At 37.7% G+C, this 62,970-nt stretch overlaps 4 protein-coding genes across 8 annotated transcripts in view; 1 reads left to right on the top strand and 3 right to left on the bottom strand.

Moving 5' to 3' along the window:
* Positions 1–9,018, bottom strand: part of LOC136676433 (prominin-2-like) — a 24,025-nt gene extending 15,007 nt beyond the window's left edge. For 2 of the 3 annotated variants that reach the window (XM_066653454.1, XM_066653452.1), the window contains exons 1-11: positions 8,900–9,018; positions 7,329–7,651; positions 6,690–6,733; positions 6,282–6,516; positions 4,882–5,002; positions 4,322–4,385; positions 3,600–3,689; positions 2,167–2,336; positions 1,868–1,936; positions 779–842; positions 521–671 (exon numbers count right to left, since the gene is read on the bottom strand). In XM_066653454.1, coding sequence (XP_066509551.1) covers positions 521–671; positions 779–842; positions 1,868–1,936; positions 2,167–2,336; positions 3,600–3,689; positions 4,322–4,385; positions 4,882–4,953 — 680 coding nt within the window. In that variant the 5' untranslated portion in view covers positions 4,954–5,002; positions 6,282–6,516; positions 6,690–6,733; positions 7,329–7,651; positions 8,900–9,018. The remainder of the gene's footprint in view (positions 1–520; positions 672–778; positions 843–1,867; positions 1,937–2,166; positions 2,337–3,599; positions 3,690–4,321; positions 4,386–4,881; positions 5,003–6,281; positions 6,517–6,689; positions 6,734–7,328; positions 7,652–8,899) is intronic. The other variant, XM_066653453.1, reaches the window with a different exon arrangement.
* Positions 9,019–20,643: 11,625 nt separating this feature from the next.
* LOC136677033 (transmembrane protein 150A-like) lies at positions 20,644–27,892 on the top strand. The gene is made up of 8 exons (XM_066654385.1): positions 20,644–20,740; positions 23,674–23,937; positions 24,145–24,192; positions 24,294–24,380; positions 24,534–24,601; positions 24,893–25,020; positions 25,294–25,471; positions 26,518–27,892. The coding sequence occupies exons 2-8, from the start codon at positions 23,873–23,875 to the stop codon at positions 26,814–26,816; spliced, it is 873 nt and encodes a 290-aa protein (XP_066510482.1). The 5' UTR covers positions 20,644–20,740; positions 23,674–23,872; the 3' UTR covers positions 26,817–27,892.
* Positions 27,893–34,851: 6,959 nt separating this feature from the next.
* On the bottom strand, positions 34,852–40,075 carry LOC136677304 (E3 ubiquitin-protein ligase RNF181). Of its 3 annotated transcripts, none has more exons than XM_066654810.1 (6): positions 39,861–39,921; positions 39,039–39,143; positions 38,028–38,161; positions 37,215–37,330; positions 36,660–36,734; positions 34,852–35,248 (listed from the first exon to the last, which is right to left on the bottom strand). In XM_066654810.1, the coding sequence occupies exons 2-6, from the start codon at positions 39,122–39,124 to the stop codon at positions 35,189–35,191; spliced, it is 471 nt and encodes a 156-aa protein (XP_066510907.1). In that variant the 5' UTR covers positions 39,125–39,143; positions 39,861–39,921; the 3' UTR covers positions 34,852–35,188. The 3 variants fall into 3 exon arrangements, with proteins under 3 accessions (XP_066510907.1, XP_066510908.1, XP_066510906.1); XM_066654811.1 differs by lacking the exon at positions 39,861–39,921 and adding an exon at positions 39,754–39,791; XM_066654809.1 differs by lacking the exon at positions 39,861–39,921 and adding an exon at positions 39,945–40,075 and having other exon boundaries at positions 34,854–35,248.
* Positions 40,076–43,066: 2,991 nt separating this feature from the next.
* LOC136677136 (vesicle-associated membrane protein 5-like) lies at positions 43,067–53,307 on the bottom strand. Its single transcript, XM_066654561.1, has 3 exons — positions 53,092–53,307; positions 47,013–47,156; positions 43,067–44,678 (listed from the first exon to the last, which is right to left on the bottom strand). Exons 1-3 carry the CDS (start codon positions 53,092–53,094, stop codon positions 44,520–44,522), a joined length of 306 nt encoding a protein of 101 aa, XP_066510658.1. The 5' UTR covers positions 53,095–53,307; the 3' UTR covers positions 43,067–44,519.
* Between the last annotated feature and the right edge of the window lie 9,663 nt (positions 53,308–62,970).

A 62,970-nucleotide genomic window follows, 5' to 3' on the forward strand; every position in this document is an offset into this window, starting at 1 on the left:
TAGCTGTTTGTATTTTCCACTTCTCACAACTGAACAAAACTGTCAACTATCCTAAAATTTTCAGTTTGTTCTACAGTTAATCATGATTTAATCTGTCACTTCTTAATTGTCTTGGTGGATAATCAAAGTTCAGTTCAGCTCCTCCGGGCCTAACAAAAGGAAGAACTAATTCTGGTGTCTGTCTAGAAGATACAGTGGAAAGAATTTGTGATTTGTGATCTATTAGTTCCAGTCAAAATTTAGTGACAAAACTTGAGTATTACTACAATCCCTGATAAGCTCATTAAATTAAAAATTACAAACATTAATTTACTCATTGTCTGCAACCACTTATCCAGGTCAAGGTAGCAGTGGGTACAGGGCCCACCAGAAATCACAGGGCACAAGGTAGGAACACACCTTGGACGGGGTTCCAGTCCATCACAGTGTAGTGGCATCAACTACACACTACATTTCAGAGAATGTCTTGCTGCACACTATATGTGATCTACATCTGAAAATGTGTAAATCAGATAATCACCTGATGTAATCATAGTAATTAATATCTTCCTTGGATTCTACAAACAACTCATGGAGGTTTGAAACTGCATCCGAAAAGGAGTTCAGAGAGGGCAGCCGCTTGCTGTAGTTTCTAAATATGACCTGGGATTCGTTAAGGTCCAATAACATGTCTATAAATGTAAAGAGAAATTAATTTTATTAGCTTCTCAAAACTATACAGCCAAAAAAAAAAAAAAAAAACAGAATTTCAGATAAACATGACTTTTGACCCACATACCTTCTATATATGGTGTGGTCAGATTTGTGCAGACATCAGGAATGGAGAAAAATAATGTTGTAACCTGAAGAGATGAATAAGACCAGCTGAAATACACCTCGTCTCTCACTCTCTCTGCTCTGCTCTGAGACCCCCCGAATTAAGCCACACTGTAATATTTTTGGAAATCTTGCTCTTTGGTGATAACACACACTGCACATTTGACTGATTCGTTTTGTATGGACATAGCCTTTGCTCATACAACACAAGTTAGTCTAACATGCTGCAATGTGGGTGCTCTCACTGCAGGGAAAAGACAGCCTCTAGGTAGAGTTGGTTAAAAACAAGAAGCACAGTTCAGTAGACTATGGTGCCCTATTGAACAGAAATGTTGAGGAAGTGTTTGTTAACTTCTGCCATGCGATGTGCAGAAATTCCATGAAATATATGAGATGACAGAAGTGACGCAAGGTGGCCGGGAAGATGTACAATAGGAATTTCCATTTGCATAGAGAACAGGAGACAAGATGTTGAAAAACTGGCTTGTGAGACTGCTTAATTGCAAGTTAAGTGACAGACATTCCTTACTTGTCAAAAATCCGTCAAGTCCTCCAACTGCTCACTCTGAGCTTGTTTGGGCAGTTAATCAGCATTACTTCCCCTCTCACACTGCATATCAAATGTCAGCTGATTGAGCTAAAATTCAGACCGATCCTGAAGTTTTTCTACAATCATATCAGGCTTAACACTAGGTTAAAAATTACACTGTGCATATCTGGCTTTACTCATCGCAATGCTAGGCAATGTTAGCCAATGTTAGCTGACATAACAACTGGGTAATTGGTTTTCTCCTTCAAGCAATTTGAGTTTAAATTAAGTTGTTATCAGCAGTTCAGAAAGGGGTGTCTTGTGTCTTGCAGGAAGCATGTGCTACCCTCCACTCTCCCAGTTCGTTAGTGTGATGCATGATTGAAGGAGTCCTAGCTAATGGGTTGAATTGGCAGTGGCTGAAATTAAGGAGTAGTTTTTGCAAATAAAATTGCCAGAAATAGTAGAATTTTGTATTGCCTAATAAATGAAATGACTAATTAAACAACATTACTGACCCACCTGCTGTTCCGTGCCATTAAATTCGGATATGAAGTTTAATTGTTGTATCTCAGTATCCACACTGGGTATCTACAATGAATTTAAAATTATTGTATGTATTGTATGAAAGTAAGTAGAGCTCTAAAATTGCATGATGGCAGTACAGGAATGGCATACACAACAAATAAGATTTTTCTTGAATAATTAATGCAAAATAGCATATAAACACACTTAATTACTCTAACTGCAATTTGACAAGCAAAATATCAAAAATATTAGAATTAAGAAAAATAGTGAAAGTTCATAGGGCATTTTTATACCAAGGTATAATCAGCATCGGTCTCCAGACCAGTGGTATTCAGGGTGGTGTTGAGTCTGTCCAGTTGTTTTTTCATATCGCTCAGCTGCGTTTGTAACTCCCCGTAAGTGGTCTGCAATTTAACCCTTGTGTCATTCACCTCCTGTAGGAGGCGCAGTGCTTCAGTAGCATCTGTGGGCACACCAGCCAAATAAAAATCTTTGTAATATATTACAGTGCCCATGTGACTGAATCAGTGAATGTTATGAATTTTGTAAAGGAAGGAAAGGCCTGGTCAAATAATGATTTGGTAGCTGAACTGTACATAACAAGTACATGGACAAACAGTGTCATTGATCCAAAACACCACCAGTGCCCCAGAATTTCGTTAATTGTGTGTGAGTGAGTGAGTATGTGAGTGAGTGAGTGAGTGAAAAGCCAATTCGCCAGTTCAGTGGGGTGAATCATGCCTACTCTGTCAAGGATGTATAATTATTCAGACATGATGGTTATGCACATTGCCTTTAATAATGGATACTAATATCAGGTCTTGCAGCTAGCCTCTAATGCCATGTACACACTATGAGTTTCAAAGTCGTCAGATCACTATACTTACACAATACACATCTTTTTTTTCTAATCAGGGGTACTGAAGTGTTTTTTGTTTGCACACTAAATGATGATCAACGATGGTTTCACAAATGATCTTCCACCAGAAGGAGCCCAATGCAATTTGTGTCTAAATTTCATATGTTTTTTAATCAGAAAAACACATGAGAAATGTGTTTCCCAAATGCCCAGAAATGAGCAATATTAGTTGTACTTGTACTAATTTAAGTGAGAGTACATAGTATTACTGTCTCTGCATGTGCATACTGCCTGTGTTGTATGCATATGTATTCTAACAGAAATTGCATTATTTTTCAAATTTAAATTCAAGACTCTTTATTGTTATTTCAGCTATATACAAGTACACAGTGAAATAAACAATCACCCCCTCGTCTTCCCACTGGCTGTAGCACTCACTGCCAGTCACATTTTTGCACTACTGGAGTGAGAGTCATCAACAGGTCTAGACATTAAACCTGCTAGATATTTTTCGAGCATATGCAAAGCATCAGCAATCACTTGGTGAGCTCTTGGATAGTGTCTTTCAATAGTTCAAACATAGCAATTGATCCATCGCCAAGCAAACTCTAATTTAACTCTGACCTGACTATTTTGCCAGCAAGTTCCAAAAGCAGTCAACAAATGTACTAAATCATACTAAAATTGTGTAGTGTGAACATGGCATATGCTGCTAATAAAACAAAGTTGGCCAAACAAGCAACTTCTTTTTTTTCAGTGCCAAATGTTCTGCCATTGGAGTGTGGACAGTAATTACACATTCTGAAGTATTAAAACACAGGCATGGAATGGAACTTATTACCAGTTACAATGTAAATATAAACATACCTCGAATTGTGCGATGCAAATTCAGCAAGACGGTGCTGACCTGAGATTCTAGAGAAGAGAGGATTTTTTTCCCAATTAAATTCCCGGTTTCTGGAGACCAAAACAGATATCTGTTAGCTTGCAACAAGAAGTAAAGCACTAAAAATGCCTTTTGATGCTGTTCATAAAGAATGTATTTTTTTTTTTTGATGTATTTGTTGCCAACTTTTCTAATTCAGCACTCACCACGTGTTCCACAGGGATTCATCCTAGGCCCTTTCCCATTGTGTCATAACCATGTTGCTCAAGCAACTTCTTATTTTTTTTAGTTTTGATGAATATACTTAAGTATATGTCAGTGCAAAAAATAGCATATTTCCACCTTTACCACTTTGTTAGAAGTGGATGTGAAAAATTAACAAATTAAACAAAACTATTTTAATTTTAGCACTAAATTAAGTGAACTAAAACTCCAGATGTTTTAGATGCAGGATTCTATTATGAAAACCCACACTAAAATACTTGTTAAAACTGCTTTTATTTACCTCCATGCTAAAATTTTGATTCACATTTTCATAACAGCCCATCCATATTACTAAAATTTTCTCCATTATTAAAATTCCACCAAAACCTTGCAAAAATATTTTAAAGATTTTTCAAAAATTTGCTGCTTGTAATCTTTCCTAAATGAAATAAAATCTGATTTATTAATAAATCAAACCTGCTAATAAACTTTTACTTACGCCATAGCTCCTTTGTAAGTTCACTTTTGAAAGTGGAGAATTGCTCAACGATGAAGTCCACTTTCTGTTAAGGAAATTGTTACTGGTCAGATAATAAATTTCACTCAGTGATAGAACTACAGTTAGAATCATAGTATTTCTATGTAACACTTTATCAATTTTCACATTTCTGTAGGTATTACAGAAAAACAAAAACAGCTTTAAATAAGTTTACTGTTGGTCATAATTTCAGTCGAAGTAAAAATGTATGTAGGAGTACCATTTTGTTTTCTACAGGATAGAGATTATATTTGGAAAATGCATTGTCATGAAAAAAATCCACCTTAGACCTGGCCTTTCTAATGTAGGCATGACAAACCTGCATTAGTAGTTTTCATAAGAATGTTTTATTGTTATTTAATTTATTTTCATGGTCACTGAGCCCCTTAGGATGCTGAAAACTTCAACCACAGCTTTTAAAATGCATTTATTTATTTATTTATTTTAAATACAGCTTTAATGGACAGAGGATAGGTCCAAGTTGGTGTGTGTGTGTCTGTATGTGTGAACTGCGTTTGTACCTGTGGGACAGCGCTAATGGTATTCTTAAGAACCTCAAGGTCCATGCTGATCTGTGACAGATTTGGACTCATATTTTGATGTATCCGGTTGTTGGTGGTGAAGGTCAAAATTACACCAGTGCTGCAGAAGAAAAAGACAACACACACACACACACACAAACACACACACACACAATGCATCTCACTTTAGGTAAAGAACCAAATTGCTCTGTAGTCCCTGAACGACCCAATTTATTTTCCAGAGAGTGTGTCCCTCACATGGAGTGTTGACATGATCAAAATAGGTTTTGTACATAATCCCTGATTGATCCCTCACTAGGTAACTTAACACTTATCTTACATAAAGAGGGATTCAGTATGTGTCTAAAATTTCTTTCAGGTGGCTAGCTAGCAAACTGGAGAAACAAATCAAATCCAAATGCAGAGAGATTTAGCTTTTTAAATAATTTATGCCAGATTTACAATTGATTACAAACTAATAATCCTAAAAATAGCAATTGACACAATAATATTCCATTCTAAATGCCATCCAGGTATACTTTCTGGTGATGTTATAGTGCTTGGGGTCTTTAGCTTCTCCTGGAAATTTTAAGAATTTACTATGTATTTTTTGACTTATGCTACAAACTCTGGCAAATCACTCTTAAGTACCATTAGCATTAAGTCCTGGTGTATAGATACTGAAGCTTCAACAAGTGATGGTCAACAGAAAAAAGCACAGTTTCAGTGTTATGGTACTAAATGTTTGTGGCTCTACAGTGAAAATCACCTTTAAACCCATGCTGATGTTTAGTGTTCTGAAAGCACTGATGATAAACATGAAATACAGCCAGCAGTATAATGTGGGGGCAGCACGGTGGTGCAGCAGGTAGTGCTGCAGTAACACAGCTCTAGGGACCTGGAGGTTGTGGGTTCTGTGAGGAGTGTTGGGTTTCCATGTCCTCGTGGGTTTCCTCCCACAGTCCAAAATCACATGTTGGTAGGTGGATTGGCGACTCAAAAATGTCCATAGGTGTGAATGTGTGAGTGAATGTGTGAGTGAGTGTCACCCTGCGAACCTCCAGGGGGTGTGTTCCCGCCTTGCGCCCAGTGATTCCGGGTGGGCTCCGGACCCACCGCAACCGGATACTTGGTTACAGACAATGAATGAATGAGTATACTGTGGCTGAATGTGTAGTATAATGTGGTATAAGTATAATATCATTCACACAGCAGACCAATATTTCATTGCCATTTGAGAATACCATATATATCAATGAGTTCTCAGACAAGATTCCCAACGATATATTTGTAACATGAAAGAAGCTGAAAATTGCTGTGAATAAGAACATGTGTTAAAGGTCATAAAAGTAATTTATCAAAATAACGATCTCAGCACATCACTGCAAATTCTTACTTACAGCAGTAAGATGACCACAACAGATAGGCATGTAATCACAATTATGTTGTTCTTGTGCCATGGTGGTGATGATGATGATGATGATGATGATGGTGCGGGTGAAGATGATGATGATATCTGATTCTCTTTTGGGATACTTTTATAATGAAAGTGTTGCCATACAAGCACTATACCGAATACAGGGATGACCACTATGTAAATAATAGTGAGAATCAGACAGATAATGTAACCAACACCTGTAATTAGAAAAAACACAATACTTCTTTCATTAAAATGTACACTGGATCATATTTTAAATGCATTATATATATATAGGATGTCTGAAACTAAATTGTATGAGCAGAATAGGTTCAGTAGAACTAAGTTCTAATCTTAAACCAGTTTATCAGGAAATGAACTCATGTTTTACCTCTGCGGGTGGAGCTTCTTTTGCAAGTACTTGGGATGCAGTATCTGAAATTTATTACAGAATTAAAATTCACTTATTAAATTCTGCAAAACTTTAACATATTTGGCAGCAATACTGTAGGAAGGTATGGATATTACAATGCAGTTCTTTAATACTGAGGACTTATGTCATTTTTGCCCAAACTAACACTATCAAACAAAAAATATAATTTAATTGTAATCGTGATTAATTGCCTGTGTTTTATTTGATAAATTTACATCAACTGGAGGTTTCCAAACAGGTTTCAGTGTCACTGCAGGACTGAGAAATATCCACCAACCAAAACTATCCAACAACATCCCATGAGCACTGCTAAAGTATAACCAACACAAATTGTGCAGCAACAGAGTATTTGTGTCTAACAGATTAGACAAGGAGTGGACACAACTCTAGCAGCACTGCTATGTCTGATCTTCTTGTAACAGCACAGAGTGGACTATATTCTGTAATTGTAAAACTACACATTACATCTAAGTGGATAATTTGAACTGATAAATTATAAATTATATATATATATATATATATATATATATCATTGTTGTTGCTTTTGTTTGAACTGCACTGAAAATACATTAATCAATATTAACCACATAAGCTTACCTAATGGAAGTCCAAACGGTTGTACAGATTGAAGGAAAACTCGAGCAAAGTTATAGAGAGGCTCCAGAGATCCAGCTACGCTCTGGACAATTGTGACTGTGGACTGATTGGACTCTGGACTGTTCAGTTGATACTGAGGGTCAGCTTCATCCAGGGGGCAGTCAGTCAGCGCTGCACTCGGCACTGTGAGCAGCCACAGCAAAACCAACACTCTGCCACAGCTTACAGTGAGCGTCTTGACCTGTCCAGTGAGGTCCAGTGCCATCTTACAGCTTCCAGAAAGCATCGTGACAGGTCCAGAGAGGTCCTACCAGGAGAGGACCCTAAATTTAACAGATAGGGTTTCACAGATCTGCTGGCCTCCAAACTATTCACAACATTAAAGGAATTGTTATAGAAAAATTTATCTAATTTATATATAACATGTAATCTATTATTTTAAATAGGAACTGATCCCATCTTGTAACAAACCTGTCCTGAAACAGCACTCACTCACATTTTGTGATGACATGCTTTTGGCTGTGTCATCACTATTTTTTCAGTATGCTGAGTTTAACACTGAAAGGTGTTCTCTACAAATCAATAAAAACATGAAATTTGACCAGGGCCCTCCAAATTGTTGCTTATGTTATATGAATATTTCAGCTTTGTAAATTGTTTTTAATCATAAATTGTATCTGATACTGAAAAAACAAGGAAAGTAGATTGTGTTTTCCCACAATAATTTGCAGAATCGTAAATAATTATAACATAATGACATATGAGTTCTCTGAATTGTACAAAATATTGCAACAAGAATGTTTTTGAAACCATGTAAATACCAAAACATATTTTGATAAAAACTTCATATATGGGGAAAAAAGAATGAAAATATATATGGGAGGAAAAAAATGTTTTCAATTTTCTTAATTATTATTAATTAAATAATCCATCCATCCATCCATCCATTATCTGTAACCGCTTATCCAATTTAGGGTCGCGGGGGGTCCAGAGCCTACCTGGAATCATCGGGCGCAAGGCGGGAATACACCCTGGAGGGGACACCAGTCCTTCACAGGGCAACACAGGCACACACACATTCACTCACACCTACGGACACTTTCGAGTCGCCAATCCACCTGCAACGTGTGTTTTTGGACTGTGGGAGGAAACCGGAGCACCCGGAGGAAACCCACGCGGACACGGGGAGAACACACCAACTCCTCACAGACAGTCACCCGGAGCTGGAATCGAACCCACAACCTCCAGGCCCCTGGAGCTGTGTGACTGCGACACTACCTGTTGGGCCACCGTGCCGCCCAAATTGAATAATCAATATTACATATTAATTATACAACAACATAAAATACAACAAATAACAAAATACAAAGGGCAACTTGTTTGACGACTGAGAAACATTTGTTCTGACATACACTACAGGAGATCCTTTTAAAGTAAATTACACTGCATTAAATACATTGCTTTGGACTACAGTAGTTGTATAAATTGTCAGTAGAAATGCTGTGAATATACTCCATTTGTTTCATTGTTTATTAATTACGATTACGATGTAATAAAGGGTCTAGCCTTACCTTTTCACTATAGAGGAGTTAATGTGTAGTTCTCATGAGTGTTGAAAAGTTTTTGTGTCTAGTGTTCTGCTGAGCGAACACAACAATTAAACCTGTTTTTGCTGCTCATCTAAATGTAGCTGTAGTAATGTAATGACAAGTATGTCTCGCTGCAGCCTGTATGAAGGTGGAGTTGGACATCCAACTCTGCCCACGTCTAACTCCGCCTATATCCAACTACGCCCATATCCAGACTCGCCTTCTAATACTGATGTGTTCAAGAAGCACTGTGTGACACTTGAACACAGACATGTTTAGAGACACTGAGTAGCACATTAAATACAACGTTCAGGTGCTTTTTTGTTTTTCCGCTGAGGGCATCTTTTAAAAAGATGTCAAAGGTACTGCTTATTTTTTACTACTTTGAGGCACTATGCACCCAAGGTTTTTACCAACCTTACACTTGTCTTAGTAATGTGCCAATAAACCTGATTTGATTTAACTTTTGTAATTGTTGTCAATGCTTGGCAGACTATTATTATGAATGACAGGGTGAACGGCGGATACCGTTCAGGATTCATTCAAATATTGTTCTCCATTCAGTTAATATCTTGTCCCAAAAATCATTAATGTTGTTATTTATAATGGTTATTCTCAGCCACAACGGGTGATCTCATTGTATTTAAATGTTATGCCAACTATGACATGATGGATTGTTATGTAGTGTATATAGTGCACAGTTGATTGCAAAACAATAATAAAATCCAATGCTATTAAGTGTACAGTGCCTTGAAAAAATACGCATCCCTGCCTGGTCATGAACATCTTCTCATTTTAAGAACATACAGATTTCCATAGGTGATGCTATTTTTCTGCATAAAATTTATTAAAAGCATATACTATTTTCATATGTATTTAAATGTCTATGTTTTGAGGTTCAGACACATAATTATTCACAAATATTAAGAGGTACCACTTATTTCATAATGCCTAATAATTACTACCTGTGAGTGGTAAGAGATGTCTAGGGGTGATTAGCCAGGTTGTGAAATAAAAGTAAAGAATAAAGATATAATGATGCTAATACCAATATTCCATATTTATATATAGAAACTCACACCCCACACAAACATTGGCTCACTCACACACCCAAATCTTCATAAACTTGTTGGTAGAATGGGCTGCAGAACCCAGGATACATGTCCTCGCTGTAATACCCCTGCAACCACTGGCAAAAGAAACAATCCTCAAAATTCATACACAATACATAAACCTGGTAAGCAGTCTTTATACAGTCTCTCTACAGTACAGGCAGCACTCCAGTCGATACATTGTGTGAAACTATTGTTTCTATTCTGTGCTGTAGAGTTTCCAAGTCACAACAGCTGTATGTGTCAAATTTGAGAATTAATAATCAGATTACCACCTCTTCTTATAAGGAATACAAACATCTTAAAATAAAGTGTACTGAAATACAATAATGCACTTTATACTTACTGTCAAGCCACTGAAAATGTGCTTAGGCCCAGAATGACTGTCTTCCAACAGTGTCCCGGAAGAGGCGACACACCAGTGAAAGCTTTAAAAAAGCTTGATCACCCTCTTCCAGGACAACCTCTAATAGAATCTACTCCAGGACCGGGGCATCTGTTAAAGACATTATAGAAGAGTGCAGATATAAAGATATAAACCTCTAGGGCTTAATGAGTCCAGCAAATAAATCCTGAAATATTTTGGCATCGGGACCTGTGAAGTATACAAGTTGCGATGGAAATATATATCAACCTTCCACAAATTCGAGCCATGGTGATAAGGTGAACCTGGAAATTTCCCATTTCAAGCACTTTACTTACACATATAAGGTGAATAAATTAATATCTCTGGCCAGTAATGTGGTTTTGGGTGAAACAGATCTTTGTAGTTAAGTCTGATTGTTGAATCAAGACCCTAACATGTCATCTCTGTAGCTGCCTGATTTACCTGTTTTAACTTGGGTTAAATTCTTTCATTTTTTATTTTTATATAAATCTTTACCACTGGCACTAACACATGATTTAAAATTACAGGGTTCACAGAAACTCAAATTTTCCTTATTTCAGAACAAATGTTACTTTTAACAAATACTTGGCTAGATCCAGATGCAACATGAAATAATACGTTTCGATAACAACAAAGAAAAGGAGGCAGTCTTTGGATGCTGCATCATCCTATAGGTATTAAATAGAAAAAAAATACATTGTACTTATACTATATTATTGGTATGGTACAATTCTGTTACAGTTATTAAATATATAAGAACTAACTGGTAAAATTTGACATATGCCAGTGCAAGGTGTTACAGTACAAGAAAACAAATTTGCTGTCATCTCAGTGTTATGAATACAGCCAGGACATTCATCTGTTTATTTATATACTAAGTTAAAAGTAATAACATGAATGATATTTCTACTCCTGGACATGCATAACAAGTTGTAGAGCACAAAAAAACACTTACAGGTAGAGCCAGGAATAGGTCTTGTTTGTAAGGTGGATGCCAAGTGGCAGCAACATATGCATCCACTGCATGAACATCCTTTCCCTGAAAACACAAATGTCAATCATATCAAAATGCAAAGCATACAAATGTTCAAAAACAGAAATCTTATATAGTGTGTATATGCATCCTTCTCCCTGGCAATTTGGTAGATCATCTCAAGGCAACAGTTGTCAATCTCTTTAAATGAAAAAAAAAAGAATGCAAACTATAAAACAGGCTAAAAATACATTTAGCAATATATAGGATTGTCATGTCATGGATCTCGTATACTAACCCTTGCTTCTAGCTGTTGCTTTAAACCTAGGGTTAGGAAGTCCCATCTGGATACAGTGGTGCCAAGGGATCCCCAACACCTCAGATTCTGATTTTGTGGGATCCAGCACATTAGCAAGCTAAAAAACTGGCATATTTTAAGGTTAATGATCAAGATCACATGTACATGCCAACACATATTTTGCAACTAAGAGAGATCATGCAGCAAGAAAAAAAAACAACAACAACAACAACAAAATAACAAAATCATACAAAACCACCCCCCATTAAAAACACGCATCTCTGAGTCCTTGGTCACTAATGTGGCACTTATATGGTCCAGATATTGTAGTCCCCAACAGTTATTGTTGCATGCTAAATCACCTGCCATTTATGTGAAACCATTCACAGAATAACAATAAAATTGTGAGTATAAAAACAGTTGGATGTGCAACCAGGCCTACAAAACAGAATATTATGTTTATACCAGTGGATGGCATAGTTACCATGAGCTGATGCTGCTGCTGCCATTAATCTTGTGGGTGGTGTTGTAGTTTCTGTTGCTGTTTTGCCTGGAGCATCAGATTCAGTTGCTCTTTTAGCTTGTGGAACTTCAGCTTGTGCTGTAAGAGTCAATTAGTTGTATTTTTGCATCTCTCATTTCAGCACAACTGTTAAGTAATGTTCCATACAGACATGTAAGATACAGTGCTGACAAATAACTTACAATTAAAACATAAATATGGCACCATACAGTAAAGTTACATACACATACCACTAATTCGTTATAAATCTAGGTGGAATACATACCCAACACTGTCTGACCATTGGAATTTAACTGTATTTCCAGTCCCTTGCCTCTTTTTCATCTTCTCTATGGTTTTTGAATTCCTGTCATTGTTGTAATGATGCAAGATGTTTCGTATCAAAATTATATGAGACGAGGGAGTCATCATGTTAAGGAAATGATTGTTTTTTTCTCATTCCAGAGAACAGCTGTTCAGCACACTGGCTATTGAGCCAACCACGTAATTCTGGGACCAGTTCCAATTTACGCAAGACATCCCTCACATCTTTAGAATTAGCTTCATGGAATCTATCATACAGTGCATAATGCTCAGATGATCCAGTCAAGGGGTGGGCATTTTCATCAGGTACATTCTTGTTGGTGACTAGCCATGGCAGGTTCACTTTTATCTGCCCAGAAGTGGCATGTCTGATGTTTTCATCAGTAGACTCAGGCATCCTACCTCCATGTGGACTGAAGGGTAAGGATTCTGGTTCACGTATATTGGTATGTGTAGCCAACCCTCTAGCAAAATCATACAGTGTAACATTTGGAAAATATATCATTGACAACAAAAGGTCAGCAAAATCTCGTGGGCTCTCAGCCCTTATGTTAAATGTTACAGCATAGACCACAGAACAAGGACAGGTGACCACAGCCCATCCACCTGTTAAAGGAAACCAGACATAACAGAACAACTTTTTTTTCAGTAAAGCAATACACAACACTGAACAAAGACCTGCAAAACAGCTGTTTGTACAAGCTGTTTCTCAGTAACCGAACAACTTACCAGAAGCTCCCCAGATCTGTGAAAACACCTTGTCATAACTTGCTCTGTTCTTCATTTCTTGTTGGAGTCTTTTAACCAAGTCCAAATGCAAGCCCTTACTGTCTACGCCACATTGCTTACAAAGAGAATGCTCAACCTCCATCTATAATAAACATTAGCATAGTTTGTTAGTATGATTCAGTAATACAAATCCATTTCCTTTATTGCACTTTAATGAGAATGCACTTTTTTGGACCAATCCATGGAGCCCAATTATGATAACTGGGGTGGACAACAAATGGATTTGCCTTACTGCCTTTAAATGATGCAAGAAAGTAAAACCAATCCACAGCTGATTGTTTCAGGAGAAACCATCCCCCAGAAATATTCAGCATTCACCTTTCCATCAAAGTTCTCTTGTGGTTCCTCAATGCTGCTTACTAAAGAAAAAAAGATATTAGTATTGCCCCAACAACCTTACCTGAATTAGGCACATGGTGCTTGAAATATTTAGCAAGTTAACAATAAAATGAATGTGCTAACTTACCAGGCATACTAAATACACCCTTCTTATGAAGATCCATCACAACAGACACTGGATTATAACCACATGATACACATGAATATATGTAAGTGAGATCTGAGAGTGCTTCAAAACGTAGGTAAGCCTGCAGGATCCTTTGTTTGGATGGATAGGTTTTACCAGAGGTTTTCTCCCACACTTCAATGGCACTACCTACAGTTTGGTGAGTCTGCAAAGTGTCATATGATTAATAAAGCAAAACATGGCTCATACCTGGAGAGGGTTGTGTAGGAAATGGCACATGTACATAGAAAGAAGTGAGTGGTCGTCAAAATTGTGCACACCATCAGACCATTCCTGGTATGGATATACCATGCCACACCTGTAGCAATATTTGCTGTACATAGAAACTCCTAATAACAACAAGTGAGAGTAAAAAATTATACCTTTATGTATCACTGTTATAGTATGACATGCTTACATGCATTGCAAAATTCTAAAACCTTTTTTTAATATTGCCTTCTTTATAAGAATACAAGTGTGAATAACTGATAAATGCCATTAGGCTGCTATTATTAGACGGATGCACAAAATCTTACAGTACAATTATGAAATGTTAATATAATAATAAACAATTAAAAAGAGAACTTGCCTTCAATAACATCAGTGATGTTCAAGATTTTGGCCTTTGATGTAATAAGCACTTTCTTTTTGCCATGACAATGCCATGAAATGTTTTTGAATCATATGTAACAAGCACTCTGCCAAGTCTGCTATAATAGGAGATGTTTGACTCATAAACAGAAATGTATTTTTTGTAGGGAGGTCCACACACAGTTACCAGAGAGAACAAAGGGGCTCCTGCATCATTTGCCTCTCTCTGGCGTGCCAATCGTCTTTCCTTTTTGTCCTCCCCAAACCATTTGTCTTGTACCATTACATTTAAAACATCCTCTGTGAGTGAGGGTGTGTCCAGTTTGGATGGCAGGCAGTATGTTAGGAACTAAATGTGGTGGCAGTCAAACAGACGTAGGTTTGATCTCTCTGCAAACTCTGCATTAATCCTGCAGATGTTCAGCTCACATTTAGTGTTTTTGGTCAGGACACCATGTCTTTTTAATTGCATGTATTGGTGTGCAAGGTGCTAAGAAAGATTTTGCCACTGCAAATACTCCATTTGTGTAATCAACACAATGTGCTTTGGGGTGTTTCTGTGCTGTATTGTCCATTTTTATGGGGGTATGTTGTCTTAGGAGGTGCAGCTATAGATAAAAACTTGAAGGGTCAAGAGTGGCCTGAACGTGGGTTGGATGCTGAAAAAAATAAAACATAAAAGGAGATTACAATTTATCTGTGATATACATGTTCATTTTAACTACGTGGGTCGCGATACAATATTGTTACTTGTTACTTACACGGAGGCAATATTATCAGCAAGTTTTTTTGTGTGAAATTAAGTAACTCTATTACTTATTTTGGCTAGACAGACGGCCTACCACATAAATCAACCACATACGACATGCGTGCCGCAGTTTAATATTTGTGTATTAATCTACGACCCTACTAGTATATACTGAAATAACGTATTTATAACGTGTTCATGTATCTAGCAAAAACACTGACAACAACGAGCTTTGTAATTATACTTACAAACTAAATGTTTTTTACTTACCAACATAACGTCACACAGCTCCAGGTTGTTCGAGTCCCAGTCCGGGTGACTGTGTGTGAGGAGTTTGGTGTGTTCTCCCCCTGTGTCTGCGTGGGTTTCCTCCAGGAGTTCCGTTTTCCTTCCACAGTCCAAAAACACACGTTGGTAGGTGGATTGGCGACTCCAAAGTGTCCGTAGGTGTGAGTGAGTGTGTGTGTCGCCCTGTGAAGGACTGGCGCCCCCTCCAAGGTGTATTCCTGCCTTGCACCCAATGATTCCAGGTAGGCTCTGGACCCACCGTGACCCTGAACTGGATAAGCGGTTACAGATAATGAATGAATGAATGACATAACGTGCGCCGTTACTTTTTCCGTTAAAAAAATTCTGTTTGAGAATTTTTCGGGCATGAGCGTGAGCTGTGTTCTGCACACTGGAGAGGATTGTGAAACAAAACCCATTCAAAAATATGGGGGAGATTCACAAAGACTGGACTGCAGCTGGAGTCAGTGCTTCAAGAACCACCACCACACAGACAAATGTAAGACATGGGTTTCAGCTGTCGCATTCCTTGTGTCAAGCCACTCTTGAACAAGAGACAGCTTCAGAAGCATTTTTCTTCCAAAAAGGACGGGACTGCTGCTGAGTGGTCCAAAGTTATGTTCTCTGATGAAAGTAAATTTTGCATTTCCTTTGGAAATGAAGGACCCAGAGTCTGGAGGAAGAGAGGAGAGACACAGAATCCACGTTGCTTGAGGTCCAGTGTTAAGTTTCACAGTCAGTGAGGGTTTGGGTGCCATGTCCTCTGCTGGTGTTGATCCACTGTGATTTCTGAGGTCCAGGGTCAACGCAGCCATCTATCAGGATGTTTTAGAGCATTTCATGCTTCCTGCTGCTGACCAACTTTATGGAACCTGCACACAGTGCCAAAGCCACCAGTACCTGGTTTAAGGACCATGGTATCACTGTTCTTAATTGGCCAGCAAACTCGCCTGACCTTAACCCCATAGAAAATCTATGGGGTATTGTGAAGAGGAAGATGCCCAGGCCCAACAATGCAGAAGAGCTGAAAGCCACTATCAGAGCAACCTGGGCTCTCATAACACCTGAGCAGTGCCACAGACTGATCAACTAAATGCCACTCCGCATTGCTGCAGTAATTCAGGCAAAAGGAGCCCCAACTAAGTATTGAGTGCTGTACATGTTCATACTTTTCATGTTCGTACATTTCAGTTGACCAGTGTTTCTAAAAATCCTTTTTTGTATTGGTCTTAAATAATATTCAAATATTCTGCGATTGAATATGGGGGGATTTCATTAGTTGTCAGTTAAAAAAAAAGAAATAAACACTTCAAATATATCACTCTGTGTGTAATGAATGAGTATAATATACAAGTTTCACTTTTTGAATGGAATTACTGAAATAAATCAACTTTTTCATGATATTCTAATTTTATGACCAGCACCTGTATGACATGATGCTAAGATTAATTCCTCATGGCCAAGCTGAAAAACCTCCAGCCCACATATTTCTAAAAACTGGTCAGTTTGCTTATTTAACTGTGACCCACACAGTAATTTCACCAGTTAAATCAACACTATAAGTATTAAATTAACACTGTTAGTGTAATAATTTAACATTCTCAGCGTCTCAGTCATAATATTATATATATAAATAATATTATATTTTATTATATTTTTTAAAGGTATAAATTGCTGCTGTGAGGTAACCTTATGATATAGGGATCTAAAATCTGTTGTAGTCTACAGAGACATGTCTAGCCAACATACTACAACCTTTAGTTTCTTTAAATATATCTTTATTAAATTTTTATTATTGTTTTAAAGTAACAAATAGCTACTGTGAGCCATCCGTGTAACATACAGATTTAAAATCAGTTGTAGTCTACAGAGACACATGTGGCCAACATACTATGACCTTTGGTTTCTTAAAATATGTCATCATTAAGTTTTTAGAACATTTTTAAAGTTACAAATCACTACTGTGAGGTATCCTTATGATATATGGATCTAAAATCAGGTGTAGTCTACAGAGACATGTCTGACTAACTTACTACAACCTTTAGTTTTTTAAAATATGTCTTCGTTAAATTTTTTAAAGTCCAAATAGCTACATTGAGACATCCGTATGACATATGGATCTAAAACTGTTTGTAGTCTACAGAGAGATGTCTAGCCAACATACTCCAACTTTTACTTTAGTAAAATATGTTTCTGTTAAATTTTAATTAAGTTTCAGTTAAACGAATCACTGCTGTAATAGATCCATATGATATGCAGATCTGAAATCACTTGTAAAGTACAGAGACACATCTGAAGAAACAGTACAACCTTCGGTGTGTTAAAGTACTGAAATGTGTTTTAAAGAAAGTTCTTAATGTAAGAAATTGCTATTGTGAAACATTAGTATAGCATACAGATCCTAAATCAGTTGTAGTGTACAGCATCATATCTGGCAAGCCAACTACAACTCAATTTCAGCACTTCATGATTTACTCATTCATGTTTCAGGTTTAACAAGCTACATTTATGCAATTTCACACCAACTCACAACCTTTAAAGGCATGTAAATATTTTAAATTTCTTCAATTCTGTCTCTTCTGTGCACAGTTATTTGTAGTGTTAACTGTAGGCCTATGGTTACTTTGAAAAAATGAAAGGACAAAATGGACTGTGTATGATGGTTATTGAGCTTGAATCAAGTCAAGTCAAATTTACTGCATTTTCCTCTCGGCTCCACAGGACTTTGGAATTAAACCAAAACAGAATAAATAACCCCATGTGAACAAGCCAAAGGCGACAGTGGCAAGGAAAAACTCCCTTGACGCTGGAGGAAGAAACCTTGGGAGGAAGCAAGACACAAAATGGGGAACAGGGGCAGAGGGACGCCATTGAGGTGAGGTAAGGTGGGGGAGTGTGCGCGACACGCTTTCACCTGGGGTGCATGGTGCACTACTGGCAGAGCGGAGCAATGGGTTTACATCTCGTGGCTCAGGATTTTTTGTAGGGCCTTTGTCAGTTAGAGGCTCGTAGAATTGTTCTAATTTTCTCCCCTACAGGTGTCCCTGCCGGGGGACCATCCTCCTCTGGTTAAACCACTTTATAGCAGTTTTAGCATTTCGTTCTGTTTTAGGTTTGTATTCCATCTTCTCGCTCTCCTAGGGTGGGGGAGTGTGCGTGACACGCTTTCACCTGGGGCGCACTACTAGCCGAGTGGAGCAATGGGTTTGCATCTGCCATTGCATTCTGTTGCTCTTCTCTTTCTTTCTGGCAGATGTTACTGGGGCCCTCATTTGCTTGACCCTGGTTCAGTTTCTGCATCTTTTGGAGCCTATCATTGTCCTCCTTCATATGCCAGATCTCTGTCATTAGTCGGATGTTCTCCATTTGTACTTTGCAAAGTTCCAGAAATAACTTCACCTCGTCCTTGTGAATTAAATAAGGAAGTTCAAATATATATTCATGTGATTTCTGTGTTGAATTGATTCCCTATGTGCTTGCACAACATCACATCTAAGTAGTTGGAAAGAGACTGATGGGTGACAGGGAGAGAGGGAAGAGCAGGGAGGGAGAGCATGTGTCTCCCTCCTTCCTCTGCAACAGGTCAGGTGTAAGTTTGTCTGCTACCTGCACAATATAATTCTTACCATGCTTTTTTTCTGTTGTAATTTTTGAATGCTTTTTCACTTAGTGTGTTTGCATCAGAGTAGATGACATACTGCAAAAGTTGTTACAGTGCACTGTGACACAGATCAATTAAACCCTGCAAGCTGATAAAATAGGATTAGGTTAAATACTGATCATTCCACAGCACCTTGTTATTACATTGTCTCAGACTTATATTTCCTATTGCTATAACCCCACCCCTCCTCCACATTTTCAATCATACTGTTCATTTCATAAACTTCACGTACAACTGGAAATTGCCATTGTGATAGCTGGAGGCTGTGTGGAGGAGTGATGAACAGAGATGAAGTGGTGGACTGGTTCCATGTAAAAATAGCAATAGCAACAATAGCATTTCTCTTGTAAATCTGATCTTAAATATCAACCAGTTCAGTAATATCAATTACAAAATGTAAAATTTAGGTGAATTACTTTGAGTAATATTCACACTAATAAATAGAGAGTATGCCTCTCATTGCTATTACTGTAAGGACTGAAGGACTGAGTTTTTAGCACAGAATTAACAGATTCATGAAATATAGCCATGTGGGCCCCATGATAGTGACATAATGACACTGAGCACATTCTAATTCATTATCAAATATATCTGTTTTTAAAATAAAGTAATAAAATACAAAAAATAATGTTGGTAACAGGACAGGATTTGGAGATGTACCATCTAATTCACAGTTACAGAATAATCAAATATACAAAATAGAAAAACCTTAATTTTGCCTTCAGAAAATCCAAAAATTCCTGTTGAACGTGAGCTGTGAAATTTTCAATGTAATATGTTAGGTTAACAGGACTGAGTGAATACCTGGGGACAGAGCTTAAATATATATGGAAAAAAATATGTTTTATATGTATATAGCATAGATGGGATATAGTCACACATTCATTGTCTGTTACCGCTTATCCAATTCAAGGATAAGTTGGGTCCTACCCGGAATCACTGAGTGCAAGGTGGGAGCACACCATGGAGGGAGTGCCAATCCTTCACAGGGCGACACACGCTCACACATTCACACCTATGGACACTTTTGAGTTGCCAGTCCACCTACCAACGTGTGTTTGTGGACTGTGGGAGGAAACCCACTTGAACTCACCATCTCCAGGTCACTACCTGCTGCACCACCGTGCCGCCCATTATAGTGACACAATAAAACATATGTCTGAAGGGCATTAATCATTATATTTCATAGTAAATTGTTAGATGGATATATCCATTTGATAATAGTACACTGTTTAGGGAATATTACAAATATACACATATACATATTTACTACAAATATATAATCGTTGTACTGTTCATTAAATGAATATACATTTTCCTGCAATTTTTCATTATTCAAATGAAAATAAAATGTAATTTTATGAGGTTTATCCGTGGAAAAGGACAATTTTCAAGAGGATTAAACTTTTTCTTCAACACTGGAACCAAGACTTAACGAAATCCTACGACATCGCAGATGAATTGTGGTTAATGTAGTTCTTCTCGTTGTCCAATGAAATCAAACTTAACGGTGATGGTTGCTCTAGAAAACTACAATTATCGCGAGGAAATGAGCTCGGATGGAGCTAACGTTAGCCCGCTACTATAAAGCGGCACCGACAAGGTTATTTTAGGGGGGTAGTCACGAAAATAGCGGAATAAAAGGTATGTTTGGAAAACGGACATTTTATACATGTTTATCAGTCTTTTTTCGTTTGTATAGAAGTTCTGAATTTGCTGTATTTCGTGAGTTTTTTCTGCGTTTGCATAGCATAACTTGATACTCATGTAGCATTAGCTTCTATCTTACTCAATACGAACTGAGGGTTTTTAAGGGAAAACTCCAAAAACTTAACATTTTCTTGTTATGCACTTAATTTTAAACCAGAAAACACTAAACAGAGTGTTAATAATCACTGAACGTGCTATAAATAGCTATTAGTAACACGTAAAATAGTAAAATAATAAGCAAGAAAGGCCCATGCAATTTAAGCTTTAACTAATAGTTTAACGTAGAATGTTTAAATTATGATATTTTAACGTTTAAGGTTAACGTTATTTAAATAGGACAGTCATTTGTACTTCAGTAGCACAAGACAACAAGTGTCTTCCAAAGCATTTATTTTCAATAAAGCAAATCAGTTTGAATCCAGAGTGAATGAAAATAGTTTTCAACAAATCACGAAAATAATAATTAAATCTAAATAAAATTGGGACAATGCATAAAGCAGTGGGTATTCAATACTCTTTAATCTTTAGAGAATTAATAAAAACTCAGTGTGTCAATATACTTCTTATTAACTTTACTGTCTGTTTGATTAGCTTTGTTTACAAAAGATGGGACATGAGCATGTGTAAGCAACGTGTCCCATTACCTTTCCTTTGAACAACCCTTAATACTAGTTAAGGGACTGAAGACACTAATGTATTTTAAAAGTAAAATCTTTGCCATTCTCTTGGTATAAATGTCTAGCTCTTCTGCCACATGGTCTTTGTTGTCAAATGCTTCTCTTAATAATGCAACAGATACTTAACAGGAGATAGACCAGGCTAGCATTGAAATGGCCACGCTGTTGTAACACAAGCTGTATGTGACTTGGAGTAAACACGGATGCTCTTGAAAAAGATGTCATCTGGAAAGCAGCATATTTTGACTCAAAATGTGTAATATTTTATTGTTAATGTTGACTTAAACGCTGTGCAAATTCCACATGCCGTAGGATTCTAATCCAGAGCATTTTCATGAAAGATATGAAAGGTGTGTTTAAACCACAACACTGTGTTTTTTACTGTGCATCAGCCTGTGCTAAAGCTTGCCTTTTCTGGACAATGTTGATATGGCTTTTGCTGTGCATAGTAGGCTTAACTTGCATTTTTTCGGTACCTCTATCAGTCACAGTCATTGGGAAATTACAAGTTCAGTGTCACATCCTGTATAGCCACTGTAACTTGCACACTGTACACAACCATATTTTTTATTTCTTTATTTATTTTTGTGTATTGTCAACTCAGTTTATGTTCAGAAAGGTATAACTAAAGCCCATTTTTTGGGGGGTTCTAGTGTAGTTTGTTTGACCAAAAATGAAATGTGTGAATGATTTATAAATGGTAGAGCAGGCATCACACTGAACACAATTTCTCTACCAGTTAAGATGATAATAACAGGCGAGACCTGGAAGACATTAAAACTGCCATATGACTACTACAGGTACAATACTGTGAATCTATCAACTGCCAAATACCCACATAACTTGCATTAGCTTTGAAGACTTGAATGTTCTGTGATCATGGGAATTTAGGGAAGGATTAGTATTTGAATACACTTCATAGTCCCTTTTACACTGTAAAAAAAAAAAATACATTTCTTGCCTGGCAAGACTGTAGTTAAAAAACAAATGTCTCAGAGCTACAAAACATCAACAATAATTGTCCTTTGGAAAAGACAGGATATTATATAAGCATCAGATTCTTATAATGACTGATGTGTGTGTCTGTTTATGTCTGTTACATTGTGTGAAAACCCCTGTGAGTGCCATAGCAAAATTATTTCATGATGTTTCATATACAACAATAAATAAGAATTTGATAAGCCGTTTCAGTGCTCCCTACTAGAAATGTTTTCAAAACAACTCTTATAATACTTTCCAGGAACTGTGAAAAATTTACTAAATTGAACAGCTTCAGCTTCAGTTGCAGGTATTCACAAAGATAGATAGATTGTACTGAAATTATTAAAATATAGACACTGCTGCGTTTTAATTTTACAATAGCATAAATTTAAATAGGGTCGCACAGTGGCGCAGCAGGTAGTGTTGCAGTCACACAGCTCCATGGACCTGGGGTTGTGGGTCCAAGTATGTGAGGAGTTTGGTGTGTCCACATGGGTTTCCTCTGTGTGCTCCGGTTTCCTCCCACGGTCCAAAAACACATGTCGGTAGGTGGATTGGTGACTCAAAAGGTGTCCATAGGTGTGAATGTGTGTCACCCTGTGAAGGATTGGTGCCAAATCCAGGGTGTGTTCCTGCCTTGTGCCCAGTGATTCCGGGTAGGCTCAAAACCCACTGCGACCCTGAACCCGATAAGCGGTTTCAGACAATGAATGAATGAAGTTAAATATTCCAGTCATTAATTTCTCAGTTTATGCAATAATTCTATTTACACTTACTAACTTGGTTGATGAAAACACACTAAATTTACATTGATGTAAACATACGCCAGTGACTGTAGCACCTGAATGTCAAAACAAGCAAATCCACTGAAGATAGTGGTAGGTAGTAGAAGGTGGTGACTGGGGACTGTCCCAGAGAAAGTGTCAAGAGTGTCTAGAAAAGCACCATATAAGAGTAGCTATAATCCGTTCATGTGGTTGTGAAGAAAAAACGTTTTGAAAAAAAGAACAAAATTGGCTTTAATAACGTCAGAGTGGAAACAGAAATTGTTGAAATACGATAATGATATTTTTCAAACTGTATTGCTGTACTGTAGTGTGTGCATAGTTGGTCCTGTCTGGCCAGCTTCAAACACCAAACTCTCATATATTGTCTCTCTCCTATTTAATGAGGTCAGATACTGAGGATTCTTTTATCAAATACTTTCAGGTTCTACACCACCAGTGCCTGAGCTTGGTGGGGATCAGGAAGTGCCGTGACATCCCCGTCCTCCTCTCATGTCCCTCCCCTGTGTGTCCCAGCCCATCACTGTCCCCTTGTCATTCCCGAGTCCGTCTCTGTCTGTGTCCCCTTACTCCGCTCTTTGTCTTCCTCCCCCTCATGCTCAGGATATCGCAACTCCAACTCAATGACCGCCTGGATCGTCCTACCTGTCAGCCTGGCCGCCTTCTCCATCACCGGAATATGGATAGTGTGAGTAGTGATGGACAATACAATGCTTTATTTTCTGGTGATGTCATAATACATATTACTAAATATATCATGAGTAAAATCATACTTCTAGAACTAAGGTCCACAATCACAAGGTAGCTACCACTACCAGACTGTGGGTCAATTGATTCTGGGCCAACTACTGTTTTAACCGTTCTATAGAAATAAGAGTAAAATTTGTTTCCACAGATACGCCATGGCTGTGATGAACCACCACGTGTGTCCCGTGGAAAACTGGTAAAAACATATTTGGTGTGTGTGTCTGTGTGTGTGTGCACGCGTGAGTATTGATGAGAAAGTTTTTCAAACATGCCTTTAATGCATATCATTGTATGCAGGACCTACAATGTGACGTGTTCAGAAGAGACAGCCAAACCTGGCTTCCCTAAAACATGCTGCACCATTCAAGACATCCCACTCATTAGGTAACACACAGACTTTCAGCATATTCATCAAAAAACAAGCAGCACATACATGACACACAGCCACCCTGAAAAAAAATATATTTTTTAGCTCTGTGTCATGTGTGTGTGATTTTAAATATTGTAGGGTTTTTAAATGAAATCTGTCTTTTGCAGTAAATGTGGCTCCTTCCCTCCAGAGAGCTGCCTTTTCAGTCTCATAGGAAACGTAGGAGCCTTCATGGGTAAGTTTCCTGCAAGAATATATGAGAGTGTGTCACTTATCTAAATAGGTATCCTTTTAGTTAAGGGTGGGCAATTGATTTTTGCAATTCAAATATTTGCGTATTTTAATATGAGCTATAGGCCCTCCCCTAGATTTATTTTTTTCCCCAATCCATTCTGTTATCTGGTATAGTATATTCGACTAACTGTATACATCTTCACTCTTATTGTAGTGTCACTTTTATGTAATGGCATATTCTTTTCTTTCTTTCTCTCTCTCTCTCTCTCTCTCTCTCTCTCTCTCTCTCTAGTGGTTATGGTGTGTCTTCTGCGTTATGCTCAGATTATCGAACATAGTCATCACTGTTGGACCAACACCAGTGGCCTGGTGTCCGGCTTCATCAATGCTGTGGGTCTGGTTATGGTGGGAAACTTCCAGGTCAGTGTGTACTGTAATAAAGCCTGAATGTTGATTATATTGACAGGAGCAGTGTACTCAGATACAGGGTGTGCAGTGCAAGGAAATTATTCTGTATTTTACTGCTGATCCTGTTTAATAATTCTGTTACATCTGGAATGTCTTCGAAACGTTATGTAATTTTATGTTCCTTGTTAGACTTGTTGAACCATATCCAAGAGTGCAGCATAAAGTCCTGCTGCTTTTCTGTTGTATTTTTTGGATATCAGCTTATTGTAAATGTTCTGTGTCCAGGTGGACCATGCTAAGACTCTTCACTATGTTGGAGCTGGTGTGGCCTTTCCTGCTGGTCTGTTGTTTGTGTGTCTGCAGTGTGTGTTGACCTACCGAGTGGCCGAGACTGCCCTTGACTACTGGATGGCCCATGTCCGGGTTGCTCTTGCTGCTGGCTCCTTGGTGTCTCTGGTGCTTAGTATCCTTTGAAAACATATTTTAAAACGATAAATGGTAATTTATGGGCAGAGTTTGCTCTATAAAACTAAAAGAGTAAAAAAATAAATACATTATTTGTCTGTAAATTTAAGGGAATAGGATGTCAGACATTTTATTTTATTTGTGTGATCAACAACATTTGAGGTAACGAGAAGCTGTAAATGAATTTTATGTTGAATTATTAATTTAAAGTAATTATGCTGGATATTTATTTTTGTTCATTGGCTGAAATTTTATGCGAACAGTACCTATAATATAGTGTCAAAGGATGCAGCATTAGGAGGAAACTAGAGGAGCAGAGCAGACTCAAATGGGTGGGAGTAGATGGATAATTAACCAGACTCAGCATGAATTAAGTATGAGCTGCTTTCTAAGCATGCAGTCTTCAGAGAGCTGCTGTGGTTGCTTGAATACACACTCACACTCAGGATCACAGCCCTGGCAGCATGCTTTGTGCTACCCTTCATATAAATACACACCAAATATTAATTTGTATACACACACACACACACACACACACACACCTGTAAAGATCTCTTTTGTAAAGACAGTCTGTAGATCCCTGCATGCTATATAATTGTTAAAGAAAATGGATTTCTCTTTTAGTGACAACAATTAATTGATGTTTTTTTACTTTTTTTTTTACGTAAACTAAGGCAGACTCATGGACTGTGTCTCATGGACACAAAAAGCTTACTTAAACATTCAACATTATTTGAAGCAAAAGACTAATGATTTCGGGTCATATGCTAATTGGTGGATTATATGCTCGTGTTAATTGTTAGTCTCAGCTCCAGTGCTGAACTAAATAACAGCAAACTTCAGAACTCATATGTCTTAGAGATACAATTAAGTAATCATATATGGCATCATTTATATATAATATTTGTATAAAGCATGAAAGTACAATATTCTGTTAAGATTATCTAAGAGTAGACTAATTTGTTGGACTGATAATGAAAAATAGACAAATTATACTCTTCATCATCATCACTACTGTTTGCATTCCCTAACTGCTGACCTCAGGTGGCATCTTCTTCATCCATGAAAGCTTTGTCCTTCAGCACGCGGCTGCCATCTGCGAGTGGGTCTTTACCGTGGTCATTCTCGTCTTCTATGGAACCTTCACCTATGAGTTTGGCACTGTCACCAGCGAGACCATGATGGCTGGCCTCCAAAGAAACCTCCAGCACGGCTCTAGCGTCATGCTTGGTGGTGGTTCCAGAGGCCTGGGCGGAGGAGCCTCGAAGGGTCTGAAGTCACCAGGAGGCAGCAGTACCTCAACACACTTGAATTGCACACCAGAGAGCATAGCTATGCTTTAGAACCACACTGACTGCCTGGAGAATGAATGGAAAAAAAACTCCATAGGTGAAAAAGAAGCAGTATTGGAGTTTGTCTGGATTGCATGAGCTGGTCCTGGATTTTGTAATCATTGGTAGTTAATTTGTTATAGGACAAAGTTTCTCAACTCCTATACTGTGGACCCAGTGGTCTGCAGAGTTTATTTTCAATGCTTGGATAATCCAGCAGATGTCAGGAATGGCATTACGTGGCAAATCAGGTAATTCAGTTAACTACCAGTGACTGAAAGAAATCTGGCACCGGAAACTGGATTAAAGGCCCAGGTTAAATTCTGAGTTAGTGGTTACATTATGTATGCTTGTCTGGGGACAAATAATTTTTGGGATGTGATTACAGCATTGACATTGGGTGGAGACCTCTAAAATCAACCACAAATTAATCAAGTCAGTGGTCTCTAATGTCAGAGCGATACAATTGATAGCCCATGCAAAACAATCTAGCTACCAAAACATAATTGTTATTTTACAGAACTGTTTCTTCTCTTAAAAGAGGTCTGATTTTTATAGGATGTAGCCTGATATTTGACTTTATTCTGCTATGCTAGACATTTTGTCAGAAGGCTTGCTGTCAGTCAGGCAATGTTGACAAGTGCACCAGAGTTCCACATTCACAAGGCATTACACTGGTTTCAGAATTTCTCACCTACAATTTTTCTACCCTAATAAGGCTACATTCCTAACAACATTAAGATGAAAATTTAATGTGTGTGTCCCCAGACGTTCTTGTTATGAGAGTATGTCTGGTCCTGTGGTTAAAACGCTCTATGTGTGGTGACATTTGTTGAATTAGGATTAAGAAGGGAAACCACTTAGACTTCAGCTCTCGATACCTGAGCACAACCAAAGGCAAAAACCAGATGGGTCAGCAACCATTCTGTTAATGGAATAGTTTGGCAAACCAACTTTGCACTGCCTTTTCCCCTGTTCTTCAAACGTAATCAGTTAGCCAAACCTACTTGGTGCCTAAAGTTTGATTCTTAGGTTTGCACTGGAGGCTAATTTAGATGAGAAATGAAAACTTACAGGTGCTGCTGATAAAATTATAATATCATGAAAAAGTTGATTTATTTCAGTAATTCCATTCAAAAAGTGAAACTTGTATGTAATACTCATTCATTACACACAGACTGATATATTTCTAGTGTTTATGTCTTTTTATTTGATGATTATAACTGACAACTAATGAAAAACCCCAAATTCAGTATTTCAGAAAATTAGAATATTGTGAAAATGTTCAATATTGAAGACACCTGGTGCCACTCTCTAATCAGCTTATTAACTCAAAACACCTGCAAAGGCCTTTAAATGGTCTCTCAGTCTAGTTCTGTAGGCTAAACAATCATGGGGAAGATTGCTGACTTGACAGTTGTCCAAAAGATGACCATTGACAACACAATCAGGGCAAGACACAAAACTTTATTGCTAAAGAGGCTGGCTGTTCACAGAGCTCTGTGTCCAAGCACATTAATAAAGAGGCGACGGGAAGGAAAATATGTGGTAGAAAAAAAGTGTACAAGCAATAGGGATGACTGCACCCTGAAAAGGATTGTGAAACAACACCCATTCAAAAATGTGGGGGAGATTCACAAAGACTGGACTGCAGCTGGAGTCAGTGCTTCAAGAACCACCACCACACAGACATATGTAAGACATAGGTTTCAGCTGTCGCATTCCTTGTGTCAAGCCACTCAGCTTCAGAAGCATTTTGCTTCCAAGAAGGACGGGACTGCTGCTGAGTAGTCCAAAGTTATGTTCTCTGATGAAAGTAAATTTTGCATTTCCTTTGGAAATGAAGGACCAGAGTCTGGAGGAAGAGAGGAGAGGCACAGAATCCATGTTGCTTGAGGTCCAGTGTAAAGTTTCACAGTCAGTGAGGGTTTGGGGTGCCATGTCCTCTGCTGGTGTTGGTCCACTGTGATTTGCACCCAATGATTCCAGGTAGGCTCTGGACCCACCGCGACCCTGAACTGGATAAGCGGTTACAGATAATGAATGAATGAATGAATATATCAGTCTGTGAGTAATGAATGAGTATAATATACAAGTTTCACTTTTTGGATGGAATTACTGAAATAAATCAACTTTTTCATGATATTCTAATTTTATGACCAGCACCTGTAGCACATCTAGTAGCACTGGGTCGTTTGCTTAAAAACACAATCCAGTTTTGAAAGTGATCACTACTGCTGACTTTAGCTAGCACACCTCTGTCTATTTTTAGAGACAAAAAAATTGCTATTTGACTGTATTGGGGGAAACTTGTGTGAATTTGATTGTACGCTAAACTACTCTTTTAATCCTGCTGTGATTTTTGTTCGCTCCATCAGGTCATTTTCACTTGGTCCAGATTTGACTTCTCCAAGGTTGTAATAGAGAAGTATGATAATTGGGCCAAGTATGTTGCAATTGGTCAAGGGTCAAGTTAACTTGGCTTGGGTTTGTTTTTTGATGCACAGAGTTTCTGTGGTTTGTTTGTTGCTGCCTGATTTGTAGACATCGAGGGAATGGAAAAGGAGAATTTTATGGTTACAGTTTAAGGGGGTGGTTTTAGCTGCTGGATCCTGCTGTTGTGCTCCCCCTCCACCATTTGACAATTAAGTATTTGCACGTTCCACAATGAATGAAATCAAAATGAAGCATTTTTAAGTGCATTTTTATTTTTTTTTTAGATCTACTGAGTGATAATAATAATAATAATATAATAATAATAATAATAATTATTATTATTATTATTACTACTGAGTGATACTCTGAATGTGTGTGGCAAAGGGCCTGTAGTTAAGGATGTTTATTGTACTTGCTTGTAAGAATTGTGCACATGTATGAATTTAGCAAAACATTCTAAGAAAACCTAAGATAGTGTAGTTTAAGATTGCGTGAAATTGAGGAAAATAATGTGTCTTGATACTCTTCCTGCACTTGTTTTTCCCTGTAAAATCATGGATAACCATCTTATTTTGGTTGTTCTTTATGGCAAATTATTAACACACTTGCCTTTTATCAGTTTTGTTTTTTAATCTTTGATATAGGTCATGATACACCTTATTCACAATCGTACATAGCTTTCCATTGCTATGGTATTTTTTTCCCCATGAGGCTCCAGCCATGACCTGCTTCCACCATCTGTTTTTCTGAGTTATATTTAACACTGTAAAGTGACTGCTGATCTGTCCTTGGTTTGTGGACTGATTTTACTTGGTGAAACTTTCATTTGACTTAATAGAAACGTGCACAAAGCTAAATTTCATGCATTACATGAAGTCTCCTAAAACTTCACCTAAAATGTCTTGAATGAATGTCCCATCCACACAAAATACACATAATATATCGTTTAAAACATCTTCAGGGACTAAAATTTAATTCTTGTGTATTTTGACAGTAAATTATGTCTCTGTAGATGGACACAGATAAAATTGCTTATTTGCTGCTAACTAGTTTGTGTAGCTGCGTAGTTGCTAATTAGGTAGCCAGCTAATATTAACATTTAATATATAATTTCTAGCTTTTTTGCTAACTTTCACAGGTAAAATAAACGCACTCGACTCTGTTGGAATAGTGTCGACCAAATGAACTGGCTGTGTTCCAACAACAAGGGCTTTGTTTACAACATCATACTAACATGCTACACATGCTGCATTACTAGATGCACTATCACTGTCCTTTGACAAACTATGTGTTTAGTAGGATGCTGTGTTAGCCTGAAGTCTGGCTTGTGTTCCTCATTTTTTTTTTTCTTGACATACAATTGATGTGCAGAATCAACTGTAAACTACTAAGCTGCATATCCTAGATATTTTATCACATTCAGAACAGTATGATGCATGAAAAAATTATTAGCTACTAATATGTGGAATGTTTCACAAAGTAAATTCAAAGTAAAAAAAACACCTAATAATAAATACAAAGTGACATGTTTTAAGCCAACATTACATTCAAAAATTTGTTTTTTTGTTATTGTTTTTTTTAGATTATATTCTGTTGCCATATTCATCTGGTCCACCAAAGCATTGTTCTTTATGTATTTTATTGCAAAGACATTAGCTTAGTATTTTGTCGTCTAAGTGTAGCAGGAGGACACAGTAACTAGAGTAACCTGAGTGCCATTTTGGGAAATGGTGCCAAGACACTGCAGTGGTGGTCTGTAAACAGGTTCATGAATGGCTGGACTATAGAATTGTATTGGTATCCAGGCTGGTTCCTGGGAAACCACGTTTGAAATATATGAGGAGAAAGCTATTGGGGGGCCTTAATCTTCTGTTCCTGCTGTTTCTGAGAGTTTTTCTTTGTACAGGAGACTGGAAAAGCTACCATCAGTTGCCAGCGAAGTGGAGGTGCACATTGTCTGTTAGAGTTTACGGACACTAGGGTTTCTTCTAATTTTGCTGTTTTGGATTTTCAGTTATGTAAAGAAAGAAAACTTTGCAGTGGTGTAGTTACCATAAAATGACTTCATGCCAATTTTCAAAACTGTTGCTAAATACATGAGCCTTAAGGAAGATATTATGAACATGGGTGTCCAACAGTCTGCAGATACTTTAACCAAAGTTTCTTCTCAGTTGAGGGGTGTTAATGGGGAGCTTTTAGCCTTTTCCTGCCATAACAGGACTTCTCTACTCTTCTGAGAAGACTTTGTACACTGGATGTTGAAACATTGCTGTGAGAATTTGATTGCATTCAGCCTAAATGACCATTAGTGAGGATAGGTACTGATGTTGGACGATTAGTACTGAATCAGAAATGCCACTCCACTTAAAGGTATTGTATGAAGCTCCATCACTCCAGAGAACAGTTCCACTGTTCTACAGCCCAAGGCTCTAGCTGATGTTAGCATTGGGCATATTAAAAATATGTTTTCACACCCTGGTGTTCTCCAACCTCTGACAGGATTTGTATGTACTCCAGCTCTCCTTGTTTTCACTGTTTGTTTTAGAGGCTGCAATGTATTTTTGGTATGTTTTGTGCAGGCAGATTTCTGTGGTTAGATTTATTTAGCTGCACTCCCTAGAGTATTCTAACCAATGTGGCAAATTTCAGCCTTCTCATGACGCGGTATCAAGGCTTCTACTCTTCAGTCCAAATATCTTGTTTGCATTCTATATAAAGGAAGTTAATTACTAGGGCAGTTTAATTTATGTACTATTTGTGGCAGCTGAGAGAACATGTACAACCAAATTGAATCACTTTTCTTGATTCAGTTCTTGATTTATTTGATCCAGTTCAAAAGCTGTAAGCATACAGATATTCAGAACAGTTGAGATTTGGTCAAGATTTCCAACACTTGATATTCAAAGTAAGTTCGGGCAAGATGTCCAAAATATCATGATACATTTCCAGAAGATTTTTGTAAACAGTACACAGTATTATGTATTTAGAATTTCAAGAAGTTCAAACTAATGATGCACTACTCAATCAGTAGTGTTTTACTTATGGAATACTATTAAAATGAAAGTAAATTTTCAAGTTGAGTCAAGATTTGACAACAAACTGTAGCTATGCCATTAGTGGGTGCTATCATATCGCCCAACTGAAACTGGGCAGTTGGGAATTGCCTTGAAGTTTACATGATTTTTGATTGAAGCACTTTTCCATCAGACTGTGTAGAACACTAATAATCTGTGACCCGTCATTTTGACGTTATTACCTTTTGCAGTTGAGCCATACCAACACTAACCATCTCTACTGTATCTGCAGTGGTTCTGAGGAGTCTTAGTTGGAGCTTGAATTGATGCAGACCATTGGTTTAAATTGTCAGACCTCCTCCTGTTTCCCTTGTACAAGATCAGGATGAGGAGAGCTGTGTATTTTTCACTGTACAGTGCTGTATCATTCTGGTGGAAAAGTGCTCATTGTCGCCACTAGCGCTGGGGGCTACATTGATTTATCCAAAGTTATTGATTTGTATTTTCTTTCTGTAAACATGACCAATTTTCACTCTGATCTGTTATCTTCAGAGGGGCTATGAAGGAAAGTTCCCACAGAACATTTGTCGATTGCAATGTTAGTTTAAAATTTAGTTGTTGTGGCAATGTTAATGAAGGAAAAATGAATCTGCCAAGTGTTAAGGCACATGGTATTTGCTTTCTACTTGGTCAGAGCTACACTGAGTGTTACAGACACTGGATAACAACACAGCCTTTTTATTTGACGTTTATCAAGAATGTTGTTCAAATGTAATGGTTTTTCAGAATTGTCCCTCATCCCAGCCCTAGTCTGCACTGGATCTAAAAACCAGATTTGTAGTTACAGATACGTTTTCGAGACCATTCGATTTGGTTCCAGTCTCAAACTTGCGATTGTACAGCTACTATTTTTCAGTCTGTTTCGTTGGTACTAGCTGGAGCTTGACAAACAGTAGACACAAAACAATCAGAAAACCAAAGTCCGGTGAAAATTGCTTGGGCTGGGAAACTGCTTTCCAGAGACAACCACCAGATATGACAAGAAAGAGAGATCTGTGAAGATCTGATTCTCTATTAATTAAGACAATACCAACTTTTTACCTGTGAAGGTGTATTGCATTTCAACACAAAGCCTTGTAGCTACTGCAAAGTCAGCTTGGATCCCCATCGCATGTCTTTGTTTAACCAAATTGCGAGGGTTTTTTCAAGTTGAGGTGAAGAAGTAGACATTTGTTTATGTTCAGACATTTCTTTTGGAGCTTTGTTACTTTGTTACTAGCCAAACACACGCTGTTACTCAGAGCTAAGAGCCTGCCAACAGACGAACTGAAAACCTGTCACATTGTAATGCTGGTCAGAAGACATGATAGAATTCATGAGGTGGAATTGTTTCATGCAAATAATTCACTGGCTGAGGGGAGTGGCCAGGAGGGGACTTTTATTTTTGTGATGTATTTTCAATCTGTATGTTTATCTCTGAGCAGGAATTATTTTTCTGATGCCTTTAAGAGTAATAAAAAAAATAGATAGAAAATATTTTTTATCAGCACGACGGATTCTCGCAAGGTCAAGACTGAGGAGGGAGAGGTTAAAAATATCCCTCCAAAACCTCGGGGGAGGGACAAAGAGAATATTTTTTATTTTATAAATCACTTATGTAAATAATTAAAAGTTATGTATTACTTCAATGATTTTTTTTCCTTGTTTAATCAGAGATTTATATTTAATTACAGAAAAAAATGACAATGATAAATAAACAAGAGTATATGTTATATCTTGCTGGAATGTTGTATTTATTAAACGCACTTAATGGGGAAATTCTACTCTGAAGGCTCCAATAACAGGAACCAGGTATTTGAAAGGAAACTTCTTTAATTTGCTCCTTTCTGATAACCTTCTCACTTATCAGCTCCATCTTGCTGTTTTCAAAATTAGTGACGCTTTTAGCATATGATTTATAGAGGAAGCACCTAATGACTCAGCAAATTATTTGCTTAATGTGGCAAAACTCACAAAATGAGGGTCAATGCAAGTGACCTTCAACAAATGGGCAACTGCACAGTAGTCCTTATATTTCCAATCAAAACAGCCATTAAGTACAAGTTACTCAGTGCTGAGCAGATATTTCTAACACCATGTGTCCTTATCACTTTAGTTTCTTTAGTTTCTAAGACAGGGTCTGAGCTTCAGATCCAAAAGCATCCACAGCTGTATTTGTCCATTCTTCCACTGTAAGAATTGCTTCTCGGTGCTATGGATATGAAAGGATTTGAACCTCCAAGGATTTACTGAGAAGAGGAAAAAAACACAAAAAAGAAGAAGAAATGGCTGGAAATATAGACTGGTCGGCCCACAGCCCACACAACTTCACAGAATTTGTTAGGGCTCAACTTCATGAGAGACAGAATGTGCCACCAGCTTCTAAGAGGCGTTTTCAGATTATTAGATGTGAACAACTTAATGGAATGCATCAAAAACTTTACATGTCCAATTATTATTATTACTATTTTTTTTGAAAAACTGATTTTTCATCTTTATTAAGTTATTTCAGGAGGACAAAATACTTCCTCAATGTTTCCAGCTTTATTTTTTACACTAGAAAGAATGGAAAAAGTTCAAATGCAGTTAAAAAATAAGAAAGAATAAATAGATGTATGAATACAGTGGCAACATTTTAACACAATTATGTGTATTAAAAAAAATAGAATGGAAATCATCCTTGTTGAAAAGTACAAGCATCATAATCACACTTTGCCCGTCATTTAAACAAACTAAAGTTTTGTGCATTTGCATATAAAATGCAATATTACATTTCTTTTTATAGTAAATCTGTTTTCAAGTACAAGAGATTTCCAGAGTGTGGTCCAACCTGCAGCACATCATAATTAAGCCCTGTGTTTAAAATGTGCATTGGAAATGTGTCTGCGAATGAGGTCAGGTGTACATGGCTCCGTGCAGATCCTCCAGACGATGTTCTCTCTGTCTTCTTCGCTCCTGTATCCAAAACAAAAAATAGATTAAAATAGACAGAAACAGATAGACAGATCTATCCCCTGTACCAGCCCACACCCCCTCCACTCTCTGGAGCAGAAACAGATTCATTCAGGGACTGCAAAGTAGATTGATCCTTCATCTCATGGGATTTGTACTTCATACAGAGAGTGAAATAAGTATTGAACACACCACCAGTTTTCTGGCTTTGCTCATGAGTGATTTTGGCCCGTTCTTCCACAGCAACATTCAAATTCGGAAGGTTCCGTGAGCTCCTTCTATTGACTCCGAGCTTTAGTTCCTTCCATAGATTTTCAACTGGAATCAGGTCAGGTCCACACTCGTTTCATCTTCATGATCCTGGTAGATGGCAGCAGATTTTTTATTAAGAATGTCTCTGTACATTTGTCCATTTGTCCTTATTTCAATTATATGAAGTGTGCTGGTGCCGTATGCTAAAAAACAGCTCCAAACCATGATGTTCTCACCTCCAAACTTCACTGTAGGTATGGTGTTTTTTGGTTGATATGCAGTGCCTTTTGATCTCCAAACATGGTGTGTATTTTGGCATCCAAAGCATTCCATTTTTGTCTCATGTGACCAGACTACATTCTCCCAGTATTTCACAGGCATGTCTAAATGTTGTTGAGCAAACTTTAAATGCATTTCAACATGCTTTTTCTTCAGCGATGGAGTCCTGAGTGGTGAGTGTGTATACAGGCCAAGGCGGATGAGTGCATTACTTATTGTTTTCTTTTAAACAAGTGTACCCACTGATTCCAGAAATGTCTTCTGATAATTCTTTTCACTCCACTGTCTGAAATCTTGCGGGGAGCTCTTGGCCATGGCCGGTTTGTGGTGAAATTATGTTCTTTCCACCTCCTCACTATGGCCCCACAGTGCTCACTGGAACCTTCGGTTCACCCTCAGTACGTCATGCGACAATAACGTTGCGAAAGTCTTGAGAGAACTCACTGGTTTTACCCGTAATGAGATGTTTCTTGTGTGGCACCTTGGTAATGAGACACATTTTTATAGTCCTTCAGTTGAACCAGCTGATATTTGCACTAAGTGGCAGGATTGTTTTCTATTTTAAATAATTACTTCCATAAATACTGTTTGCTATGTTTTGGTGGTAACAATTACTTACCATCCTTTATCATTCACGTGTAAAACAAAATAAAAACTACATAAGGAGCAATTTCTGAGGCCATCAGAACTGTACATTTCATAGCTGTTGAAGCAAATCCTATCAAGACTCCTCCAAACACTACACTAGTGTCCCTCTGTACAATGTCTGAATAACTAAGTCCCGCTCCATCAAAGCATACTTGAGAATCATTGTAAATGATATTTCTGGGTTGATTTATGGTACAACTTTGTGTATAAAATGATACTATTTGGGTTTGTTTACCTTGTCTTTTTTAAATTCCTCGTAGTCAGGGTTATCTGTGGGCAGCTCAAATCGACACAGTGGACATGAATTAGTCTGAAACACAAATTAAGTAACTGAAGTATTCTTCTGTTTTGAAACACTCAAAAATGTATGTTCTATTTAGTTAAATTTATAAAAATGCTTATTTTAATATTAATAGATTTCACCAAGCATTTGTTTAAAAGAAAATGACAATGTGCTTTAAATGAAAATTAAGTAAGATAGAATTAAAAATGTATAAATAGACAAGTGATACAATTAAACACAGACAAAATAACAAAATAATTGGAGTTTGAGTTTTAAATGTTGAAGCTTTGCAGAAACTATTTACAAAGAAACATAATAATAATAATAAAAAAATTTGTTTTAGTGTTGGTGAATTACTTAGAACAATTCCTAATACTAGTTTGGTTTAAAGTGAGTAATAATATATTTTATAAGATGTAAATATGAGCTCTGAGCAGAGTATGATCCTGATAAAATTGGGGTGAACAAGTGTGTGTGAGTGTGTGTGTGAGTGTGTGTCTGCCTCACTTTGCCGAGCCAGGGCAAGATGCAGCCAGAGTGGAAGAGATGTTTACAGGGCATTTCTCTAACCGTCTCCTCCTCCTCAAACTCCAGCAAACATACCGGACACTTCAGTCCTTTATCTGGGCCAAAAGAAAGAGTCAATTACATCAGAGCTCACGTCAAACCCCTCACACTGCAAAAAAAAAAAAACAAACCACTCAAAACTCAAAACTGTAAAGACCCAAATTCTGCTCAACCAACTACAAATATTCAAGGCACATTGTGTGATTCAAGTTTGTTTTTCAGTTCGACTTCGCATTAATACCCTGCTAATATGGACACACGTAATTTTATGCATTAGTACCTTCACAGTGCAAATTTTCAAAACCAAAACACTATGTCCAAATGACGGTAAACATCCCTTGTGATTAGTGAGTTCCATTATTGTGCACACAGCTAATATATGTGTAATAAGAGATATATAATCTTCTTACAGAAGAAGCTGCATATGAGCTTTGAACTCAGCACTGGGTTGTGCGAGTTAGGGAACTGTGTTTTATGGAGTGACAGGTCACCATCCAATATCACTGGGATGTGCTGGAGTGGTAATTATGATCCAGAACAAATAATCCAGAATCAGTACTTGACTGCAGTAAGGTTTACGTGGTTGCGTTCTATCAGATCCTCGCAGAATTATTCCAACATCTAGTATAATACTTTGCTAGGAATGTGGAGGCTGTTAATGCAGTAAAGGGGAAACAAACACTTTCATAATGCCTTGGAATTCATAAATCAGCCAGGACATGACAAACAACAAAAAAACCCCAAACAACTTACCTGCTTGCTGTGGTGTTACACGGTGTAGAGGCATGTTCTGAACCACTGTTTTAGAGGCAGGAGGAGGGAGACGCTGGTCCCAGTCAGAAACGTCTAGCCATCCAGAGTCTATGTCTAAACCCTGCATCAGTGACCTGCAGAGTAATGATTCAACACCAAGTACAATTCTGCTGTCATTCCACAACACAGTCCTACATGTCCTTAATATAATAACTTTCCTAAAATTAAATATTTCAAAGTGATTATTTATTTTCCCGACGATCTGATGCTGAAAAAATTGTTTTGAAAATGTTGAACATCTTCACAATTGATGAAGAAAAAATGAAGTTCTCATGGACTACTAACTATCATCACCAGTAGATTGACCAGAGGAGGATGGGTCACCCCTTGTGAGCCTTGGTTCCTCCCAAGGTTTCTTCCTCAGCTGGGGGAGTTTTTCCTTGCCACTGTCGCCCCTGGCTTGCTCACTTGAGGGTTTACATTTGTTTTTACATTTCATGTCAAATCTTTGTCTTACTGGAATTCTATGAAGCTGCTTTGTGACAACATCAGTTGTAAAAAGCGCTATATAAATAAATTTGATTTGATTTGATTTGATTCACAATGGCTTTTCTCAAAAATTCTACATAATACATTGAACTAATGGGCAATTGGATTCCACATTATTACATTATTAATCATTACATTAGAATAATACGCTAAATTAATGCAAAAAAACATGGGTTAATAAGTAATTGTTACAAGAAACTGTCATTAATCTGACAAGTTATTTTAACAAGTGACTTGTCAGCATGGCATTACTAAGATCAACATCTTAAATCAACATTTGAATTAAGTTTCTGTTAAATAAGACAAATCTGTATTTTGAGAGACTAGTTCAAAATGCAGAAATAGTAATGATCATTTCATAATTACGTAACAATTATATGCTGGACCTATAAACAGTAGATAGCTTTATATATGTTTAAAAAAACTGTGTTTCTAATGTAGTGGCTATTAGAGCTCAGGTACCTGGCCAGTTCAAGGAGGGCATTCTGTCTGTACTGCTCTTCAGGATTTGTTGGTTCACAGTCATGTTCTTCAAAATATGAAGTCATCTCGGAAATGTAAACGTAACTGAAATATAGAGACGACGTTACAAAATGACAGGGAATAACTTTTTGGTACTTTTAGCCAAAGAGGATCATAGGCTCAATCCCAAATAGCTCCATAGTCCCTATGTGGTTTAAGGAACGTAGTTCTGTGTATAATTGTACTTCCTGTTGTATGTTGATCAGCTTTTGTTGAAATAAAAAGAAAAAACTAAATCAATTAAAGTTAAGTGGATTCTACCCTCTTTAACTGTAGCTGATAAGTCAAAATAACGTTACACCAAATGGCTCCCTGCTACCTATGTAGGTTATAAAATAGGGGGCTTCTCATTAGTGCTAATTATAGTGCCAAACAGTTCTCTAAGCTTATAACTAGACATATAAAACGTTATATTACACATACAATGCACTATTATAGTTTCTGCTTCATTAATTTATGACCTACATAGTGCACTACCTAGGGAGAAGGCAGATATTAGAACACCGCCGGCTAAGGCTCTTCTATTGATATCTGGCAGCTAAAGTTGGATAATGAAGCTAAGAACTTTAGCTCGCGTAATTTTCATTAAAGGTACATTAGCGCGACTGTATGAAAGCTAGTTGAAATATGTTAACTAAGGCTATTTTTCTATTACCGTTAACTAGCTAAGACAGTTTGCTATTCAAAATAGCAGCTCTGTTCCGTTTACACACTTCAAAGTTACACTAAAGCGAGTCTTAAAGGGAGTAAGGCCTACCTCACCTTTATTTGCGGTGTATTTTTACATGTTATGTCGTTTTAAACACCGTATAATACGCATATTTATAGAGAAATAACGTATCATACCGTCAGTTGGTGAGTGGTGAAACCTGAGCTAAGGCTGCAGTGTCATCGGGCCGAGTCCAAACCTGCTTCCTCTTCCCTAACTAGTGCACTACACAGGGCGCTGAAGAAGCCTTGATTCCGCGGCCCATTTAGGCAAGGCAAGGCAAGGCAAGGCAAGTTTATTTATAGAGCACCTTTCATACAGAAGCAATTCAAAGTGCTTTACAGAAAAAGAAATTACATTAAAAGCCAGAGTAAAATCATAAATTCCAATAAGACAATTACATAAAAAGAGTAAAATGATTAAAATGATTAAAACAATTTAAAATGACAATAAATGAAAAGAAATAAAAGAAATAAAATGCCGTTACAGAAAAGTGCAGAATATTTTAAACTGAGCTGTAAGCCTGCTCAAACAAGAGAGTTTTAAGTCTTGATTTAAATGTGTCTAACGTTGGGGCACTTCTAATATTCTCAGACAGCTGGTTCCATTTAAAAGTGGCATAGTAGCTAAATGCTGCCTCTCCATGTTTAGTTTTGACCCGAGGCAGGACTAACTGACTAGTTCCTAAAGATCTGAGATCTCTGCTCGGCTCATATCTCTGTAGCAGATCTGATAAATACGCTGGTCCTACCCCATTGAGACATTTATAAACCAGTAATAACACCTTAAAGTCTATTCTATAACAGACTGGTATCCAGTGTAAGGATTTGAGGATGGGGGTGATATGATCTCTTCTTTTGCTCCGAGTGAGAACTCTGGCAGCTGCATTTTGAATCAGCTGAAGCTGTTTAATGGTCTTTTTTGGAAGTCCAGCTAAGAGACCATTACAGTAATCAATCCTGCTAGAAATAAAAGCATGGATAAGTTTCTCTAGGTCTGGTTTAGTCAGAAAATCTCTAATCTTACTGATGTTCTTAAGATGGTAAAATGCTGATCTAGTAACCGCTTTAATATGACTACTAAAACTGAGATCTGAGTCCATTGATACACCAAGGTTGCGAGCCAGTTCTTTAGATTTGAGGGCTCTCGAGTCCAGATACGTAGCCAATCTTTGTCTCTCAGTGCTATTCCCAAATAGTATAATCTCAGTTTTATCTTTATTCAGCTGCAGAAAATTGTGTCCCATCCAGTTTGTGATGTGTTCAAGGCACTTGCTTAATAAGTCAACTGGGCCAGAGTCGTTTGGGGACAGGGCCATGTAAATCTGAGTATCATCTGCATAGCTGTGATAGGACAGCCCATAGTTCTGTAGAATCTGGCCAAGAGGAAGCATATATAAATTAAATAAAAGTGGACCAAGAATAGAGCCCTGGGGGACACCACAGGTTACTGGCATGTTCTCTGAAATATTATTTTCTATTTCTACAAAGTAGTTCCTGCCTTCCAGGTAAGAAATGAACCACTTCAGGACTGTTCCTGAGAGTCCAACCCAGTTTGCGAGTCTATCTATAAGAATCTTATGGTCAATGGTATCAAAGGCAGCACTAAGGTCAAGAAGTAATAGAAGAGATACCTTTCCAGCCTCTGTATTTAAGCGGATGTCATTAATTACCTTGATTAGAGCAGTCTCAGTGCTGTGATTAGACCGGAACCCGGACTGGAATTTGTCTAGGCTACTGTTTATGGACAAGAAACCAGTGATTTGCCTGAAAACTATTTTCTCAATGATTTTGCCCATGAACGGTAGATTAGAAATTGGCCTGTAGTTACTTATCAGAGAAGATTCTAAATTTTTCTTTTTTAGAAGAAGCTTTACAACTGCAGTTTTTAGTGAGCTCGGAAAAACCCCCGACATGAGTGAGGTGTTTACAATGTGGAGTATGTCTGGTGCTATAGTGTGAAACACACTCTTTAAAAAATTGGTTGGTAGTGTGTCAAGACTGCAAGTGGATGATTTGAGATGATTAACTGTGTCAGTTAAAATATTACTATCAACAGTACTGAACTCTGACATTTTAACTAAGGAGTTTTTATGAGGTGATGGAGAGGGTACAGACTCATTGTTGGATATAGATGTACTAATCGCTTGTCTGATATTCTGGATTTTAGTGTTAAAAAAGAATGCAAACTCATTACATCTCTCAGTTGATACTAATTCAGGGGCCATTGGTGTGGGTGAGTTAGTAAGTCTGTCGACCACGGTGAAGAGGATTTTGCTGTTGTTAGTGTTATTGTTGATGATACTAGAGAAATAGGATTGTCGTGTTTTGCATATTGTCGCGTTGTATTGACGTAGCCTATCTTTGTAGATTTCTTTGTGAATATGAAGACTTGTTTTACGCCATCTGCGTTCTGCCTTGCGACACTCCCTCTTTTGGATTTGAACAACAGAAGCATTTCTCCATGGTGCTTTCTGTTTGCAAGACAAGGCCTTCATTTTAACTGGCGCAATCTCATCCATTACACTGACAATTTTTGTATTAAAACTATTCAGCAAATCATCAATCACTCAGTAAATATAAAATATAAATTTTATATTTAATGCTCTACATAGGGAGCGAGAAGCCATTTGAGTGTCAAATAAATGGGTCGCTGTCACATGTATCGCCAGAGGGTGCAGCTGAGCTAATGCTGTATTTTGTGCCACTTTTGAAAGGGGAAAAAATAAGCGAAAATTATTTGAAAATAAAAATACCAAATTAAATATTTCATAGTGGTTTTATTTGCTTGAGGTAAAAGGCTCAGTTCCAGTGAAACGTATCCGGGCAGAATATCTCACAGTGGTGATCAATGGAACAAGATCTGAGTCAAGGTATTGAAATGGTTACGAGAAGAAAAAAAATAGTAATTGAATAGTCTGTAGTTACCCCTTAAATTTTTAGACCTGAAAAGCAAAAATTAGCTAGGTTTAAATTCATGTTTCACTTTGCAGCAGCCCAAGACCAGCCAATATATTTAATATACAATAGGTATAAAAAGGCATCTTGCCAGGTTTTTGTGACGTATAAAATAAAATAAAAATTCAAAAATATCAAAAATGTATTTTCAAATATAATCTATTTCTATCTTTAATTTGACCCATAATCTGTGAAATTCAACTGAAACACAAAGTGTAATCACCCATGACCTGTTTGCTGCCATCATTATGACCACTACATGATCATGACAATGACAATTTGGCCGTTGTCGATGTCGGTCAGATTCTTATGTTTGCCCTTTTTTCTGTTTCCAACACCGTCAAGACCTAACCATTCACCCGATCCTTGACAGGTGCCATTATCATGGCATAACCAATGTTATTCACAACACTTGTCAATGCTTTTAATCTTGTGGTAGATTGGTGTAAACTGCTTAAAACAAGATATTCTCCTGATGACCAGGTGCATGTTCATTGCCCTGCAGCTACATCATTCTCATTGATTTGGTGAGGAAGTCCAGGGGAGCTTCACCTGTGCCTAAGAAGTGTGAATTTAAAATAAATAACTAAAAATAAACTCACATTACAACCAGGTTTGTGAAGAAGACTATACTTTATATTAAGACAAGATTTATCGCTTCTGCAGAATGTAGAACACTTCCAGAACACTTCAAAACAAACAAGTTTCTGTGTTCAGCAGCGTGAATTTCTAACAGAAACTTGTTCAACTCTTCCTATTATTACAGTTTCCAGTCATAAACATTATTTATCATGCACTATGCATAACTGTTCACAAACAAACATGGTCAAAATATACAATGCACATGTATTTATAGCCATAGGGATACTGGCTAATGAATGCATAATAATGTTCTCAAAGAAGTTGACACTACAAAGATTTTGAGGCAAAAGGACAAAATGTCAGCTTATTATGATTTATAGATTCTTATAAACCATTTTATCGAGGATTTTTCAAATACTTTATAAAAGTGGGACTTTGAGTTTCCTGATAGATATGTGATGTACATCCTGTTCAAAAGTTTGGACACCCCTGGTCAAATGATGTATTTTTTGTTGATTTTCTAAAGGGTACAACTCTAAGACCATTCAGTAATTTTCACTCATGTTTTTTTCCCCTCCCATGTCATGGAATAAGACAAATTATTGTTTTGCAAATAGACAACATTGTATCTCAGTAGAAGCTGTGTTAAACTCTTTTTTAACTTGTACAAATCATCAATTCACTTGATCATTGGCATCAAAACTTTTGCACAAACTTTATCCAATTAAAGTTCCTATTATTACTCCTCAGTTTAACAAACGTCCACTTTTCTGTGTCCAGAAACAGCTGAAAGTTGTTCATTTTCAGCTCAGCTGTCCTGAAACACTTCACTTCGAGGTGTATTTTCCTGAAGCTTGAACATGGTACAGTTCTAGACATTGTCCTAAAATTAGAACCAGGTATAGCTCTAGACGTTACCTTTTTTAAAAATAAAAAACAACACATGAACAAAAGCTTAAGCAGCAGTGAGCATCGTCTAGTACCCTTTCGTTTCATTGCCTAGCCCCAAACAGCCAAGATATAAAAGCAGAATGAAATCGATCCTAGTCCCTGCTTTCAGTGTCATGTTGTTGACATCCTGAACTTCCCCAGATGTTCTGCACAGCTGCATCTACAGTCCAACACCCTGGAGCATCTCAGAGACCTCTTATTGGCTCGTTTTCTAGTGGCTCGTTATGTGTCATCTTTGTTCCCACTGAAGCTAACAATCAGGATGATGATGATGATGATTATGACCCCAACTGAAACACCTGCAGCCACTAGCTTCCACTTCATGTTTTCAAACCTCTTCTTCTGCTTCACTTGGACGGTCGTCTTGGAGAACACTTTGCTCTGAAAGCAGACAAAGAGAATGATTAAGTTTAACTGCTGCCAATCATTTATTACAGACTTGTCCCACACTACAGAGCTCCAGGATCCTGGGGTTGTGGGTTCGAGCCCCACTCTGTGTGACTGTCTGTGAGAAGTTTGGTGTGTTCTCCCTGTGTCTGTGTGGGTTTCCTCCAGGTGCTCCTGTTTCTTCCCACGGCTCAAAAACACACCTAGGTGTTGAGTGTGTGAGTGTGTTGCCCTATGAAGTACTGGCACCCCCTCCAGGATGTGTTCCCGCCAGTGATTGCTAGTAGGCTCTGTACCCACCCCGACCCTAAATTGAATAAGCCATTACAGACAACGAACGAATGAATGGTCCCCCACTAAGAATTAAGAAATGTGAGCCAGTAACCAGAAGGTTGTGGGTTCAAATCCCAGTATAGACAGGGTGTTCCTTGTTGTGCTTTTGGACAAAAATCCTATATCCCTTTGACCCCAGGTACCACTAGGCAAAGTTAGGCATGACATTTTTCTCATATACCAACTCGGTTTATCATCATCATCTTCATCATCATAATCAACACCAAATGCATTTAGATGGGGAAGTTCTGTGTGGCTTTGCTGTGGGCATGGAAGCCGGAGGCCCCCAATAAACAGGAGAACACAGTCATGGAAGAGAGGGAGATGATCGATTGGTCATGGGATGCAAAGTTTTGTCACAGGATACTGAAAAGATAAAAGGAGGATTGTGCCATCCTACTACACACCCTGAGCGAAGCTAATTGTAATTTCTTGTACTCAAGGCCTCAGACAGCCATGGCATCACCAGGGATGGAAACAGTGATCAGTATCAGTACTAAAGACTGATATGACACTTCTGTTTAATTTTTATTTTTCCACCACACAATCAAAAACATGAACTGACCCCAACAAGAACAGATAAAATTTATGGTCGCACTTTATCTGCGTAGAACCATTTACTTTAGCTGTTATAGTTCACATTCTAGTGCTGTATTAGTATCGTACATGTGCTTGGTGACCATCTACTTCAGGATGAGATAACTAAATTGTTGTTTCCAAAGATGAAGGAGAACATTAGGTTCTGCAGGTAGCTTGTTCCAGTGTTGTGTTTTTTGTACCCAACCATTAGGCAACCAATTTCTAGCAGTAAACAATCAGATACAGGGGAACATTTTCAGGTGATTTTTCAGCTTGCTCCTCACTACACAGAGTTATAAAACTGACTGGACTAACAGTTTTTACTGTATTTCATATAGTTTACCCACTATATTTTTGTCTATTCCAGTTTAACCTCAGATAAACTACATATCGCAATACAAAATATCTTCAAGTATCATGATAATACTTAGTTTGCCATATTGTCCAGCCCTTGTTAGAATCATGACCTTTTTGTTCAGTTGTGGTCCGTGTTTGTTTTTTCTTAGATCCCCAGTTGGTTTGGGGTTTTGTGGGACTGTGGGAACTGATTGACCTTGCTGCCCAGACTCCAGGCACACACAGACACACACACACAGACAGGATGAGAGGATTGTTTCATTCATTTCATTGCAAAAGGAAATTGATTTCTAAAATTAATTGTGTCTGCTAAAATCAGGATGTGCATTCTTTTTGTACATTCCCTTATACTCCACCTAGGGCGTATTTATAGACCCCAATATGACGTTTCCTGCCATTTCACTGGCTGTTGTTGGACCTTGGGGCACTGGAAACTGTTGTCAAGTGTAATAAAGCCTGCTGCAGGCCAAAAATTCATGATTAGTGTGTCCACAGGTTTTCCTGACTTCCGCCCAGACAGCCGTAAAACCTGCCACTGTGGACAAACATGTATGAGGATATGACTTAGTGTTACATAAAGAAAAACTAACAATAGAAAAGCAAGAAGAGTAAACAAAATGAAGGAAAATTTCACCCCGAGCAACCTTCCCTCACAATTAGTATAGCAAATGCATAGAGGCCAACAATGCTAAATATACATTTGTTAGGACTAAAAAAAAAAAAAAGTTGGCACACATCACTCAGGAATACAGAGTGAGGCAATAGGCATTACAAAGGCAATGCTATGGGTTTTTAATACACCTCAATCTGACATAAGGCTGCACATTGATTTTGAGGTTAATATAAAGACAAAATTTCATGTGGACAGAAATTGATATGGATTGGTGTGGAACTGTCAATCCTACTGATATTGCAATGAACACTAGTAAATATAAGTAAATTCAAAGAATAGTTGTTTGATAAGATTTATAAAACGACATTATTACATTTGTATATTGATGCATTATGTATATTCTGCAAGTTTAATAGGAACCAGATGTAAAGGTAGAGCATATTCACCTTCTCTCTCAGCTCGTCAGCTCGGTTCTCCAGCTCACCCAGTTTGCCCTCACGCTCGCTGGCCTTGTTGATATTGTCCAGCATGATGACTGTGACCTCATCCACCTCCTTCTGGGCCTGCTGCAGCCGGCTCTGCCCGTTCTCCTGCAACCGGATAGCACAAAACACTAACCTCAAAAAAAGGGGTCTTTCGTATATAAATATATATAAATAAATAAATCTGTGATTTGTTAATTCCCTTTATATAACTGACAAAGATCCAGAAAACAAAAGATTTCCAATGTGTTTATATTTTGGAGGTATAAACAAGTTAGGAATTTGATGCCTGTAACGCACTCCAAAAGTTGGGACAGAGGCATGTTCACCACTGTGTTACATCACCTTTCAAATAATATTTAACAATTTGGGAACAATGGAATTTCTGCCAATTCATGCTGTATACATGTTTTCAGCTTCAAAACAGCCCACAGTTGATGTTGTCCAATTCCTCACTTGATGATGTGCCTGATCTGGACTTCAGGCAGACAGACATCCCACCCTGTGTCTGTGTGTGCCTGGAGTCTGGGCAGCAAGGTCAATCAGTTCCCACAGTCCCACAAAACCCCAAACCAACTGGGGATCTAAGAAAAAACAAACACGGACCACAACTGAAGGCTGCATACAAACAAAAACGGGTCTGAAATGTGCGTACGTAACATCTCACACACATTGGTGGTAAAGGAGAGAACTGCAAGTAAATGTGCAAACCATCCTCACGTGCATCTGTCTAACACAGAAAGATTAAAGAGGAATAAGGAAGATTAACACTCCTTTAAAATAACGATTCGTTTTATATTCCTCATTTTTTAAAGTTTTTTTTGCTTGCTGTATATCATAGATAATTACAAGCCTAAACAGCACAAAAATCACAAAATTGCACTTACCTATATAAATAGGCAAAAGGCGGATGCACTGTCTGTCATTATGGCTTTTTGGCACTACTAAGACCTAGCTAACAGACAAAAGACGACAACGTTTTCAGAGATCATGAAGATTTTTTTGCGGATTAGGATGACTGCTTAATGAGCCAATTAAACACTGTTTACTGCTGCAGCCATATGCTGTCATTCAACTAACTTGAGTTTGCTTGTAATGCCACAACTGAGGCCACCAAACAAAACAATTTACCTCGCCTCTATCTCTGAAACAGTAACTTCTACGGCACAGTCTCCAAAGTTTCTCTTTTTTGTCTTTCGGTCCTTCATTTTCTCCACTATCTTATACGAAAATGAACAGAGGAGCCCATATTGAAATATAACCACGTTTATCTGCATTGATCATTAATAAGTAGATGTGGGCGTTACGGGGGAGGAACATGAGGTTGGTTCATCTGCGCACATTTTGAAGACGTTTGTGGTTTATAAAGAGAAAACAGCGTTCAGGTGTGCGTATGCATGATTTTATAAATCTGAATTTTTTTGGGGCGTATGCCATATTCTAACTTTGTGTGCACACACACTTTCACGCCAGAATCCACGCAGAGTTTTATAAATGAGGGCCCAGAAACCTGAACTCACTGAACCATAGCACATGTTTCTACTGTCTTTCAGACATATGATCTCAGACCCAGAGAAATTGGCAGTGTTCCTGCATAGATTTGATGAATGACATTCCCATTGTGCAACAAAATCTTAGGTTATATTTCTTGCAGCACTTGACTGTGACATGTGGCTATGTGGCTATATTCATCAATATTGCATGTCACGTTCTCATGCAATGCCTTCTGAGGTCTTGAAGGTCTTGCAGATTTAAAAGTGGTTCCCAGCTGGCCCTACACCAACTAAGATTTTTGCAGAATCCCTGAAACTTTTTACAATATTATGTATGCTAGATGGTGAGGACCTAAATTCTTTGAAATCTTTTGTTGAGAAATGTTCTTTTTGAACTGTTTGGCCCCACTCCAGGTGACTGTGAGGAGTTTGGTGTGTTCTCCCAGTGTCCGTGTGGGTTTCCTCTGGGTCCTCTGGTTTCCTCCCACGGTCCAAAAACACACGTTGGTAGGTTGATTGACAATTCAAAAGTGTCCGTAGGTGTGAGTGAATGTGTGTGTGTGTGTGGAAATCTGTAAAATATTCCAATACAGAAACAAAGGACATCAATATATTGATAAATATCTGTATTGTGTTTAAATGCTTTATTACAAATTGTGACAGTTGTGTACAATTTTTGTGAATTTAAAACAGCTGCAGGTATCTATGCACAGTTCTCTTTGTGGAGAGGTTGGAACTGTTTTCAAAGCATCTGGATTGTTCTACTGTTTTTCAATGCCTCATTTCTGCCCAGCAGCTCAAAACACACTGACCACATTCCACACACACATGGAGCAAATGCACACACTATGATTAGAGGCTAACTGGATCAATATTATCACAATTAGTGTCCATTTTGCTAGAATAATGGACATTAGGAGGCATAAGGAAAGAGGCTACAACCTGTCAGTAAGAGCACTGAGTTGGATGAAAACACAGTGTGAACTGGACTTGAACCCTGTTAGAATGTGATTCCCTGGAGTACCCTGACTTGCAGATTTTGATTCTATTCCTACTACAACACCTGATCCATCTAATTAAGCCCTTCATGAATTAAAGTGGGTGTGTCACACCAGGAAACCGCTAAAATATGCAGAGCAGGGGACTTCCAAGGGGTCAGAAGGCACTGCCATTGGAGTACACTCGACAATGGGATAGCAGAGTCAATTATTTGAGATTTTAGGTCATTTGCACATATGATTGTGAAGGGTAAAATCATTCAGGCAGTTTTCTGGAAGCCTTCCCTTGAGTTCTGGTTGCTCTAAACTTGGGGAATTCAGTTCTGGAAGCATGCCCCATTCTTTCTGTTCTCCGCAGCACTTGTCAGGCTCAGCTAAACAACAGACAGAGCAGGCTAGAGACACTTGGTGCCTTCCAAATGAGCAGGCCACCAAATTCAACAACGAGGCCATTGTGACAATTGCAAGGCTACAGATTCTAAAAAATGCAAGCATTTAAAGTTGTGGATAGCCTCCGTGTCTGGCAGCTTTACTCCAAACAAAGAAAGCCGTATATTGTATAAGCTCTGACCTCGCTGGCTGTCCACCCCGTCCTGGCATTGGCGGAGGAAGCCCAGGGTCCAGGAGTCATGGCCAATGCGGCCATGGACCCGCAAGGGCCGGGAAACCGTCAACTGTGAGATGAATGGACATCCCAGCAAACCTGACTCATTTTTCATATTCACTCCCCTCACGTCACATACACAGCACACACATCTGAGGCACAATAACAGGAAACAGCCGTAGGTGAGCTGTACAACACTGAAAGACCCTATTCCAAGTCTCTGATGACAGAAGAACATACGCTTGTGCTCTTTGGGTTAATGTCATGTTTATTTCAATCCTTCAGAAGTCTCTGACCGCACTCTGATGACATTACAAATAAACAAATCATATTATATTCATTCTGTGTTCAAAGGAATTGGATTGTTCTCGGTTTTTCCACTGTGTCATCCACAATAACAATGCTTTACAAGTTATAACAAGTTCACTCAGATCTGTTAATTCCAACTTCATTCAAATAATTTCTGGAATTCCAGAGTGGATTCTGGTATTCAGTTGTTACTAGGTCCTATCTTGATATCACAAAATAAATGCCCCTTTTTTTTTTATTTCAAATTCAGTCAAATCCATCCATCCACTATCTGTAACCGCTTATCCAATTTAGGGTCGCAGGGGGTCCAGAGCCTACCTGGAATCATCGGGCGCAAGGCGGGAATACACCCTGGAGGGGGCGCCAGTCCTTCACAGGGCAACACAGACACATTCACACACACACTCACACCTACGAACACTTTCGAGTCGCCAATCCACCTGCAACGTGTGTTTTTGGACTGTGGGAGGAAACCGGAGCACCCGGAGGAAACCCACGCGGACACGGGGAGAACACACCAACTCCTCACAGACAGTCACCCGGAGCGGGAATCGAACCCACAACCTCCAGGCCCCTGGAGCTGTGTGACTGCGACACTACCTGCTGCGCCACCGTGCCGCCTTCAGTCAAATCAAGTCTTGAATTTCCAAAGGAGTTAGGAAACTGGGTCATTCGGTACATTCATATTGGACATCATAAATACAAATTACCCTTGTGGCAAATCCATATCATTACCATTGACTTTGAAATACTCAGAGAGTTATAGCTGTGGACTTTTTGTTGATTTGAGCTAATTGTATAATTACTAGAGCCTATCGGCATGGAGACCACTGTGGCTACAGTCTTGAATATGACCAGGTTTGTTACACTGAACAATGTTCAGCCAAGGGATGACAATTTCTGTTGAAAATAACAGACGACACGTGTATTCCCAGTGTTTCTAATATACCACTAGTAAACTATATTAAAACTGAACATGGAGTATAGTCGATGAATGAATGGCCACTAGCAGGATGTGCCTCTCTCAACACTTCCCTCTGGAGCCTCCTTCCTTCCTTTCTTTTCCTCCTTTTGCTCTCTATAACCATTTGAAACCTGGAATTTCCTCAGAGTTAGGAAACCCCCCTGGCTAATTTGCATTGCCATTCAAAAACCAATGGCCCAAGTACATTCAGGTGAATTAATCAGTGTGATTATATAAAGCAGAAGTTCCCTTATTCTCCAATGATGAGAACACTGAGCGTCAGATGAATCATACATTAAGCCAATCCTAATACATTATCTCCAGTGTCTGGATAAAGTATTAAGGTAAATACAAAAGTGTCAATTCTGTAAAACTCAACTCAACTCAACTCAACTTTATTTATAGAGCACTTTAAAAAACACCAACAGTTAAAACAAAGTGCTGTACAAAAGATGTTTATAAAACAAACTAAAACAAAATAAAATAACCAATAATGAAAAATAAATAACTAAAAAACAACACTAATAAAATTAATAAAAGAAAACAAACGTCTCATGCTGAGTTGAAAGCCAAGGAATAAAAATAAAAACATGTTATAGTGTTAAATGAGGAGATACTTTGGTCACAGGTTCAATTTCTCTACTATCGTTCCATTATTCCAAATATAATCCTACTTTCTACATCATTCTTCTATTTCTCCATTCACTATTTCCTGTACTTGTCCACCATTTTCAATATTGTCACATTATTTGTCTCATTTTTCCACTACTTCCTTTATAATCCTTTTATAACCTCCTTATTTCTTTCTTTGTCTATTGCTTTCCAATAACTTTTCTCTGTCTAATTCTGTTTTGACAAGTGTTTCCTTCACTGTGCGCAAAGAAATGACTCTGTGTAAAGATGTGTAATCTGCTGTAGATAAGATCGATTTGTACACTGTTCTTTAAAGGGGAGTTCAAATTTTCTGCATAATTTAACGATTAAGATCAAAGTCGTTCTGTACGCCATGGCATGGAATTGTTGATTTAGGTTCACAGTGGAATCTAGACACATCTGAAGCTATTTACGGCTTTCACACGGGAAGCTATTATATGAAATGATTATAAACACATTGCCTGATACTTGAGACACTGGTTAAGATTTACTTTCATGGTGTTAGGCCCACAGGCAAGGTGTATGGATGCAAAAACAAACACAGTGCCCTTCTTTACTATTTAACTTAGCTATTTATTTGAACATAACCAGCGTTGCATACCAAACGTCAGCAGTATGTAGGTCAATTTGTTGTTTGGGACAGCAAGTATAAAAATAATAATAAAATGGCACAAATAAAATGTGACATTGTAACCCCTGGTTCCCTCCACTACCACTGTAAAGAAATCTCCCTCAGTAACTTCTCACACAATAACAACAACAACAAAAAAGTTTAATTCTCTAAAGGAACGACTACTGCCACCGATTTATACGAATATATATTTAGAGTGAATAAAATGGAGGGGTTCGCCTTTAATACATCACCCACAAGAGGCCTAATATAAGATGCAAGGCATTTAAAACTGTCGGCAACATAAGTGCCCAAAGAAAAACGTCACCCTGTGAGAAACGCACAGAGAACGAGCAGTTCAGAGAAGTTTAACTATAAATAAGACATTTTAGGCTGCAGGAAAGGACTTACCATATTTGTCTCTGGTTGTTTTAAAGGATAGTTATCACCCTCTTATACTACATTTGACAGAAAACCCAACACAAAGACGCTACTCGACTCTTAAAAGCGGTCCCGAATGAAAACGAGTTGCTGTCCAACTTCAGAAGTGTCCTTCTTTCGCTTTAAGCCCACTTTTCTGGGAGTTGTGGCTTCAATTTACAACTTTCAATGTCGTTTTCTCTAGCCTTGCGCCTGAGTGTCACCGCAGGCAGGAGGAGCACTCTTTTATTTACCACCCGTTTTTGTGTTAAGCCCCGCCCACCCCGCGCTGTGATTGGTAATTCATTCCGGCGTTAAGGCGAGGCTTGGAACGCAAAATGGGTGGATAGTAAATAAATAAATAACCAAAAATATGCAAAATCTAGGTTAGCAAATATAGATCATTTTTTAATGTTACTTTATGGATTTATTTTTTTTTTAATCCAGATTCACGCTAAAATTGTGTACTGTATAAGTCCTATTTTTTTTCCATATTTGGCCAGTTTAAATAATATTTTCTATTTTAATAATGATAAGAATAATGGGTTGGAAATGTACATTAAAATTTAAATTACAACATATAAGTTTTATTTTAGAAGCCTCTGGTTAGCAACGACAGAATGGTGAATATAACGTACATTTATCAACTTTAAAACCACACATTCGTAATCATTAGAGCTTGATTCAAACGTCGAATGAGCTTAAAATGTCGAATGTTTTGTGCGGAGAGTTGACTTGACATTTGGACAGCTGAGATGCCCTTATCAACAAGAACAGCCGTCTGTGTGTGTGTGTGTGTGTGTGTGTGTGTGTGTGAGAGAGAGAGAGAGAGAGAGAGAGAGAGAGAGAGAGTGGCGCTGGGTGGGGGTATTTCCACATTTAATTTTAGAAAAAAGGCAGAAAGATAGAAAGAAAGACCAGAAACTTTATTCTCTCAGTTCCTGTTGTCTCACCACAGGAAGTGCTCCATGTGTGTCTTTACATATTAAACATATTAAAGACACACAAAAATAACACATAATCTCATCATTTCAGTTTTAGTTCATTGGCTGAGAGAGTCATTTAGCGTGGTTGGTTAAAAAATTGTCTACAGCTCCAATATAGTTGTGTTAAAATATGGATTTTTGTTTGTGAGTGAGCATTTATCTTCTGATGTCTGGCTCCTATCACCACCAATTTGAACTATTCTGAACCAGTTTTTTTTACAGCGCACGTCCCACCAGACTCATACCAAACTCTCTGTTACATTGTTCATATTTTAAGTATTTCATATAGAATTGCTTCTAAAATGCGGCATGGTGGCGCAGCAGGTAGTGACGCAGTCACACAGCTCCAGGGGCCTGTCTATGAGGAGTTGGTGTGTTCTCCCCGTGTCCGCGTGGGTTTCCTCCCACAGTCCAAACACACACGTTGGCAGGTGAATTGGCGACTCAAAAGTGTCCGTAGGTGTGAATGTGTGAATGTGTGTGTGTGTGTGTTGCCCTGTGAAGGACTGGCGTCCCCTCCAGGGTGTATTCCCACCTTGCGCCCGATGATTCCAGGTAGGCTCTGGACCCCCCGCAACCCTAAATTGGATAAGGGTTACAGATAATGGATGGATGGATGTTTCTAAAATTCAGTGTAAATTCATTTGTGCATGAATATCCTTGAGTAACATAAATTAAAGTACTTTGAAGGGCTTCCTTATTTTCTGAGAGTTTAGGTCATTATATGTCACTGACATTTTGCTCTTATGTAGTTTTCCCATTCTAGGCTCATGCAAATATTTCTTCTACTTCAATTCTTTTCGCAGACCAATACTGAGCTGATCTTCATTTTGATCTTTAGAGGATATTAAGCAGTCAGGATACATATACTATTTTTTAACATACTACCACACTATTTTATGCTAGTTTTTCAGTGTTTAACTAACTGATTAATTCATTGTACGCATTGTACACATATTATTAAAAACAAGAAAACTGTAGTCAAGCTGTTATTTTATCTTGGCAGGTCCATTTCTTTTGAGAGGTTTGAGGTTTTGCTCACAGCAGAGAGTCCTTATTTCTCCTGTTTCACCCCTCGTTGCTCACTAGCAGCTCAAAAGTGAACCAGCAGTGTTCTTTAGATTGTCATTCAACTGCTCCATAGCATAAGGCTATGGAGCAGTTGAACTATAAACCTCTCATTCTCAGACTTAGCATTGGACATTGTGAACTTTGGACAACTGCTCCAGAACATCGATTTTATTTATAATTATCTACTATGGGTATTATAAAAGCTTTGTACCATTGAATACCTGTTTCAGAAACTGGTGCACCTTAAAGGGGATGTCTACAACTGTGAGGAAACACTGTTTTTATGTTCAGAAGCACCACAATGTTTAATGTGGAACAGTATGTTTGTGTTTTTTGACATAAAACTTTAGCACTTTAGGCCTGTGTTCATTTTCATGCAGTTAACGCATGAAAGTAAACGCATGGAGCAGGAATAGAGCATTATCCTCATCTCAGTTCATGCTTTTCAACATTTAGCGGTCTCTTCGTTGTCTAAAATCCTCTAAAATACCGCTTTTCTTCTGTGAGCAAAGAGAAAGATAGTATAGCATACAGGATTTGTTTTTACCCATTTACAGTCACCAAGGCTTTGTAAACTTGTTAGATTAGTTTCAAGCACGCAAAAGACTGAAGAGCTAGCAAATGGTGAGGAAACATTATAAAAACTGTTTCTTTTTGTTTTTTTAAATAAAAATCTTGAAAGTCACCTTTAAAAAAGTAGCAGCAATGTCTCATAAGGGGTATCCACAAATTTTGAAAGAAGAAGAAGAAGAAGAAGAAGAAAAAAAAAAAATTACTTTATTCATCTCTTTGATGCTGTGCATGTAACCCAAGGGAATTTTAGACATGGATGAAATTTTCCTGCTGGTCCCGGGAATTGAACCAACAACTCTCTGGTCTCAAGTTCACCTCTCTAAAATGTAGGCCACAGTATGCCAAATGTCATGATTGGATGATTTATCTCCTAATCCTACCCCAAGGCCTTCTCCTGCCTTCTGTCAAGATACTCTTCTGGAGATACTCTTCTGGAGATTTTCTAAGAGTGCTTTACATTAGATCCTGAAACATTGCTATAAGAATTTGTTGATTTTGTTTGATATCATTCAGCCACAAAAGCCTTGGTAAAGTCAGGTACTAATGTTGAATGATTAGATCTTGATCGCAGCTCATACCAAAAACCATACCAAAGTATGCTTTCTGCCAGGCCACTACTCCACAGCTACTCAATGCTACACCACTCTGGTGAACTCTTGGAATTGGTCACGGTGGAATTTGTGTCACGTACAGCTGCTCCAGAGCATCCCAAAGTGGATATTATGCAAGCTGTGTTTTCACAAATGAATAGCTGTGTCCACAATGAACAAGCCTTCACTGAACAAAACTTTCAGGACATACATTTATTCCTAACATATCATTGAGTGACTTGGAACCCTGGCCTTAACTCTGAATTAGAAATGTACAAATATGCAAATATGTTTGAGTATCAGTATGGGGATTTTCTGATGGGAATTTCTGGAATTAAGGAAGCTTGATATTCCATTTTACAATGATTCACAAGCCTTAATTATGTTCTGGGACTATTATAAGAGAAAAGTACTACATGGGTGATGTGTTCCTTTAAGGACTTATTCTTATTACAGTGAAAATGAAAACACTCTTTGTGCTGTCTGCAGTAGAGCACAGGAAGGCATTAAAACCACATAATAAAAAGTAAGAAATGAAAGAAGGGGGAAAAAATGAAAACAGACCATGCGCTTTCAAAAGAGGCATGTTTCCGGTGTTTCCGGATGCCACATTGTTTACTTGCATTTCGTAACTGTCCGAAACCATGTGTACCTCCATTTTATATTTCATGTTCTTACACATTTAAAAAATGAAAAGATATCCTTTATGTTATGTGTGCATTTCATAATAAAGGGGCCAATAAAAATGTTCCAGAATGGCAATTCAAAGTATGTCTTTGCCTTCACCTTTAAAAAGACACCATTTTGAAGATACTAGAGATGTTCTCCAATCACTCCAGTAGTTCCTTCTGAATTGCACTACACAGAGAATGCATTCAAGTTCAAAGGAAACTTCAACCAGCCTAGGGAGTAGTGAGTAAAGGTTTATGACTGCACTTGAAGTTGACAGTGAAGTTTATCATCAGTAATTGCACTACATTATGGGTTTAAAAATCTTTACGTGTCTAAGAGCTATTAATGGTTTAAAAAAAAAACTACTGATATGACTATAACACATAATAATGGTTAGTTCTGAGTTTCGTCTGGCTGTAGTGAGACCTCAGTAGCTTGTGGCTCCCTCAGGCTCATGTGCACCTGCTTCAGTGTGTCCCATTTTGTCAAATGCTCTACTAGGGAGATTGTACAAGAACATTAGTGTCCACAATGGGCGAATATGAAAATAGCTGAGATCAACATTTATAACACAGTGTATTTGTTTTATAGGGCCCAATAACACCTAATGGCCACAACAGCAAGTTTCCTTTTGTTGTTTTGTCTGACAAAACTGTGAATCACTTCTGGATGCTGGACAATGGACAATGATATATTCACTCCCCCTTGTTTGGCATACAACAGTGCAGCCTACGTTATAACCACAGGTCATATGATGCAATAGATTCTTTCAGTCTTTTTTTGGGGGGGTTATTGTAACACAACACTCATACTATTTCCTGGATGGGATTACATTCTGTGAGTACGTCTTCAGCACCAAGTACTATAAGCAACATCCAGGACATGCCAAATCATTGAATGACCTCACAGCTTGTATAATCTCCATTAGAAAAGCAATGCTAATAGAACAGGACACCATGGAGCTGCCAGACATGAGCCTTTATAAATGCAAGACTGAGCACTGGAAAAATGGTAATTCCTGAAAGAAAGGCTCCAGAAAAGAATCAAGTTGTAATGTTAAATACAAAATGAAATGCTCAGGAGAAGACACACGTCAGACTAAAGTCTTCACGTTCAATGTCAGGATAATGAGAGAGGGATATTAAGCCTTCCAGTGATGAAATGTGTGTTCTATGGAAAGATGGGACCTACCAATTGTTGGAGGACAACAAATTTTCACCACAATAAGCCATCACCTTGTATGAAGCCTTCTCAGGAGGGTTGAGGCCGTTATTGCAGCAAAGGAGTAATTAATATTCTTCATTTCAGAACAAAATACAGTATGAGACGGTATCTAAAAATGTTTTAACGGTGTTCAATGGTAAATGTATTTTTTTAAATATTCAACATTACATATTATACAACATGAAAACAAGCCCCGCCTACTAATGCATAATTTACAAATAATGTGAGGCACACCCAAGAGCCACATCCTAAACCATGGCTCTTGTGCTGTTTTGGTTGTGAGCCAATAAAAAGATGGAATCCACAGGCTCGCGTACCAATGGCTGCACTCGTAGGCGGAGCTTGAGAAACTTTAACTCACGATGACAGGGAAAAATAGCAATGCAAGTAAGCTACTATTTCTTCCAGACAGAATAATTGTTCCCTATGATGTTCCCTAAATTCCTAATTCCTTAAAATTAAGCAGAACATAAAAGCAGCTAGGGACAGCACAGTGGCACAGCAGGTAGGGTCACAGTCACACAGCTCCAGGGACCTGGAGGTTGTGGGTTCGAGTCCCGCTCCCGGTGACAGTCTGGGTGGAGTTTGGTGTGTTCTCCCTGTGTCTGCATGGCTTTCCTCCAGGTGCTCTGGTTTCCTCCCATGGTCCAAAAAACACACATTGGGTTGGCAACTGAAAAAGTGTCCATAGGTGTGAATGTGTGTCTCCCTGTGAAGGACTGGCGCACAGTGATTCCATGTAGGCTCTGGACCCACCGCAACCCTGAACTACATAAGTGGTTACAGACCATGAATGAATGTAGCTTTTGATAATACAGCTGTACATGTAACAAATAACTACATTCTCTTATGTAACAGACTGCTATCATTTGTTTAATCTTTTTGTTGAATTATGACGCTCATAATTAAAACATCCTGGATATAAACTTTTGTCCTATGAAGTTTTGGCAGAGTATAGTCTCTGCAAGTTTCTTGTCTCCCCCTTGAGGACAACTTACGTCAGAACATTAAAATAAATAAATAAATAAATAAAACTTCCTGAGGCACGCCTAAAATTTGGTGACAGAGTCAGAGAATGTTAGTAAGTGTGTATAACAGAGCTGATAAAATGGTAGTAGAACCAACTTGGTCATTTTAATGTTCTGGCTCATCGGTGTATGTGGGAAAAAAACAGGCTCACACTGAATTTCGAACTGCACAATAACAATTTATTTCAAAATATCACAGATTTAAGGCGTTCAGTAATCATTGACCTAACAGTTTAGATTTCTGTCTAAGGAAAAAAGTCCATATTATCACAATAATATCTATAAATGTTTGTAATATAATATTGACTTACTCTCAGAATCTAGTATTTTCTTAAATCTAACAGTATCCTTAAATGTATTTTATGTAAAGACCACAAAAAACAAAAACAACATCAGAAGAGGCTATTTAAATTTGATGAGTTACTGATTTAGACCATGATTGGATAAAGAGAAACCTAAAACTGCTGGAAAATGAAATAATAAATAAACAGGACTATGTAACAATCATAATATAAACAGTGACTACAGCATGAGATTTTTTCGGAGGAAGAGAAAAGTGGGACAGAGGGGACATTATTTCAGCCATTTACAAAAGCCAGCAATCCTTTGACCTCTCCAGGTCTTCACAGTGGAGTGTCAATGAAGAGACATATTTGAGGCTTTTTAGACTAATTAGTTTGTTTTTAAGGAGCAGCAGTCATCAATAATTCTATAATCGTCATGTCATAAACCAGTCACAACACTGACACTCAGAGGCCTGGATGTGTCAGAGATTCTGTGCTAATCTTTTTTAAACATGGCCACCTCAGCAAAGCATAAACCAGTTCAGGGACTATTAAGTAAATGTGATTCTTCATCTTGTGACTGACAATTTATATGAATTTTTGGGGACAAAACTACTCACTTTAATAAAAAAAAGTGCAAAATGTAATTTAAATTTCTTTTGCCAAGCCACAAAAAGGAATGCAAAGAGTTAAGAAAAAAGTTTCACCAGTGACTGGAATCTCACACAAAAACTTAGTTAAATAAAAAAAACAACGTAATTTCGCCACAGCAGGAATGAACTGAGCCAAAGTGCAATATCACAGTATTGTTCATGTTGGTTTTTCCTGTAACTGAGCCTTTCCCCAGGGGCTTTCTACCTTGAACCCATGTAGAGCTGGCATCTTGGTTCAGATTTGTAGTAACTTAGCCTCAAACTCCATGAGAGGAATTTGTCTACTATTTAAATGACATTCAAACACATTCTGACACTTAATAACGCCACTATTACTGTTATTTCCTCTTAATTATAACAGTAAATAGAAAATTCCCTCATGTTCAACATCAACATTCATATATATATATATGATGTAATTTAAGTATTTTAAAATTTAAACATTAATCATGATTTTTACTCATCAGAAATACAGAGTAAATTGTTATTTTCTAATTATAATTAGGTTTCAACAAACATTTTAATTACTGATTGTCTGCTTTGAACACAGTTACTATTTATTTGAGGGGAAAATGTAACCATATATATGTAGCACAAACAACTAAAAGCCACAGAAATACTTCAAACCAGTGATTAAATATAACACAGTTTGTGCTACAAATAGTTTTCCTCAATTTACATAAATACTGTACATTTTTAACAGTCTTTTCCAGTGAGCTGATTGGTTCATTTTGACTGAATGGCAGGACCTTCCTTGTGTTTAGGGCTGTGAATTAGACTTAAATCCTTGTATGTTGCTCTGTCCCTAAAATTCCCTTAGCTTTGCACAGGCCACATTTTCCTATTGTTTCAATTCAGCAAATAAAGAGCAATGATTTACAGCAACAGTAAATGTGCAAAATGATGTTCCCTGTATGGGATCAAAAACTCTTCATTTTACCAGAGGTGTCCAAACATTTTATAACCCATTTTCCATGTATTTTAGGCAAATATTTTGGACACCATTGGATGGAATTTGTGTTTGTTTGTTTGTTTGTAGAGTGGAAACAAACATATGTTGCTTTTGTCAGTTCATTCCAGAGATTTCAAATAGGTATTTGAAACATTTCAATGACCTTAATGTATAGGTTACAAGTTCTGTCTTCTTTTAAGGATACAGGGTTATGGAAATAACAGTTCAGAGACAGCAGACTAGGTTTAGGAACTAAGCACCATATATCAGACTTTCCTGTATATTTCATATTGTTTTAGAACAGGTGTGAAGATGAATTTAAAAACCCATTTAATTCACTTTAAAACGATGCATGAAAGTAAACTGATGGAAAAACCCGATGCCATATTGATATCACTAGTGGACACAGTGAAAAATATTACCAAATGTAATCCTGCCCTTATTCACTTGCATTAGCCCTCCAACTTGGCTAAGTCATGTCTAAGAAAAGAAAATTGGTTAAAATTGGCCAAGCATTACAAAAGGAATGAATTAAAAGTGAAAAATCAAAACATCAATACACTTGTATTTGTTTGCATACAATTGCCATCTCCACAATAAACAGTTGTTGTCCAGTTCCTAGGTCTCACAAATGACATTTATGACACATTCAGAAAACAAAAGATTAAGTCAAGAAAAGGAAAAGAAACAAGGTTTTAAGCCTTACATTTTAAGAAATATTTTTAACTATCAATTACCATAACTTAGGAAGTCCACTTTAGGTACACTGATGGGTTTAGCATTTTAATATTAGCTGGTGCCTAGCCTTTCGTCCCAAGCAAACTTGAGAAAAGTCAAGAATTAATTTTTCTAAATATGTAACATTAATATGGTTAGCTTGGAACCACTCAACAGTATCAATGGAATAAACCTATTGCACATAATTGCTAACATTTCATTAATGTATTAATCAATTAACCACCCCCCCACCCTCATTAATTTTTCCACAATGTTAGCAACAATGATAATCTACTTTTGGCATCAAAGCCTCTGTTTAAAGGCCTTGAGCTTCCATGGCTGCAGTGGATGGTCAAACAACATTTGCATACGATCACAGAGTAAAAATGTGCAAGTAAAAATAATTTCATCTAATTCTCTGTAGACATATCAGTAATATGAGGAGCTCCTCCAATAGTGTCACACACTTGCAGGATTTGGTGTAACCTTCATATATCATACCAATAACATTTACAGGCTTGTGAGACAGGTGAAAGAGGTGTGTTTATGAAGGACTAACCCAAACCCTCAAAACTGTGGTACCCCAGGAGGAAGATGACCTTCGCATTTATGCTGGCCTCTTCATAAGTGGATCATTTGTGCTTGTAGGCTTGCGTGTACATACTTAAGAGGTTTACTGGCCAAAATAACAAAAACAGCACACTTTTCCCTAGTTATCCCAAATGTAGCTAATCAGATGAGTATACAGCAAAACAGTGAGTTACAAACTTGCCAACTACAAGCTTAAATCTTCACACATTTACCTCAAATACTGTTGAGGTTAAAAAGTAATAGATACAATTAGATACAACAAATTTACAGTGTTTAAGGGAAAACAGTAGTCATTTTTTTTTTGCAATTATTCTTCTTCATAAATAACAATTCTGGCAGCCACTGTTCTAAATTTACTAGAAATTCTGTCCAATTTTAAACATGGCTGCCCCAATTGTGGGGGACCAACTATATGGAGCATAAAAGCAGATGGATTTGTATTTAACAGGTAAAATGAAAAAATATTTACCCCTATCGTAAATTTCATATTTCAGGGATTGGCAGAATATACCAAACATTGATTGGGAAA

This window comes from Hoplias malabaricus, chromosome X2, assembly GCF_029633855.1.
Source record: "Hoplias malabaricus isolate fHopMal1 chromosome X2, fHopMal1.hap1, whole genome shotgun sequence".
Classification (NCBI taxonomy): Eukaryota; Metazoa; Chordata; class Actinopteri; order Characiformes; family Erythrinidae; genus Hoplias; species Hoplias malabaricus.

Coding starts and splice junctions, on each gene's coding strand:
- LOC136677304 (XM_066654810.1), bottom strand. CDS start 39,124: ATGACTTCATATTTTGAAGAACATGACTGTGAACCAACAAATCCTGAA. Junction 38,162..39,038: donor GCCCTCCTTGAACTGGCCAG/GTACCTGAGCTC, acceptor ATTACTCTGCAG/GTCACTGATGCAGGGTTTAG. Junction 36,735..37,214: donor TCTTGCCCTGGCTCGGCAAA/GTGAGGCAGACA, acceptor TTTGTGTTTCAG/ACTAATTCATGTCCACTGTG.
- LOC136677033 (XM_066654385.1), top strand. CDS start 23,873: ATGACCGCCTGGATCGTCCTACCTGTCAGCCTGGCCGCCTTCTCCATC. Junction 24,193..24,293: donor GTGTGTCCCGTGGAAAACTG/GTAAAAACATAT, acceptor CATTGTATGCAG/GACCTACAATGTGACGTGTT. Junction 24,602..24,892: donor AAACGTAGGAGCCTTCATGG/GTAAGTTTCCTG, acceptor CTCTCTCTCTAG/TGGTTATGGTGTGTCTTCTG.
- LOC136677136 (XM_066654561.1), bottom strand. Junction 44,679..47,012: donor CTGACGAGCTGAGAGAGAAG/GTGAATATGCTC, acceptor GTCTGCTTTCAG/AGCAAAGTGTTCTCCAAGAC.